General features: G+C 38.1%; 3 protein-coding genes and 2 pseudogenes across 6 annotated transcripts; 3 read left to right on the top strand and 2 right to left on the bottom strand.

Annotated features, from left to right (window-relative positions):
• The first annotated feature begins 11,616 nt into the window (after nt 1-11,616).
• On the top strand, nt 11,617-16,660 carry LOC121763543 (annotated as a pseudogene).
• Nucleotides 16,661-28,794: 12,134 nt separating this feature from the next.
• Nucleotides 28,795-30,083, bottom strand: LOC121765275 (probable E3 ubiquitin-protein ligase RNF144A-A). Its single transcript, XM_042161361.1, has 2 exons — nt 29,294-30,083; nt 28,795-29,209 (listed from the first exon to the last, which is right to left on the bottom strand). Exons 1-2 carry the CDS (start codon nt 29,935-29,937, stop codon nt 29,044-29,046), a joined length of 810 nt encoding a protein of 269 aa, XP_042017295.1. The 5' UTR covers nt 29,938-30,083; the 3' UTR covers nt 28,795-29,043.
• A 3,868-nt stretch (nt 30,084-33,951) lies between these two features.
• On the top strand, nt 33,952-39,764 carry LOC121765271 (annotated as a pseudogene).
• Nucleotides 39,765-40,115: 351 nt separating this feature from the next.
• On the top strand, nt 40,116-43,828 carry LOC121765274 (mitochondrial uncoupling protein 2-like). 3 transcript variants are annotated; one of them, XR_006042805.1, is made up of 9 exons: nt 40,117-40,280; nt 41,272-41,490; nt 41,580-41,655; nt 41,756-41,889; nt 41,961-42,059; nt 42,169-42,273; nt 42,725-42,778; nt 42,962-43,036; nt 43,183-43,244. XR_006042805.1 is itself a non-coding variant. In XM_042161360.1 (9 exons), exons 1-9 carry the CDS (start codon nt 40,209-40,211, stop codon nt 43,450-43,452), a joined length of 888 nt encoding a protein of 295 aa, XP_042017294.1. In that variant the 5' UTR covers nt 40,119-40,208; the 3' UTR covers nt 43,453-43,828. The 3 variants fall into 3 exon arrangements, 2 of the variants coding, with proteins under 2 accessions (XP_042017293.1, XP_042017294.1); XM_042161360.1 differs by lacking the exon at nt 42,725-42,778 and adding an exon at nt 43,432-43,828 and having other exon boundaries at nt 40,119-40,280; nt 43,183-43,269; XM_042161359.1 differs by lacking the exon at nt 42,725-42,778 and having other exon boundaries at nt 40,116-40,280; nt 43,183-43,828.
• Nucleotides 43,788-45,834, bottom strand: LOC121765272 (protein GRAVITROPIC IN THE LIGHT 1-like). Of its 2 annotated transcripts, none has more exons than XM_042161358.1 (2): nt 45,025-45,834; nt 43,788-44,780 (listed from the first exon to the last, which is right to left on the bottom strand). In XM_042161358.1, the coding sequence occupies exons 1-2, from the start codon at nt 45,674-45,676 to the stop codon at nt 43,996-43,998; spliced, it is 1,437 nt and encodes a 478-aa protein (XP_042017292.1). In that variant the 5' UTR covers nt 45,677-45,834; the 3' UTR covers nt 43,788-43,995. The 2 variants fall into 2 exon arrangements, with proteins under 2 accessions (XP_042017292.1, XP_042017291.1); XM_042161357.1 differs by having other exon boundaries at nt 43,788-44,798; nt 45,025-45,828.
• Nucleotides 45,835-72,089: the final 26,255 nt, after the last annotated feature.

Genomic DNA, 72,089 nt, shown 5'->3' with positions numbered 1-72,089 from the left:
GTCTCTATAAAATAGAGATAACCAAGAATGAGTTTGTCCCACATCGAAAGTGGAACATAAAACATTCAAGGATGTCACTATAAAATAGAGATAACCAAGAATGAGTTTGTCCCACATCGAAAGTGGAACATAAAACATTCAAGGATGTCTCTATAAAATAGAGATAACCAAGAATGAGTTTCATAAATTCGCAAGCCCATCAAATATATATGGGCTAATACGAATTTCTAGTATTCATTTATTTGTAAAAATTGTTTTTAAATATAAAAAATAATTTTTATAAATAAAAAATATTTTTTTAAAAATTCATTTTTTTTTAAAAAAATGAATTTATTGCGTCAGCGTGACGACGCCCACTCGCGGGCCGGCGAGTGGGCGTCACGCAAGACGCAGGGCGAGCCACGTCGCTGAAGCGCGTGGCGGCACGGACCGTGCCGCGTCTCGTGCCGACGGCACCCGGGACGCCATGGGAACGGAACCGCGACGAAACGTAGCGCCGCTACGCGTTCCGCTACGGTTTCGTTCCGAAGGAACGAAACGCGGAATGCCCACGGCCCGCGTTGCGGGTGCTCTAACAGCTTACAACTTACAGCTATAAAGATAGAGAGAATAATAAAATTTACTGTAATTACGGGCAGCACGCCACACATGATTTTGGAGGCAATGGATATTTGTTGGTGAAATTCTTTCAAATCACAATCTTTTTAACAAGGTTTTAAAAATAAATAATACTACACCATAGTCTTAGAAATGGTTATTCATATAAAATAGCTCAAAGTTTGACTTATAGTGGACCTTTTAGTACAATTCCTTTTTTTTAGTATTCCCTTTCGTTCCATAGTAACTGAGACGTTTCTTTTCGGTATGGAGATTAAGAAAATTGTGTTATGTGAGTTAAGTAAAGGGAGAATAAAGTAGAAAATGAAAAAGGTAGGTGTGGAAAAATGTGTTGACTTTTATTTTAAAAAATGACTCTATTACTATGTAACGTACCAAACTGGCAAAATGACTCTATTACTATGGAACGGATGGAGTACAAGTTTACCAAATAGGAGTAAGTATATAGCTCTATGTTTAGCTCCAAAATAAACACACGCGTTCAAATTTTGGTTAAATGACACAAATAATATACTCCCTTCGTTAGTTTCATTTTGCCTCAAGAATTATCAAGTATTAACATTATCGATTTGTAATGATATTGTTTTGCTTGTTGAAAATCAAATCAACTTTTGTTAGAATATGAGTTAATATTAGCTGGCCATTTATTTTAACTCGGAATTATAAAATCAACGAGAAAGATGAATACTCTTTACAAACAATAGTCCTTTTAATTAAAAGACTAAACAATAGTCCATAAATTCTGCGTTTTGCACGTAACCTAAACTTTAAAAATATTGTGGGTAGTCCATGATCTAAGATGTAATCACATTTTTGATACTTTTTCACTATTCATCATACTTTTGCACCTAAAATGCCCCCCAAGACATGGAGGGCATTTTTGGATTTTCATAACTAGGTACTGGATTTGATATTTTCTTTATCTTTATCTGAGTACTAAATATGATATTTTCTTATAGTTTGAGTACCTAAAATGATATTATTCACTTTACTTTTTCAATCACTTTAGAGCATCCACAATAGTGGACGAGTCGGCGGATGAGCGACCAGCGAGCCGCTCGTCCGTCGCGCTCGTCCACTATTGTGATCGGCGAGACGCTCGTGAAAGAGCTGGGCGGACGACCCCTCGTCCGTCGTATATCCCGCTCGTCCGCTATTGTAGGCACTCGATGGACGAGCGTACGGACGAGCGATTTTTTTATTTAAAAAAAACTCTATATATACGGCTCGTTTCGGTTCTTTTTCATTCGCACAACTTGTATTAACGAGTTTCTCTTCTTCAACTACAATTCTCGACATCCCGAAATGGCTAGTGGTAGTGGTAGTGGTGGTGCGGGTGGCTGTGGTAGTGGTGCGGTCGGTGGTGGCTGGGATAATGAAGCATCACGGCAAATCCACGAATAAATAGGGGCGTATACGTCCGCTGAGATAAACCGCATGATGAGGGTTGTCTCGCAGCAGCAGCAGCCGGCGATACCTCGCCCCATCCAGCATCGAGCTGTAGTACCCCGGGACCACGTCGCTGCACACCAACGGTTGTTTGAGGACTATTTCAGCGAGCAGCCACGGTTTGGGGACAACTTCTTCCGGCGGCGTTTTAGGATGCACCTAGATTTATTTATGCGTATCGTGAACGCTTTAGAGCGTCGGTACAAGTACTTCCGGTTCAGGAGGGATGCGAGTGGCAGACCCGGACACACGCCTATACAGAAGTGCACTGCTGCAATTAGGCAGTTGGCTTACGGAGCCGCGACCGACATGTTCGACGAGTACCTCCATATCGGCGACACCACTGCCCGCGAATATCTCCAGTATTTTTGTCAAGACGTCATTCAAATATTCAGGGAGACGTACCTGCGGAAGCCTACCCCCCAAGATTGTCAGGAACTGATGGATATGCACGAGATGGTGCATGGGTTTCCTGGGATGTTGGGCAGTATAGATTGCATGCATTGGGAGTGGAAGAACTGCCCTACCGCCTGGAAGGGTCACTACACGACCGGCTTCAAAGGCAAGAATCCGACGATGATCCTCGAAGTCGTAACTGACTATCGGATTTGGATTTGGCATGCATATTTTGTGGTAGCCGGAGGAAACAACAACGTCAACGTCCTCCAGTCGTCGCCCCTTTTCAACGAGCAGTGACAGTGCGTTGGTCCGGCCATCAGTTTTGTCGCCATCGACAACCAGCATCATATGGGCTACTATTTGGCGGATAGGATATACCCTAGGTGGCCTGTCTTTGTGAAGACGATCAGATGTCCGCTTGAAAATAAGAAGGTCTACTTTGCGAGCCGACAGGAGGCAGCGCGCAATGGTGTGCTCCAGGCTCGATGGGCGGCGGTGAATGGTCCAACCCGTTTGTGGTATGACGACTGCATTGTTGATATCATGTACGCATGTATTATCATGCACAACATGATTGTCGAACAAGAAGGTCCAGAACTAACTGATTGGACCAATGAAGATGCCGCTGGGCCAAGCTACGGCGTGACCACCGCCAATGTACGCATGTGGATACCTCATGATGAAGCCGGGCGGCTCCAAGCCCACGCCGACATGCGTCAACAAGAAGCATATATTCGACTCCAGCAGGATATAATTGAAGAGTTGTGGGCGCGGAAGAATGCACGTTGATATTTATGATGTAATTGTTTTTTTAATTGTATTTTTTTAATGTTTTAATTTATAATGAAATTATGATTGCATTTCCTCGAATTCGTGTCGAATTTTGAATTTCGTATTAAATTCCGTATAAAAATGTGAAATTGTGTTGTTTGGATGTCCTAGTGCTTGTCCTAGTGCTAGTCCACTATTGTGCAGTGGTAAGTCCTAGTGATGTGGTAGTGGGGTGGGAAGTCATTATGACGTGGCAGAAGGTGTTTTTGAGAAGTCTTAGTGCTAGTCCGTGGGGAAGTTCTTACTATTGTGGATGCTCTTATGTCATATCTTCTTTCTCTAAAAATTTTAGGAAGTAAAAAAAAATTAAAAAAATACACTATGAAGTTCTTAAATTTCGAATAAAATTTAAAATTTAATTATCAATATAAATTTTAGCTAAATTTAAATTTTTTTTGATATTAAATATTATGATTAATTAAAAACTAAGACTTTAGTTTTAATTAAAAAAATTAATTTTTAATAATTAAAAAAATAATCAAATCACAATCAAAATTAAATTTTGCGACAAATTATTTTATAATTAATTTATAATTTAGATTTTTATAATTAATATATTTAGGTGGTGTTCGGTTTCCTAGATAAAATAATACCAAGATACAATTTAGGATTGAGTTGTGAGATTATTTTAGTTATAGGGGTTAGCTATGACTAATTATCCATCTATGATTGAATTGTGGGATTGAATCTTATGAACCAAACACAATACAAATTTATTTCGGGATACAATCTTGCAAACCGAACACCCCCTTAAGAATTTCATACTATTTTTTATTTTAATTTTTTACTTCTTAAAATTTTTAGAGAAAGAGAAAGAAAGAAGATATGACATAAAGTGATTGAAAAAGTGAAGTGAATAATATCATTTTAGGTACTCAAACTATAAGAAAATATCATATTTAGTACAAGAGAGAAAGATAAAGAAAATATCAAATCCAATACTTAGATATGAAAGTTCAAAAATGCCCTTCATGCATTGGGGGCATTTTTGGTGCAAAATTGTGATTAATAGTGAAAAAGTATAAAAAAATGTGATTACACCTTAGTTCAGAGACTATCCACGATATTTTTAAAGTTTAGGTACCATTTACATGCAAAATGCATAGTTTATGGACCATTTGCGTAGTTCACTCTAATTAAAAAAAGTCATTTATCTGAAAATATATTATTTTGAATATATTTGTTTTATTTTTATATGACTCATGACAATGGGTGACAAGTCGTGTGTGTTAGGTTTTTTCATGTCAACCGGAAAACAATTCAACTCAATAAGACTTACCTTGAGCCTAACTTGTTAAGGGTTGGGTCATTATCGGGTTAAGCTGATAACAATCCAACCGAATAAGTCCCACCCCAAATCCAACTTATTTAGGAAAATTCACTGTCCAAACATAAATCCGACCTATTACCTTCAAACCTAAATACCACCAACATCCAACATGAACCTGTTACCGACATAATATAATACAGGTTGACACGACATGATAACTAAACAAATCTAAATTACATTATTAAAATACACCCTCCATCATTAAGAAATAGACCACTTTTTAAAACAGAACGAGTTTTAATGCATAATTGGTAAAGTAAAATATACTATTATAGAAAGACAAAAGTTATCAGAGTATTGTTATTGGAGAATGAGACACACCTCATTAGAAAGAAAAAAAGTTTCCTTGAATATAATTAGTCCATTTTTAAAGGACATCCTAAAATGACAAATGTGGTTTATTTTAAAGGGACGAATGAAGTATGATATTACAAGATTAAGCATAATTTTTAAACCTAATCTAAAAAAACTGATTTACATGTTTTATACGAACCTAGAGAATAAAATTAAAGTATAACTTTTTGTAAAAAAATAATTAATAATAATATTACTTAGTATTTTTAGCAGATTATCCAAACCCAATTTAATTCAACCCGAACCTAATCCTAATTATCGCGTTTCTAACATATCAACTCGATAAGCACACAAATCCTTAAAGACTTAACCCAAACATTTTAAGCATATTCATATCATATTTTCGTCACGCATAAAAAATTCATAACAATACTCATGAGTTTCTCTATCAACAAGACATCGATAATTTTAGAAAAAGTAATTTGCACCAAATTAGGTACAGAGATAGAGCAAGAATATGATAGTATATTTATAATAATTGCAAATTCGTATACTTAAAAGTTAATTGTCCTCCAAACAATTGTCTTCAATTCCATTTTGGTACGTCTATTAAATTTATTTAATTTTCATATCTATAAAGTTTTTCTCTATTTAAGGTATCTCATTTTCAGTTAACATTACTTCATTAATTAATTACTATTTCACTCCGTCTCTCATATTTTTACTAATTTTATATTCTCTCTGTTCCAAATAAGTTGATGGCATGATGGATTATTGTCGGGTATGAAAACTAAGAAATTGTCTTAAATGACTTTGGAATGAAGATAATATAAAATACTCCATCCGTCCCTCTGTAGCTGAGTCGTATTCTTTTTTGGGTTGTCCCACTGTAGCTGAGTCGTTTCCTTTTTTGGCAAAAAGTAACAATTTTTCTTCCCTCTTACTTTACTCTCTCTTATTTTATACTCTCTTCATCTCTCTACCTTTTTCTTTTTCTTCCCTCTGTAGCTGAGTCATTTACTTAACTCACTTAACACAACTTTTCTTAAATCCCTTGCCGAAAAGAAACGCTCCTACTACAGAGGGACGGAGGGGAGTATAATATAAGAGAGAATAAAATAGGAGAGATAAAAGAGATTAAATTGGGAAAGATGATAAAATAAGAATCATTAGATATTTTTTTTGAAAAAGAAAAAAAAAAGACTGTTTATTTGAAATAGGAATACAACAACACAACTTAATAGGAACATATGAAATATTGAAATTTGTGTTATCCCAAAAGTCCATATTTTCACTATTGGAGTCCATTTCAAAATAAAAGAATTTTTAATTTTGTTACCAGAGATGGAGGGGAATTTCCAAATTGTATATTCCATCCATACACAAAAAATAGGATACATTGTGAATGACACGAGTTTTAATGTGAAATTGATAAAGTAAGAGAGAAGGGAAAAAATTAAGAGAGAAAGAAAAAAAGTAAGAGAGAAAGAAAAAAAGTAAAGCCATCCACAACGTTGTTCCTATACCGTTCCTTAAACTACTATTTGCGGATCCCACTGTACTTTTTACTCCATTCCTTAACTAAGGAATGGAACCTGCAACCCTCCGTTCCTTAAATTACTATTCATTCAATTTCATTTTTTTTATTTCCAACTCAATTCAATTAAAAAACACACTTTAATAAAAAACACACACTTTATTAAGAAACACACAACATTAAAACAAAGTTACAACTTAAACTTAAAAAAATAAAAAGCACACACTTAAAATCCTAAAAAAATAAAAGTACACAATTTTAATAATTTTTTTTATTAAATTCGAATTTTAAAAAAAATTAAAATTTTTTTATTAATTTTTTTTTATTAAATTCGAATTTTTTTAAAAAAATGAATTATTGCGTCACCGTGACGAAACCCACTCGCGGGGCAGCGAGTGGGCGTCACGCGTGCGCTGAGAGCCCGCCACGTCGCCTCGGCGCGCGGCGGAACGTGTCGTGCCGCGTGCCGCGGCAACGACACCCGGCACGGAATGGCGACGACACGGCGGCTACAACGCGTGCCGCCGCGGAACCGTTCCTTCGGAACGGCATAGGCACCGCAACGGCACAGCGTTGCGGGTGCTCTAAGAGAGAAATAGTGTTAGTGGAATGTGGAGTTCATATTATTAGTAAGTGAGAGGAAAAAAAGTAAGAGAGAAGTAGTGTTAGTGGAATGTGACGTCCATGTTATTAGTAAGAGAGATGGTAAAAATTAAGAAAAAAGTTGTTAAAAACTTTAATTTTTTAAATACGCTTTATTTTTTGTGGATATAAAAAAATGGCAAATGTGCTCTATTTTTTTTTTTTTTTGACGGAGGGAGTATACGGTATTGGTACGCTACATCAATCAAGCCGGCTTTAATTTAATTTGTTTTGGTAGATAGAAATGTGTATGTAGATAGGTATAGATTAGTACTTTGCAACTGACAGATGTAACCTCACCTTGACCGCAGCAGCACCTCAACCTCCCCCTAAAATTTAGCTGCACTGTCCAAACCCTACTCCCCAAACATATTAATCACGACAAATAATTAATAATGCACTTGTAAGGTTTTATTTTACACAACGTGATCTAGCTCCTATTATGATTGAGTCACCATCTAAAAATAAGTATTGTCTCACGTCATATTGCATCTATATAAATCTGAAATAAATATAGTTTTACATACAGGGTTGCGTTAGTGTGATAACTAATTTACAGTAATAACTAATAACTTTCAATTTCGTGTATTAAAATTATCAATACAAAGACATAATTATATCAATACAACATGTAAATTTAAATATCAATACAAAGCCATAATTTATCAACACAAGAAAGATTTATAAATTTATGTCTTTGTATTGATATTTTTAACACACATAATTAAAAGTTATTAGTTATTACTGTAAATTAGTTAGCACACTAACGCACCCCTTACGGAGATATATCAATCCAAATTTGGATTGAGATCTAATCCAAGAATTCATTACAACTATTGATTCCATTTATTTTATTTTTTCTTCACTTTCTTTCATCGAATCATATTTGTTACTGGGAGATATATCAATCAACTAGAACCAACAAATATGCAAACTAGCCCGAATAACTTGTTAATTTTAAAAAGTTATGTTGAAATTTTATAATTCAATAAATTTCAACGCAACTAGCATTGAGTACCAATTAACATGCCACCCCAAAAATCGAATTAGTTCAATTGACATTTCTATATACTCCCTCCGTCCCTGAAAATTTGTCCCATTTTACTATTTCCATCAGTCCCATAAAATTTGTCCCATTTAACTTTTTACCATTTTTAGTAGTGGACCTAATATTCCACTAACTCATTCATACTCACATTTTATTATAAAGAGGGAACATCATTTTTGGTCCACGAACTTTGCTAAAGTATCATTTTAGGTCCGTGAACTTTGAAAATATCATTTTAGGTCCGTGAACTTTGAGTTTGTATCATTTGAGGTACTTTTTACTATTTCCAAGTTTTTTTGGACGAAAATACCCTCAATACCTTAAAGTCTATATATATTTTTAATAAATTTATCATATACTCATAATTTATTATAAATATCTTTACAATATATTTTAATAAATTTTCTAAATATAATTTGACCTTAAATATTATCACTTAATTTTGTGACATGCAAGTAAAATTGCTTCTTCAATTTTTTATATTATTTTTTTAAAAATTGAATAAAGAACTTTTCTTTAATAATAAAAAATTGAATAAAGATCTTTTCTTGCATGTCGCAAAATTAAGTGATAATATTGAAGGTCAAATTATATTTAGAAAATTTGTCAAAAATATATTATAAAGATATTTATAAAAAGATCTTTATTCAATTTTTTATTATTAAAGAAAGTTCTTTATTCAATTTTTTTTAAAAAATTAATATAAAAAATTGAAGAAGCAATTTTACTTGCATGTCACAAAATTAAGTGATAATATTTAAGGTCAAATTATATTTAGAAAATTTGTCAAAAATATATTGTAAAGATATTTATAAAAAAATATGAATATATGATAAATTTATTAAAAATGAATACACTTTAAGGTATTGAGGGTATTTTCCTCCAAAAAAACTTGGAAATAGTAAAAAGTACCTCAAATGATACTAACTCAAAGTTCACGGACCTAAAATGATATTTTCAAAGTTCACGGACCTAAAATGATACTTTGGCAAAGTTCGTGGACCAAAAATGATGTTCCCTCTATTATAAAATTCATATAAAAGTAAGACTCACATTCCACTAACTTTTTCAACTCACTTTTCATTACATTTCTTAAAACTCGTGTCGGGTCAAAGTGGAACAATATTTAGAAGACGGAGGGAGTATTTGATAGCCACATGGTAGTCAATATTTGTCAAATAACCAATAGTAAAAAATCATCAATTTTATTATTTGCTACTAGTACTTTTTTTTCCTGACAAATTCGGTCTAATAGCCCGGTGGGCCAAATGTGAGTAAGTAAATACCTTCATCCCGTAGAAATATCTTTAGTACCTTCTAATTTAGTCAGCTTCATAAAAATAGTTCATTTATTAATTTTTGTTTCTCTAATAAATTGATCCTCATTCTTCACTAATCATACTCTATTACTTTTTATTTTTTTATCTTTCTCTTATTTATTAATTGTGCATTAAAACATGTATATCATCCAAAAAAGAGATTCTTTTTATGGATTGAGAGTGTATATAACCTCATTTGGACAGCCAATGTAGACTGGTAAAATTTTAAAAGCCCAATCTAGACAACTCTACTGTCCTCATCAAATCAGTCATCAAATCAGCTGATATATTTTTCATTCTGAAAAACATCATTAACTATAGTCTAATAAGCCTCAAAGTCAAAAAAATACAAACATCTAAATTTTATATTTTCATACTCCATCCATCACATAAAATTATAAAATTATGTGCAATTTCTATTTTCGTCCATCACATAAAAATATGGGAATCTATTTATGGAAAGTTGTCTCCAACTCATTATCCATATATATAATTTATTTACAACTTATACCACTCTGGCTCACCATTACAACTCATTAAATACTAATAATAATGTGGGTTTCACTATCCACTAACTTTACTTTAATTATCCTCCTCCTTTTCCTCTCTCTTACTTATCAATTGTACATTAATTCATGTGTCATTTCAAATGCATGTAGAGTAGTTTTTATTGGATGGAAAGAGTATTGATATAAGAAATATTTTATTCGTCTGAGTACTAAGTGGAGTAATATTTTATATTTTGTACGTGATTTCATACAATATTATTATTGCGTTCGGTAAAGAGATAATAATAAATTGGATAGAATGATATTTTCATTTTTTATGAATAAGTGACTTTAAGTGTGATATATTTAAAAGAAATGTAGTATTATATTAAGCGTGAAAATTGTTGGGGGGGGGGGGGGATGATCTAATCTTGTAAAATTATTCCTAGTTGGATCGCAGACTATGGTAGCTTATGATTGTATGATTACTAGTAATTCTTTTATTGCTAGACGCTAGTGGTAATGTTTCACTTGTTTATGTCACAAAATGAGAAATTAGGCGGCCAAAACGGCCTTTAGAGCACCCACAATGGGGCGGCCGATGGCACGCCCGATGGCGTCCATTGTCCTCGGGCGCGGACGATGGCACCATTGTGGGTGGCTGGCATCGGGTGCGCCCGATGCTCACGGCCGATACATCATCCGCGGCGTATAGCGCGGACGATAGCCTATCGTTCGCGCCATTGTGCGAGCGGCGGATGATGGTCGCTGACGATGACACGCGGTTTCATTTTTTTTATAAATACCCTTCATTTTTAACATTTCATTTCGCGATTCCACTCTCGAGACTCACATTTTTTATTACTACGAAATGGATTCATCAAGTCCCAACAGCCCGATGTTCAGTGGTGAGGCGCGTTGGGGCGCTTTTGGGCGCCCCACTGCTAATGGTCTTAATCCCCATTAATGGGGAAATTAGGTGGTAATGACTTGAATGGCTCATTGTCAGTTTTGGACAATGTCGATCTAGTTTAAACATTATCCAACCTAAATTGACATGAAATTCGATGAAATAACTCGAATAACATGTCTAATTGTATATATGATTCATTGATCATGATGTTGCTAAGGCAAATTCCTAGTCCAATGAGGTGTTAAGTCAACTGGCCAGCCTAATCATGTGGTGGGGCTCAAAATTATTGTAAGGCCCAAAATAGAATGATATTATTCCAATTCCACACTATACTCTTAAATATTATCCTCTCCGTCGTTCATGGCCGCTTTTTGAATGATACGAGATTTCAAGTAAAATTAATTGATAAAAATAGAATGATAGAAAAATATAATTGAATATTTTGATAAGGAAAAAAGAAGAAGAGAGAATTAAAAAATAGGAGTGATACAAATATAGTTCTGGCCCAAATTTTGGTTGCATGAATTAATTCTCATCAAATAATTCTGGTTTCAGTCAAGTGCTTATTTTCCTAAGACTCTTCTAGACTCTCCTTATACAATTTTTTATTTCAAAAAAGAAAAATAGGAGTGATGCAAATATAGTTCTGGCCCAAATTAAAAAAAATAGGCCCAATAGTGAAGCATAAAGCCCAAACGTGCCCCTTCTCACTACATACCATCAAACATTTTCCCGCCAATTTTCTGCAAACAACTATGCCATTTCCCTCGCCCTAACCGCTCTCTCTCTCATCTCTTTCTCTCACTATCATATCAGTATCACTGTAGCATACATTCGTTCGCACGCCCTAGATCATGGCCTCCGATTCTTCTCCTGTCAACACGCCTGACGGTATGGTTTCAATTGCTAATGTATAACTTTTCCATATTCTATCTGCAATTTGTTGAAATCCGAGGTCAAATATCTCGTTTAGATGTTTGTTCTACTTTGATTCACGAATTATTAAGCTTAGTTTCACAAGTGACGGAGTTAGGGTTCGCCCTTGCATTCGTGACGTTATGTCTATTGGAATACTTATTTCTTGAATTTGGGCGGTAATTTCTTTAATCTTCTTCAGATGCTTGGCCGAATAGCCCAGTCAGCAACACAGTATCATCTCCCGGTGACCGCTCGCGCTGGAAACGCCGTCGTGATTCCAGCTATGCTACGCCTTCGCCGATGCCATCAGCCTCACGTGCCAGAACACCCGAGGCAACTCCAACTCCGGCTAGTAATGCTCGACGCCGTGGCCGAGGTAGGCGACCATCGGCCACCCCGACTGCTGCTGCCACGCCAAGCTGGACTGATGATGTGCCGCGTCTTCAGATGTTGGTGAAGGGAATGAGGACGAGGCTCCGGCAGTGTACATATGGGGCACGAATATCAGTGTGCAAGATGTTAATGCGGCAATTTTGAGGTTCTTGAGGCATTTTAGGGAAGATCCTGAGCAAATTGAGGGGAAATATATGAGAATGATTAATCATGTGATTGAAATAGAGGGTGATTCGCTTGATGTCGATGCACACGGTGTGTATGATTATGATAGCGACCGGTATACTAAGATGGTTAGGTATCCTCTTGAGGTGTTAGCTATATTTGATATGGTATTGATGGACATGGTGGGGAGGAACAATCCTTTATTTGAGAAGCACATACAGGCCAGGATATTTAATCTTAAGAGTTCAGTTTCAATGAGAAATCTAAACCCCTCTGGTTAGTGTTGATATCTGTAGTGTCTGTTAAAGTTACTTTATCTTCCCCTTTCATTATGGTTGATCAATTAGCATTGAGTTTCTTATTTACTCTGTTTGCCAGATGTTGAAAAGATGATTTCTTTGAAAGGGATGATTATTTGTTGCAGCTCTGTTATACCTGAGATTAGAGAAGCCATATTTAGATGCCTGGTCTGTGGTTATTACTCTGACCCAATTGTTGTTGAAAGAGGTAGTAATTGCTTGCTAAGGCCTTTCCATTATTCATACGATGCATGTAATTTCTGATCCTGTATATTTATTGGATTCTCAGTTTCTAACATTTGGATCTACCAGGAAGAATAATGAGCCAACAGTGTGTGCAAAGCAAGAATGTCTCTCCAGGAACTCCATGACCCTTGTTCACAATAGGTGCAGGTGTGTCTCAAACTTGTTTGTAACTGGTTGGTTAGTTTTTTGCATGACAAAATACTATTGAAATCACCAGCAGTTAAAATGGTTGAAGCTCAATTGTTTTTCTTACTTGTTCTTAATCTTTGTTTGCTAACTGACCTCTTTTTTGCTTTCACGTATGAAACAAAGATTTGCTGATAAGCAAGTAGTGAGAGTCCAAGAGACTCCAGATGACATCCCGGATGGAGGAACACCACACACTGTGACATTGTTAATGCATGACAAGTTGGTTGATGCTGGCAAGCCCGGGGACAGAGTAGAGGTGAGGTCACGTGCAATTATGTTCTCAATGTTGATATTATAGTATTGCATCATAGTGTAACATGGTATGTGGTGCTATTGTTTCTGTTAGGTTACTGGAATATACAGGGGTATGAGTGTCAGAGTTGGTCAGACACAGAGGACAGTGAAGTCAATTTTCAAGGTATGCACTTTTATTTCTCTCATGTAAGCCATTGTTTTGAATGTCATCACTTTGTGCATACAGTATTTACGTAAATAATGAGTTCTTTTGTTCAGACTTACATTAATTGTCTTCATCTAAAGACGACGACGGATTAGTCAAGAATGGATGTACAGGATCCAATGGAAACTGAAAATGAAGCAAGCACTGGGGACGATGATTCAACTCAGAAATCTGAAATCAATGTACTTTAAATGCTTTACTTGCAATAAGAGTTAATATTGTTCTCTTGAGGGTAATATTTTCTGGAATATTGCAGGCGGGGCAATTAAAAGAACTATCAAAACAGCCTGATATATATGAGAAATTGACTAGGTCTTTGGCACCAAACATATGGGAGTTGGATGATGTAAAGAGAGGCCTTCTTTGCCAGGTGCCTTACTATAACAACATAAGTTTGGTGATAAATTTTTTTATCAGTATTTTATTTCTCATTATGTCTGGTGCTCCTCAGCTTTTTGGAGGGAATGCATTGAAGTTGCCATCTGGTGCTAGCTTCAGAGGTGATATAAATATTCTCCTTGTTGGGGATCCTGGAACCAGTAAATCGCAGCTTCTCCAGTACATACATAAGCTCTATCTCCTCGTGGTATATTCACTAGTGGGAGAGGAATCTCTGCTGTGGGGCTAACTGCTTATGTGGCCAAGGATCCTGAGACTGGTGAAACCGTGAGTAAATTTCATGAACTATTATCCGAAATTCATTAACTGTGGAAGAATTGAACTTAACACAAAAATGATTGTTTAGGTCCTAGAGAGTGGAGCCTTGGTTTTGAGTGATAGAGGCATCTGTTGTATCGATGAATTTGACAAAATGTCTGACAATGCAAGGAGCATGTTACACGAGGTCTGAATCAAGTACATTTTCTTTTATTGTGTGTATGCTTAAACACTTTAATCCTACAGCAATAATACTCTAGATAGTATAAACCAAAAATCTGGTTTCACCTGGGTAGTCTCGACAATGTTACTGCTGTTTTCCAATGTAACCAAAATTTGCACGACTTTCCTCCTAATATTTTTACCAAAATCATTTAGACCACGTTTCCCAACTACTGAGAAATTAAGAGAAGGGGGTAACATGTATTAGGTGTAATGAATTTTGCTTTAGGTAGGCTTGGAGGATTTCTTCACTCACTAAAGCTTTTACCATCAGGTGATGGAGCAGCAAACTGTTTCAATTGCGAAGGCTGGAATAATTGCTTCCCTAAATGCAAGAACTTCAGTGCTAGCTTGTGCCAACCCAATTGGTCACGCTATAACCCTCACTTGTCAGTGATTGAAAATATCCACCTTCCTCCTACTTTATTGTCCAGGTAAGGGATTTCTACATGTTATTCATAGTAAGTATTTCTAGATTATTATTTATGAACTCCTGGAAGCAAATTCTAACAATTTCATTAGCACAGTTGATTTTTTATGATTTATTTATACAAGACAAGATATTATCCTCTCTTTTCAGTAGTTACTTTCATTTTCAGACTTCATAGGATTTATGGGGATATGTGGAAGGATCTTAGCTTTCCATAGAATTAATTTAATAACTTGCTATATTGATATAAAAACTATGTACGTTTGACTTGCATTTGTTTTCCAGGTTTGATTTGATCTATTTGATTCTTGACAAGGCTGATGAGGAGACAGATAGGCGTCTGGCGAAGCACATTGTGGCATTACACTTCGAAAATCCTAATGTTTGAACCTTTTCTCTTTCATATTTTTCTGAATATTTTTTGGAGACTTGTATTCATCCGTCCTAGTTTTGCCTTTCAATCAGAGTTCCCAGCATGATGTCATTGACCTGCCAACTTTGACTGCTTACGTAAACTATGCACGAAAACATATACACCCACAATTATCAGATGAAGCTGCAGAGGAGTTGACAAGAGGGTACGTTGAGATGAGAAAAAGAGGAAACTTTCCCAGGAAGCAGCAAAAAGGTCATATACTGTATTAACATTTTTTAAGTTCTCTAGCAGATTTGGATATTTAATCTGTTTCCTGGTGTTTGGAGATAATGAGAATATAGTTCAGGGTTTAAGGAATCAATGTTTTTATGTTTTCAATTGTTTTATGAATGCAGGTCATAACTGCAACCACCAAGGCAAATTGAAAGTTTGATACGCCTCAGTGAGGGCTTGGCCTGGATTCGTTTCTCAGAATTGGTTGGTCAAGCTCTCTTTAGTAATCCTGGTTTGAACTTCAAGTGCTTGATGATTTACCAAGATTATGCGCTTGAACATGCAGGTTGAGAAGTCGGATGTAATCGAGGCTTTTAGGCTTCTCGAGGTGGCAATGCAACAGTCTGCAACAGATCATTCGACCGGTAATAGCTGTATTCCCATTTCTGATTCTTCATTTTGGTTTTGCCTTCTTCCCCATCACATAAGGTTATTCAATCAAAGGCCGACTTATCTTAATTTCAAGAAAGTAACACAGCAGTTGGATGTTAAAATTCAGATTCACTATCTTGGCTATTTTCACCTAGCATTAATTACCATGTGAACAGGAACCATTGACATGGACCTGATCACGACTGGGGTATCCGCAAGTGAAAGAATGAGGCGGGAGAATCTGGTGTCGGCCACGCGCAGCCTCATTCTGGACAAGTTGACAATCGGAGGTTCGTCTGCTCGCTTGATGGAGGTTTGTGAAATTTCAGATTCATATTAAATGCTTCAAGTTAAGGTTAGATGGTGTTGGCTGATTTGGTGAGAATTGTAATGCGCAGTTATTGGAAGAGTTAAAGAAGCAGAATCAGGGTGGCGCTGAGGTGCACCTTAGTGATGTGAGTCTCGTTCCCTATTCTGTATATATTATGTATTCATTCATGGCTTGTACTAAAGCAAATCAATTAACATTGTGTGTTTTGGCAGCTTCGAACTGCATTGTCGACTCTTTCAGCTGAAGGCCTGCTCGTTGTTCAAGGTGACTGTTAAGAGAATTTAGAATGTTGGTATGTAAGTACAGATTTTGAGGTGTTTACTCTGGTAATGATGTTGTAATTACAATTACTACAAAGAAGGATTTTCCAATCTTTTATTCATTTGTTTCTAAATGTTAATACCAAAAAATACCTTAGTAGGGCAATAAAAAATGGGGCTTGCCTCCAAAACGGTTTAACATTATCGTATCATCAACTAAATCGATGAACTCAACGAAGGACAAATAATTAATACCCGTTGTTGAATGTTACTACTATAATTAAGTAGCAAGCTATAATCAACATTCAGTAAAGTAGCAAGCTATAATCAACATTCAGTAAAGTAGCAAGCTATAATCAACATTCAGTAACTATAACAGAGGGGGGATGATGATGGACTCATGTTCACACACAGCAATATAGCATCAGTTCCATTCCACCTCTATATTTGAAGATTTATTTGTTGATTCGTTTGTGTTTCTTGATTCCTCATGTGATGATCAATTGTGATGAGCAAGAATTGAAAGCTATTAATTAGGGGTGTGCATTCGGGTTTCGGTTCGGTTTTTCGCCCAGACCGAACCGAACCCGAAAAACCGAATTTCGCCTAAAACTAAAACCGAACCGAAACCGAAAACTGAACTTAAAAACCCGAATTAAACCGAAAAACCAAAATTATATAAAAAACCGAAAAACCTTAAACCGAAAACCCGAATTAAAAAACCGAAAATCTGGAGAGAGAAAAAACAGTCCAGAAACTTAGAAATTTTCAACATACAAAACATAACATGATAAAAACGATAATATCTCTAATCCATCAAAGGCATCAACCAACAAATACAAATATGCAATCAACATTCCACAATAAAATACATCAACCAAAATGTCTTCAATAGTTTCAACACATTACATCAAAATAAATCAAAAATGAAGTTCCATGACAAGTCTTCAATATTGTCCAAGTGCAAGCAAGTTTCAACAAATAATAGAGATTGATTAATTTGTTGAATCTTGAGTAGACATTAATGCAATACCTACACAAAAAAGAGTTATATAAGTACTATAAATGAAATAATCAATAACAAAAAAACTTAAATGTATAAAACTACCTTCTTCTATCTTTTGGACATCTTCAAGAATTTCTTCAACACTAAATTTGGAAGATTTGCGAAGCCAATTTTGACCACAAACAAGATACTCGACAACTTTAGGACTTAAAGAGCTCCTAAATGGATCAAGAACTCGGCCACTGGTGCTAAAAGCAGACTCAGATGCTACAGTGGAGATAGGAACTGCTAGAATATCACGGGCAAATTGGGAGAGTATAGGATATTTATATTCATTATTTTTCCACCAATCCAAAAGGTCAAATTTTGGCCCACCACTCTCAATATCATCCTTAAGATATTTATGTACATCATTGACTTCATCATGCCTTTGGTGAAAAGTCTCATACAAGGAACCCATCATTTTCATTGCATTCTTCAATACATCATTATCATCATGTGTAGCATTCAATTTCAATTCTGCATGTCCTACATTTTGTTGGACAATTGGCTGTTTGTAATCACCACACATGTTAACTAATTCAGCCTCAACTTCATTTCCAAATGAGTTAGCCAACTCCTCATCGTACATATGTGCCAACACAAGTTTCACCAACTTCAACTTGTATCGAGGATCAACAACAACAGCCATGAAAATGAGCTTATTCATCTTCCTAGGATTCCCCCAATATTTGTCAAATTTTTCTTTCATTTTCTTTGTCATGATACTCAATTCAAAATCATCACCCTCTATGAAAGCCTTCAACAATGCATGCACTTTGTAAATCTCATGAAGAAATAAATTAGAGGTAACATATAAAGATCCAGAAATCCTATTAGTTGCCTCATAAAAAATCCTCAAGAAATTCAACATTAATTTTGCTTTCCTCCAATCTTCCTCTTTTGGCACCCCGTGAACTCTATCTCCATCCACATCCTCATCCTCCTCATCATCATCAACTTCAAGATCCTTATGCCTTACTTCAAGATTGAAAGGACGGGATTTTCACACGCGTGTCGTAGGCGCGTGTCCCTTCCTATTCAACAAGATTTATACGTTCCCACTTCCCAAAATACTATTAATTAGTATGTGGTAAGTCGGATGTCGATCCCACGAGGAACGGTCGTATCCGTTATGTATTTCAACACTTGAGAATTTGTTTTGGCGATGCCGCCACGCTCTAAATTGGGTGTGGGAACTAAACTACGAAATGCAGATAAAACCTAAGCTAAGATTGGGAACTAAAAGTGAAAATAACATGCAAGTAAAAGAAAGCATTTAAACTGGAACGCAGACTGGGCAAGTTGATAAACTGGACAGTTTGGCAGGAAAATAGAGCAGTAGCAAGAAATTTTTTGCACTTGATGAAAATAAAAACAAAACAGCAACAAGCATGGACATTCCTAAATTTAGAAAGCAAAAGAAACTAAGTTAAAAGGCTAAGGAAATAAAGTAAGTGTTATCACCTAATGGAAGCTAGAAACTAGGATTGTGACCTTAAAAAGTGGCTAAACTAATTAACTCCTAAAAGCTAAACTAAATCACATGTAAGTGGAGGTTGAGTGCAGAGGTTAACTAAGCTAAAAGGGCTGCCAAAAGTGAAATGAAAGCATGTACTTGTTGTCTCCCAGCTTCTATTACCCAAGGTGTAAAACCATTGGATAAAAGATTACAACTAATGGTTCTTTCACTTGACTTTTTAAAAGCTAATTTTAACTACTAATCCTACACTAAAAGCACATAAAGGAAGTGAGAGAAGAGACTACTTGGCTGCTACATAATTAAAAATACAAGGAGAAACACAAAATCAACAAGTAGACTACCTAAACATGCATTGAAAACACTAAATGAAAAGCTGAAAATTAACCATTTAATAGAGATGAACAAGAAAACAAAGAGAACTTAACAATGGAGTTAAAATAACTAAAAATACGAAACCAACAAGATCTACACTAAAACATACATAAAAATAAAAGGAACTAGGCAAGGAAAAATTACTACCTATTTGCTACTTGCAACATACGAAATATTTTCTCTTTTCTCCACTAAAATTTGAAATCAACAATAGCAACTTTGAAGGACATTTTGAAAGCTTAAAACAAACTCAAATCAATAAGCAAAACACTAACAACACTTAACTAGGCAAGAACCGAAAGTTAAAGCTTAAAAAAATAAGGATTTTCACAAGAACACAAGAACTAAGAGTAAAAGCTTTAACACTAGAGAAATAAATACACTCAAGCTCTTAAAGATAAGCCTCCAACAACCATTAACTAGAGAGTTAAGATATTGGAAACAAGTTTCAACACAAGTGCTACAAGAAACTAAAGCATTAAAGACTAAAATCCACTACAAGCTTCAACCCATGGTGAACAAAGATCTTGGCTGCCTTGAAGTTGAAATCTCTCTTCTTAAGGAAGAGAGAAAAGTTTCCTAGAGAGAGAATAAACTAAACTAAACTAAAGCTAAGTGGTAAAGTGGGTAGTGGTTCTTGTCCTTGGAAAGTTAAGTATTTTTAATACATATATCCAATAAAAGATATTTCCTTTCTTTTTTACTTTCCAAGGGAAGAAATGGGCGTGTGTAGCAAGTGGGATACATCCTTCATAAGTGTGTGGAAGTGGCTTTAGTCATTTTCCCGTCAGGTTCAAACTGGCCAGTCCAACAGCTTGGGCAGTTTGAGTCTTCTTTGCCTTCTTCCTACACTTTCTTCCATTTTTTCACATTTTGCCCTCTTTCTTGCATGTTTTCCTTTTCACGCCTTCATTAAGCAGCTTCCGAACTTAATGATCCATACCCTGCCAAAAAACATCTTTTTTCATGCAAATATTCAACTAATAAGTGCGAAAAGTGATCGTTTCCGAGTGACGAAAACTAGCCTATCAAAGATCCTTTTTATATGATGAGTCTATCAACTCATACCTATAGAAAGCTTTCTCAGAAGTTGTCGCAGCTTCCAACATGAAGAATGTCGAGTTCCATCGAGTTGCAACATCTAAGCACAACATGCTCTTACTAGATATTTTTTCTAGTTCACAACACTCCTTAAATTTGCCCAGCCTTGTAGATGAGTGCCTAACAAACCGAACTGCATTTCTGATTTTCTTCACCGAAGATCCAATCTCTTTCAAGCCTTTTTGCACCACTAAATTGAATATATGAGCAATGCACCTCATATGCATATAGTCACAATTTCCTACACTTTCCCCCCATTGCCTAATAGTTCTTTTCAAATAAACCAATGCAGTATTATTCGAAGAAGCATTATCAACAGTAATCGTGAACACCCTATTGATTCCCCGATCATGCAAGCACTTCCTAATTTCCAAACCAATATCTATACCTTTATGACTAGAAATTGGACAAAAATTAATAATTTTTTTGTTCAATTTCCAATCATTATCAATATAGTGAGCAGTCAAACACATGTAGTTCACCTTTTGACAAGAAGTCCATGTATATGTGGTAAGACACACTCTTTGGTTGGTCGATTTAAGCAATGTCATGAGCAATTTCTTTTCATTTTCATAGAACTTAAAACAATCACGTGAAACTGACCATCTAGATGGAATCTTAAACTGAGGACATGACTTCAAACAAAAGTATTTAAAACCCTCCCCTTCAACAAACTTAAAAGGAAACTCATCCACAATGATCATATAAGCTAAAGCTTTCCTAACCTTTTCTTGCTCAAAATTCCAACTACTAAGTGATGAGCTTTGACCAGATTGTAACACCAACTGTGTTTGCCTAGGACCTGTAGTTGAAATTTTATTGCGTTTACTCAAATGTGCTTTAAGTGAAGAAGTGTCATTCTTAGATTCTCCACACAATGTTTTCGCACAATGCACACACTTAGCTCTCTGTTTCTTATTGTTATCTAAGAACGGAGTAAAATGATCCCAAACCTCTGATCTTTTCTCCATAGTTTTCCTCTTTTTTGCCCCTCCTTTGTCTTGAGGATCCTCAGATGGAGTATCTTCAGTTGCATTATTTTCGATGGTATCTCCAACCGCTTCACTTTCATCACACAACATCTATAATAAGAAATTTTCAGAGATACTTAGCAATCAATTTGCAACTTAACAATACATAAATTACATCAAAATTAATGAATAACTTACATTACAACTTGATGCTGAATAATCTATGTTGTAGAGTGGAGAAAAACTGTCTGCCTTTTACTTACTAAATCTGAAATCTGCAAGTACAAAAGAATTAAAGAAACATGTCAAAATTAGCATAACAGTATAACACTTTCTTCTTCTACACAGCAGCAGCGACTGCCATTTAACAGCTACATTTAATTTGAAATTTAATTGACAGAAATCAAATAATCTGAAATTCAATTGACAGAATCTGGAAAAAAAAATAATTGAGAGAATCTGCCAATCAGGAAAAAAATTCATTGATAGATGTGTTATTTCTTCAAACGCTTACGACTTACACGAATTAAACAAGATTGGGTAAAATCATGTAACTGAATAATACCTTTAGACAAAAAAATCATACTCAACTGTATAAGAATAAAATTATTACTGCTATTTGTTTCTATTTGCATTTAAAAATTATTAGAGCAAACCAAATACTCAACTGTATAAGAATAAATGTTGAATTATTAGAGCAAACCAAATACGGTACTCCATTTAGATAAAGTCGGAGAAATAACATAGAGGGAGAAGAATAATCCAAATACAGAGTACCAAAATTATTAATACATACACAAAGCAAAGCAAAGCAGAGATACGCTCTACACACACAAACACACACATTTTTTTATTCCATACAGAGTACCTCAGGGATGGAAGGGCCGACAAGAGGTGTGGAGAGTGGAGACGATGGTGTGAAGGGCGGACAGGAGCTGGCGAGGGGCGAGGGGCGAGGGGCGAGGGGCGATGGGGCGACGGTCGACGGGGCGAGGGGCGACAGGAGCTGGCGAGGGGCGACAGGCGACGGCTGGAGGAGCGACCGGCGACGGAGGACGATGGAGTTGGTGGTGGATTGGTGGAGGGATTTAGGGTTAGAGGGAGATGAGAGTTGGACGATGGATTGACGGCGGATTACTGAATTAGGATTTAGGGGTGTATTCACTATTTCGTGAGTTTCCAATTACTTAATTAGGGCTTTTAAGTTTTAGTCTTTTAGTTATAATTAATAATAGTAATATATATATATATAATATAAATAATTAAATAAATTCGATTATTCGGTTTTTCAATTTTTTTCTTCGCCTGAACCTAACCAAATCGAAAAACTAAAATTTTTGTATTTTCAAAACCGAACCGAACCGAATAACCGAACTGAATTTCAAAATTTTGGTTTGGTTCAGATATTCGGTTTCCGGATTTTTTGCTCACCCTTACTATTAATCTCAAGAACACAAGATCAAGGAAAGGAAATCTTTATTCAGAATGCGGAAGAAAGAAATCGAAGATACATAATAGTTTCTTATTCAACTTTGAGTCCCTTCTTAACTAACTCAGACTCTAACTTCTCAAACAAATTTAACGGCTAATATTACATCAGCTAACTAATCTGCATCTGACGGCTCAAATTACTCCATGCATTAATTCTTCATATTAGCTAACAATGAGCTCGATTAAGCTCCATATCATATGCTACAATCAATCACACAACAGTCTCCACCTTGATTGAATGAAGCTCAATCTGCCTTCAACTTACAGACACTCACCAAAGCCTTGCATTTCTCAAACTTGTCTTTGAGCAGTGGCTTTGTTAACATATCAACCGGATTGTCATCTGTGTGTATCTTGAAAACCTTCACTTCTCCACTTTCTATGCCTTCTCTGATGAAGTGCAATCTGATATCAATGTGTTTGCTTCTTTCATGATACACCTTGTGCTTTGCCAAACACAATGCGCTGTTATTATCACAACCAATTGAAATGGCTGCCTGCTCAAAACCAAAATCAGTAGCTATTCCCTTCAGCCAATAGCTCTCCTTTACTGCTGCAGTTAAGGCCATAAACTCAGCCTCTGTAGTTGATAGTGCAACTACACTTTGAAGACTTGATTTCCAGCTAATAGCTGCTCCAAACATTGTGAAAGTATACCCTGTTTGTGATCTCCTGTTATCAATATTCCCAGCAAAATCAGAGTCACAAAAACCAACTATCACATCACCTTTGTACTCATCATCACCTCTGAACATTATACCAAAGTCTCCAGCTCCTTTCAGATATCTCATCAACCATTTGAGTGCCCTCCAGTGCTCCTTTCCACGGTTATCCATATATCTGCTGATTACACTAATGGAATGAGCTACATCTAGTCTTGTTGATATCATAGCATATATTATGCTCCCAACTATATTTCCAAAGGGAATTTTCTGCATTTCAGTAGCCTCAACTTCTGACTTTGGCCTCTACTCTATAGACAATCTGAACTACGAGCGAATAGAGTTGCAGTCTCTTTTGTATTATCCATCTTAAACTTCTTCAAAAGTCTTGACACATAGTCGTACTGAGTCAGCCAAATCAGTTTCCTCTGTCTGTCTCTAACAATGTTCATACCCAATATTCTTTTGGTCGAACCCAAGTCCTTCATATCAAAAGCTGTTGTCAAATCATCTTTCACTGATTGAAGTTCCTTTTTGCATGCTCCATGAAACAATCCTCTATATCTTAGGAATCTCTCCGTGCACAGCCGGAACGTATATCTGATCTGCAGTCGCTGCCCGATGGGTTGGAACCCGCGCACAGCCACCCAGATTCATCCTCCGCCGACCCTCACGAGCGCCGGATTTATCTCTTCATAGTTGTTCTCCGTTCTACCGAACGTTAGGGATTTAGGTCCTTAACAACTGGTGCTTTCATTGAGAGCTGACCCTCCCACCATCTCGAATCAAAGCTCCACTGCTGCCCGACGGAAAACATTCCGCGCACAGCACATGCTTTGGTTGCCGAATCCAGCCTGTTCGCCGGACAATCCTACTTCTGCAAAGCCCGACGGGAAGGATTCCTGCGTGCCGCGTTGAAGTCAGACCATTATCCATAACCCATACCTCACCACCCAAAAGAAAAGAGTGACCCTCTTCGTCCAATTCATCCAAAAAAAGGAAGAAAACCATCAAATAGAAGCTTCCTCCTTCCTTCGTAGAAAACATCCTATCTTCAGTCCGTCAACATGTCATATGACTATGCCTGCTATCACCGTTATCAACGCTTGTCCTATGATCAGCCACCACCCAGGTACAAGCGTGAACCCTACGGTCCGCCGCAACCTCGCCGAATGGGGTCTGTCCAGACGCGCCGCCCCACTTGTTGGGATCCGCCCCGACAACGAACCGATAACTGTTATCCACCACCGTATCGTGATCCAGATATGGTCCCGGATTCATACGTCGAGCCGCGAAACTCCTACGCCCGATATCGCCCGTGGCAGCCTCGATATCACCCTCGTCCAGCCACCAAAGCGGAGGACCCGATTAACGCAAAGTTAGACCGCTTATTGGAAGCACTTGACAAGATAGAAACTTGGTTCGATGCCATAAATCACCGGTTTAGCAAATTCCGATCGTTACCGCAGCCCGAGCCCAATCTTGATCAGCCCAATGTTTCTGCACCACTCCGAAAGATGACATATCCTATCAAATTGGTGCTTTCATTGAGATCTCACCTTCCAACACGCCGATCGAATCACAGCTATGTCGCTGCCTGACTGGAATCCACCCGCGCACAGCAACTAGTTATGCCTTCCCACCATCTCGAACCGAAGTTGCGCCGCTGCCTGACGGAAGATGTTCCGCGCACAGCACCAGATTTGGTTTCTGATGTTTTCTACTCTCTTCATTGTGTCGTAGTTCACACCTTGAGGACAAGGTGGATTTCAACCGTGGGGGAGTTGAAACGAGCATTATTTAGTTAGTTAAATTAGAGATTTGCGTATCTTTTCCACATCTTTGTTTATTTGCGTATCTTTTCCATATCTTTATTTTCTTGTTAAGTAAGTTAGTTATTAGCATTATAAATAGGAGTTATTGTAATCATTTGAGAAATCAATCAAGAATATCAATATTATCGTTCATTCTCTTCTCCAAAGTGAGAAACCCGTCTTGCTCGACGGGCACTTGCCCGCGACAGACATTTATCGATTGTCGATCTACGGATGCCGATCAACCCGATAGGGGGTTTATCCTATCACTCCAGCTAGCAACAAATCATCTACATAAAGTAGAAGATAAACAACATGCACCCCATGTTTCCTCTTGATATACACACATTCTTCATACAGTGACTTCTCACAACCACAACTGATCATGTGATTATCAAATCTTTTGTGCCATTGTCTACTTGCCTGCTTTAATCCATAAATGCTCCTCTTGAGCAAGCAAACCTTCCCTTCATCTCCTGGGCTGACAAAACCCTCAGGTTGAGCCATATAAATTGTTTCCCCCAGCTCACCATGCAAGAAAGCGGTCTTAACATCAAGTTGTTCCATTTCCCAGTCTTTCTTAGCAACTACAGCCAGCAATATTCGAATGGAAGTATGTTTTACAATTGGGGAAATACCTCATTCAAATCCACACCTTGTTCCTGTGTAAATCCCCTGGCAACTAGCCTAGCTTTGAATCTGATATGGTCACCTTCAGCTGCTGACTCGATTTTCTTCTTGAAAATCCATTTACAGCTTACAACCTTTCTTCCTTCCACTCTTTCAACCAATATCCAGGTTCCATTTTTGAGAAGAGATTCTATCTCCTCCACCATAGCTAGCATCCACTTATCTGCTTCCTTAGACCGGATTGCCTCTCTGTAAGATGCTGGTTCACTATACTCCACCTCCTCAGCAACACAGAGGGCATAGAAGAGCATTTCAGAGTCAGAATATCTTGCGGGAGGCTTCACATTTCTTCTCCTCACTCTATCTCTAGCAAGTTGATAGTTTTCCAGATTTTCTGAGCCAGCAATTGGATGACTGTGATCAGAATTATTTCCATGATCTTCACTGGACTCCTGATCTATGTCAAGTCTTTCAACCTCAGGTGGTGCTTCCACAGGCTCCACCTCAAAATCAGTATTCGTCTTTCTCTGATCATCTTCAGTCTTCCTCTTTATAAATGGCATTTCATTCTCCCAAAAAATCACATCTCTGCTGATGATGATCTTGGCATTCCCAAGCTCTATACACCATAGCCTGTATCCTTTTACTCCAGTTTGGTAACCAAACATTATACATCTTTGTGCTCTGGCCTCTAATTTCCCTTGTCTGATATGAGCATAGGCCATGCACCTATAGACCCTTAATCTGGAGTAATCACCTAGTGTACCATGCCATCTGTAATCAGGGATATCACCATCTATGCTTGAAGCTGGGCACATATTCAGCAATTTAACAGCTGTGGAGGCAGCCTCTGCCCAGAACTTCCTATCCATTCCAGCTGAGAGTAGCATACACCTTACTCTCTCAACAATGGTCTTATTTGCCCTCTCTGCCACACCATTTTGTTAAGGGTTCATAGGAACTGTTCTGTGTCTCTTAATTCCTTTGTTCTTGCAATAGTCATCAAACTCCCTTGACAGATATTCCAAACCATTGTAAGTCCGAAGACACTTCAACACAACTCTCTTCCCTAGCTCAACTTCAGAACACCAATCTGAGAATTTCTTGAAGGCCTCTGATTTATCTTTGAGTATATAAATCCAAATCTTTCTGGAGAAATCATCTATTATGGTCATGTAGTATCTGCCACCCCCTATGGAGTTCACTTGAGCTGGCCCCCATAGGTCACTATGGGCATAGTCCAGTGGCTGAGTAGACAAGTGCTTCCCCTTTGGAAAGGACAGCTTCTTTGATTTTCCAAGCACACATTCTTCACATTTTAGTTGCTGCTTGTCAACATGTATCTGCACAGCTCCCTTCCTTACAAGCTCCTTCATACTCCCCTCAGCAGGGTAACCTAGCCTCATGTGCCACAACTTCACATCTGATGACACTGAATTAACTTGAGCCATAGGAATCTGCACTTCTGCTAATAGATAGTATAGACTGCCTCTTCTCTCAACCTCCATTACCTCCTTTCCTCCCTTACTAACTACCATTCTGCCTTCAGCAGATGAAAACATACACCCCTTTCTTTCAAGGAGCCCAAGGGAAATCATGTTCCTCTTAACTTGAGGAATATATCGAACATCAGTAAGAGTCCTGATGCAGCCATCATTCATCTTCAGCTTTATAGAGCCAATTCCTCTGACTTGACAGACCTGATTATTGCCCAAAATGACTGATCCAGTGCTCTCACCCAGATCTTGGAACCACATCAAGTTGGAACTCATGTGAAAACTACATCCCGAATCCATAATCTAAGATCCACCAACCCCATTCTCCATCACATTCAGGATCTGATCTTCATCATTATCATTCATGCTGTCAGTGGCATTCACGAGCTTCTCCCCAGACTGTGCTTGCTTTCTTTTCCATGCAAAACAGTCTTTCTTTAGGTGTCCAGGTTTCTTGCACCAATGGCAAGACCTACTCCCCTTTTGATTATTCTGGACAACCTTGGGAGCATCATGATCCTTCTTAAAGGGTTTCTTGAACTTATGTTTCTTCACATTGAGGCTCTCTGCAACAGATGAACTAGCCTCATTTCTCATTCCCTCTTTGTGGAGTTCTTTAGCCCTCACTGCTGTACCCTCACTGCTGTATGAACCTCCACAAAAGTAATAGCCTTATCTCTCCCATATAAAATTGCATCTCGCAGTTGGTCAAAGGATCTAGGAAGAGCATTTAATAACAGAACTGCCTTATCCTCATCTCCTATAGCTACATCAATATTCTCTAGATCATCTATAGCTTTGTTAAATTCTTCAAGCTGTTCTATCACCCGCTTATTCTCCAAGAACTTATAGGAATACAACCTACGCTTCATATACAACCGGTTGTCTCCTTTTCCACCTCCCGTAATACTTTATCAGCGAGGCACAATACAATCGTGCTTAGGGCTTTGCCTTCGATCTCGGCTTGCTTTAACATAGCCTTCTCATCGAGAACCCCTTTTTCCTTCGGATCTTTCTGCTTCGTTTCCAAAGCCGACGATGCAAGCCCTTGTTGTGTCAACATTGCTCGCATTTTCATTCTCCATAGTCCGAAATCGTTGGTGCCGGTGAATTTCTCAACTTCAAGACGAGCTGCCATCTTCAAGAATCGCAACTAAAAACTTTGCTTCGATTCTCAACTCAGAATTTGGGGAAAACAACAATCGTTCCGACAGACGGCGCCAATTATGATGAGCAAGAATTGAAAGCTATTAATCTCAAGAACACAAGATCAAAGAAAGGAAATCTTTATTCAGAATGCGGAAGAAAGAAATCGAAGATACAGAATAGTTTCTTATTGTACTTTGAGTCCCTTCTTAACTTCTCAAATAAATCTAACTTCTCAAACAAATCTAACTGCTAATATTACATCAGCTAACTAATCTGCATCTGACGGCTCAGATTACTCCATGCATTCATTAATTCTTCATATTAGCTAACAATGAGCTCGATTAAGCTCCATATCATATTCTACAATCAATCACACAACACCCCACAAGCAGAAAAGAAGCACAATATTGAGGAAGAGCACAAGTATACAGATTCTGTAGCACCAAACACGGCAATGCCGCAGAGAAGTGGTCATGCAACGGCACCACGGCTTATCAACCACCACTTCACACCGGTAGCAAAAATCACTCCCACATCTGTATTCAAACTCTCAGTGAATTCAATATTAGTTTGCCTGTGTTTGTGTATTTGTGAATTGAAAGAGAGTAAGATGGAGAAACCTGCATCTAACAATAGGGCAGCCCTCCACGAGCTCGACGAAATGCCTACAGCGCGGGCACCTCCTCCACTTATTCTGCTCCACCAGCCTCCCAAACGCCACGTCACCCCCATCCCTGTCTTCCACGCTCTCCTCGCACGTGAACCCCGCGTGCCAATTCCCCTTGCACGCGAAGCAGAACATCTCCTTACAGTTAGGGCACTTCGATTTTCCCGCCACCTCGCCGCACTCGTTCACGATCAGCTCGTTGCACCTCACATTAGGGCAATAGCACCTCTCCACCCCTCCGATCGCCGATTCGCACAGCACGTCGCACCACCGCACGAGCAGAGCCGTCCCGACCACCTCCGCGCACTCCAGCGGCTCCAGCTCGTGGCGGCAGCCGACGGCGAGGCACCTCACGCGCCCGGAGTTGTGGTCCTCCACCTCCACGCGGATGTACTTGGCCACGCAGTCGGTGCAGAATGGGTGGTGGCATTTTCCGCCGTTGCGGAACTTTTTCTCCGATTTCGGCGCCGGCTCCACGCAGATTTCGCAGGTGAATTCGCTGCTCTCGTCTTCGGATTCTTCTCCTCCTAGCTCTTGCTGTTGATGATGATTTTGAGGTGGTGTGATTTGGGGGGAATTTGGCAACGAGTTTCCCATTTTTTTTTTGTTAGGTAATGGTTGAACTGAATTGAGTATAGTGATCGAAGATTTGGCAACAGAGTAGTGAAGAGGGTAACAAATAAAGGCGAAGAATTAGTAAAACTGAAAAAGTGGGCAATGACTCTACACTCACTGTGAAACGGTCTAAAATACGAGTCCATTTATTAGGTAATGCTGTTTTAATTTCATTTTTTAATTTTTACATGCGTTTATATTTTATTTGTATTATAGTAGTACTAGCATAATTCATATGCAACTTTTCCAAAGTTGATTGCGACATTCGTACGTGTCATCCCAAGATATTTTGAAGCAGGGATAAGTGTAAATAAATCACAGTAGTTGATTGAGATCATATCTTTATATAGTTAATTCTGGTGCATTAATCCAACTTTACTAAAGCGACAATTTTTTGTATTGAAGAGACATTATGACACACACGGGCATTGATCTAGCCACGAAGTTGGGAGTTGACCCACAATTATCTTTAAAAATTTAAGAATAATTCTTATAAATTTGTAATGTTTTCCTTGTGTAACAAAAATAGGTTAAGTTACTTGTAAATATATAAACTATTTCTGTTGGTTATTAACTAATTTTATTATTTTTTTCCAAAGTCCAAGAATTTTTATTTTTAAGAATTTTGGTAGTCTAAATGTCGCAAGCCAACAATACAATTCTTTGGAGTCTGGTTTACATTCCAAATGTATCATTCCTCAAGTATTTGTTGAAGTTTTCTGATGTAACCCATAGTGTGTTTGTTTGATATGATTCAATATAGTCTATCCGTCTCTGAAAGTTTGTCCCATTTTTTTTATTTTTGTCCGTCTCTAAAACTTTGTCCCCTTTCACTTTTTACCATTTTTGTAGTGAACCCCATATTCCACTAATTCATTCATATTCATATTTTATTATAAAACCAATATATAAAAGTAGAACTCATATTCCACTAACTTTTTCAACTCATTTTTCATTACATTTCTTAAAACCCGTGCCGGGTCAAAGTGGGATAATATTTGAGGAACAAGGGGAGTATTAATTTTAGTTTTAGTTTGATTATTAATTAAACAGGGAACGTAATCGAAATTCTAAAAATAAAGTAGTAATTTTATTTTGATTCCATGGCTTTTCTTTTATATTCTTTTCTCCCATTCATAGGATTTTACATATTTATGTACTTTAATAGTATAATTTATTATTATTACTATTTTGTTATAAACAATTAACTTATTAGGAAAATTATAATCTAATTATTAAAATTCCACATTATAATAGTAATAATTATCTTTATATTTTATAATTAATAGTAATTAATTAAGAAAATCTCACTTTTGCACAAAAATATAAAACGGGAGTCGCAGGAGCTTGACCGTCGATCAAATTAAGAAAAATATAAAATTGAAATAAGTGCGTGAAAATAAAATAAGGATAATTGTATTTCTGGCTTGATTGAGAAGAATACAATGTCTCTTATTTATAAAACTACACTTGGCTTAGGAAATAAAAAAAATTATGGAAATAATATGATAAATTAATAATATACTAAATAATAAAAATATGGGAAACATGGAAGATGTACCCCATAATATTAAAACATGTGAGCGTGCAATTAACTTAAATTACTTCCGTTTATTCTTCATTAATTTTCAGTTTTGTGAACTATTAAAATTATGGAGTAGTGATTTAGAGACATAATGTCTCTATGACATAATGCCCCTATGTCACTTTGCCATAACCTTAATTTAAATATGTACTAATATACCCTTATTTTAGATAAAAGGAAAATTAGTAGTTATGTATAATTGATTATTAGGGAAGGGAAGTCAAATCTAATCAAATTAACTATCTATAACTAATTAATACATAGTAGTATCAATTAAGATTCACGTTTATTAGCACAATTTTAACAAAATTTCAACTATTTTCACTACTTAGTTTCTTATTGATATCCAACAAAATAATATTTATATTCAATTATTTTATTATTAAATAATTCTTAAAATTCTAAATAAAAAAAACTAAATTTAATTTTATAAAAATTAGAAGTAAATTATAATTATACTAGTCACTGTCATCTAATTATTTTATTATCAAATATTTATAAAATTTGCAAGTTATAAAAAATACTTCATGTCTAATATAAAATAAATTAAAATGATACTCCATTAAATAGTAACATTTAAATTTTAAGTCATATAAACGATTATATAAACTCTATGATTTTATTCACCATTTTCGGATGGTAAGATGTAAACTTTTGAAACTAATGCATTTGTCAAATTAATTCACCAGTATTGTAAAGATATGAACATTTCAAATCAATGCTCTAATTTTGCAATTGTCTATATTTTCTGATTCTAAGCGCTAGCCAATAAATTGGTAAGATACTCCATATCATAAATTGACTTTCTACAAAATTTGCATTATATAAAAACATTTGAATTCAATCATCTAATAGTCATATACGAATACTTAATTTCTTAATATTATCCTCCAATGAAATAAAAATATTCATTCGCATCCAATTATTTTATTATTAAATAATCATTAAAGTTCTAGAATGTAAAACGTATATACGTACAGAAATATATTTAATTTTTAATTAGTATTAAATAATTACTAAAATTCTGAATCATAAAAATAATTGCATGCATATACATACTTAATTTCTTAGTGTCATCGTTCAACGAAATAGTAATTGTCACTCACATCAACTTTTTTTTCTTCTATAACAATGTTTAAATTTCTAAGTTGTAAAATAGTACTCCAGTAGTATACATATGTTATATACTTAATTTATACTTGCACCATCTAATGAAAGGATAAAGTCATTTGCGTCAAATTATTTTATTAGTATTAAATAATTACTAAAACTCTGAATCATAAAAATGATTGCATGCATATACATACTTAATTTCTTAGTGTCATCGTTCAACGAAATAGTAATAGTCACTCACATCAACTTTTTTTTCTTCTATAATAATGTTTAAAATTCTAAATTGTAAAATAGTATTCCAGTAGTATACATATGTTATATACTTAATTTCTACTTGTACCATCTAATGAAAGGATAAAGTCATTTGCGTCAAATTATTTTATTAGTATTAAATAATTACTAAAATTCTTAATCATAAAAATGATTGCATGCATATACATACTTAATTTCTTAGTGTCATAATTTAATGAAATAATAATAGTCACTCACAACAACTTTTTTTTTTCTATAACAATGTTTAAATTTCTAAATTGTAAAATTCTAAAACACATTATTTTGACACCATGTAACAATTTAATTCTAGTATACAAATTTAAATTGTTGTTCCCTAACATTTTGTCCATTAATAAAATAAAGCATAAATAAATTTCGAATCTTTATTTGATGCTATAAGAACTCAAGCAATTAAATTGATTTATTAATTTTATAAATAGCTAAAAATGGATAAACTTTTACTTATACATTCATTAATTTATTTTTCCAGCAAATTAAAAAAAAATCAACTACTTATAAAAATTACTCCCTTAGACAAATAACTTCGAACTTATAGGAATGTATTTGAATATTAATCCATATCTTCCATATACATTTCCCATAATGAAGCAATCTTATTTATATCATACGTAATTAATACCCCTTATTCAAAATTTCCATTTTCTAGATATAAGGGGCAAAAAAGTACCTTTATAAAATTCAAATTTTATTAAAAGTAGAATATAATGTAATATTACTATTTAACCCTCATTATGTCTTAGACATTATGTCTCCAAAACATTTTTCTAAAATTATGGACGAAATTGAATATCCACCATAAATATCATAACCAGAGATACCAACTATCTTAATTTATTATTCATCAATTTACTGTTCTTGAAATCGTGGCAATAAATGTAAAACATGCTTCGAATATTAAGCAGTCTACCCGCATATGTTTCCTCCAAATCAATAAAAATAAACACTTTTTCTAGAATGGTTTATTCTATAAAAATAATTTATTTTTATTATTAATACTAGTAGTAATTTTTTTTCTAATGAAATGACGTCCCCGAACTAACCCCGCACCGCACTTCCAACCACCGCGCGCCACCGCCGCTCGACTACTGAAGCATAAGGTGTGAAAACTAGTGCAGCAGCGCGTCGAGATTACTTAATTGAACGAAGCAACCCACTCATAAACGGCACTTCGACTCCAAGCCATCCCTTTTTCACATTTTGGTTAGTTTCACTCAATTTCCACTTCAGTCAAGTCTTATCTCACTTCCTCACGATTGCTGGTTATACATGTGAGTGTTCGATTGATCAATCTCTTCTGCTGATTTGGTTCATGCTTATATTGTGTTTGAATTGACGTATTGGTTTGGTTACTGTCGTGTTATCATTTTCTGGCTGCTAATTTAGGTATTGTATTTGATCACAAATTTTATTTTTCTGGTTTACTTGATAGTATATTATTTCGCAAGTATTTGCGTTGCAGTTGCGGCGCACCTGAATTAGTTGTCTGTTGCGGAGCAATTTGGTTTGCCCCCCTTTTTAATCTTCTTTCTTTTGATGCTTCTTTTGGATGTTTGTTGCTTAAATTTTGGTGGTTATGTTGTTAATTGGTATTGTGTATTTAACAGCTTATAGTAAGAATCACTAAATCGTATATGCTGAAGATATATGTGTAGGAGTGATTAGGTGCTTGAAGAGAACTGGCTTATGGCAGAGGAAAGATGGGGAGATCAGTCCGGATGATTTGGTTACCGATATTGTTATTGCTGTTGTTGGAGAGTGGGAAGGCTTCCAACAACCTTATTGGGCTCGGAAGCTATGACATCACGTGGCCGGCTGCTGATGTCAACATGATGGGATATGCGAACATGGATCAGGTGACATCAGGTGTTAACTTCAGGTTGCGTGCTCGGGCCTTCATTGTTGCAGAGCCAGAAGGGAAACGAGTTCTGTTTGTCAATCTAGATGCTTGTATGACATCACAATTGGTGACTATAAAAGTTCTCGAGAGACTGAAAGTAAGGTAGTTATTGTTGACACTGGGTATTCTTATGGTAACTCTGGAAAGTTTGCAGACCCTTTTGTTTTTATTAATCTTAATGTAATTAGCAGCAGCTTTGCTTGATGTAATAGCATGTCGTATTTGATTTAATTTAAGGGGTGATCTTGTTATGCTACTGCAGGTATGGAGATCTGTACACAGAAAAAAATGTTGCTATTAGTGGCATTCATACCCATGCTGGCCCAGGAGGTTATCTCCAATATATAGTGTACATCGTAACATCCCTTGGTTTTGTGCGCCAGTCATTTGATGCCCTTGTTTATGGAATTGAGCAGACCATCATACAAGCTCATAATAATATTAGACCTGGATCAGTATATGTGAATAAAGGTAATGAAATTCTATCTGGTACTGGATTTTGTTTCCACCTGCAAGTATGAAAAAAAGCTAATTAGCTGAAAAAGGGACTTCTGTTTTAAGTTAATGTGTGTTAGCATGTCCATTATCTGCTGCTGTCTAACTGATCTTGCAAGTCTGTTCTGTTATTTTTCCTGTTGGGTTGGTTTCATTAAACGTGGTTTATATCTTCTTTTATTTTGCTCTGCTTGATTTCCTCACTAGAAAAGCGGTGTAGCCCTCTTCTCTTAGCTTGATGTTAGTTTTCTCTGTTTCCTTGGGTTTCTATGGGAAATTTTGCTCATGAGTTGTGATATAAACAACCAGGTAGCCATTTAGTGTAGACCTCTACATCATTCTGATCAATTTCTCCTCAATTGCAGGGGAACTCTTAGATGCTGGTATCAATAGAAGTCCAAGTGCTTACCTCAATAATCCAGCTGCAGAGCGCAGTAATTATAAGTATGATGTTGACAAAGAGATGACACTCTTAAAGTTTGTTGATAATGAATGGGGACCAGTTGGCAGCTTCAACTGGTTTGCAACCCATGGAACTTCTATGAGCCGTTCAAATGCATTGATCAGTGGGGACAATAAAGGGGCTGCAGCACGATTTATGGAAGACTGGTTTGATCAGACGAACGGTGGAAGCATATCATCTGACCTATCTGAGCCTAACAGAATCCCCAGAAGAGTCTCAAACATTATTCCAGTTGTTAATAACAATCGTAAGCATTCAAATGATTTTTTTCAGTCGAATTAAAAGCATTACATTAAAAACATATGCAATTGCAACTTTGCAAGTCATAACTTCAGGTGTTCTTTTATAAAAATAATCTTGTAGTAAGTGCCATATGCAGAATCTTGAGAACTCTGTTTGAGTTACTATTTTCGACTGTGGACTTCTATTTATGGTTACATGCCACTTATCTACTACTCCCTCCGTTCCATAGTAATGGGAGCGTTTCTTTTCGGCACGGAAATTAAGAAAATTGTGTTAGGTGAGTTAAGTAAAGGGAGAATAAAGTGGAAAATGAAAAAGGTAGAGAGATGAAGAGAGAATAAAGTAAGAGAGAGTAAAGTAGGTGTGGAGAAATGTGTTGACTTTTACTAAAAAGGGAAATGACTCTATTACTATGGAACGTACCAAAATGACAAAATGACTCTATTACTATGGAACCGAGGGAGTACTATACGACTTGGATCTATAATTTATGCTCATATCCCACTTGGCTCCTGTCAAACTTTGAAATGAGAAGGGTTTCTGTATTAGTTCAAAATGCTGAAAATAAAGCCCTTTACTCCAATCACAATTTTAGATAGGGCTTCTCGTGCCTGTGCTACTGCAGCCATCTTTTGCTGAAAAATCATCCACCTTGTTGATGATCCTAAGAGAAAAAAGAAGTAAAATAACTTGCAGGATCTCTCTCATGCCCTCACGACTTCTTCTGTCTGGCTATAACTAAATTCATTTGCTAAGCTAGGCAGATATATCACATATGCTGGATATATGGATTTCTTGCCCATAAACCTATTATGACTAAGACTTGATTTATACTAATAGTAGTATTGTAATTAAGGGAATCATGCCAATCGTTAGGTGCAAATAAAAGGAAAATTATTAATCATGTGGATTGAAGCCCCGATCTTCCTTTCTGAAAATCTTTCTTTCTAAGGGTGTAGATTAAAAAGGAAGGTGTTTGACCATCTTACAAGTTACACGTAGATGATCAGATTTTGGTTGATTATATTAATGCAGATCATGAATTACTAGAACTTGCTGCTTCTTTTGAGTCTTTGCCGGGTAAATCAACCACCAGGTTTTTGAGCCTTTCAAGACGTGTGCGGAGTGTTCTGAGGCAGGCTGATAGGACTAAGTTTGTATCAGCAACTGTGGAGATGTTAGTCCGAATGTGCTCGGTGCATTCTGTATTGATACAGGGATACCTTGTGATTTCAATCATAGCACCTGCGATGGAAAGAATGAGTTATGCTATGGAAGAGGACCTGGGTATGTCAACTTCCATGTTCTTGAATTATGTACTGTAAAATAAATCCCGACGTGCTATCACTTGCTTGTCAGATATCCAGACGAATTTGAAAGTACTCGAATTATCGGACAAAGATAATTCAAGAAAGCAGTTGAGCTATTCAGTGAAGCATCAGAAAAATTAAACGGGAAGATTGATTATATCCATACTTATGTTGATTTCTCTAATCTCGATGTCACAATTCCAAAAGAAGGTGGAGGTACCACCACTGTCAAAACATGTCCGGCAGCACTGGGGTTTGCGTTTGCTGCTGGTACAACCGATGGGCCTGGGGCTTTTGATTTTAAGCAAGGAGATGACCAGGTGTATATTTGGTTTGCTAAATGAGTCTCTGTTCTTGTGTTGCACTTATTTATCTCTCTCTCTCAGGGTAATGCATTTTGGAGGCTCGTCCGCAATTTACTGAAAACTCCTACAAAAGAAAAAGCGGATTGTCAGCAACCAAAGCCTATTTTACTGGATACTAGTGAAATGAAACAGCCTTATGATTGGGCGGTCAGTAAAGTCCTGCAATAAATTGTTATTAGTCTTTCTTGTAATGACCTGTAACTTTACTTTCGAAGAAACTACTCTTTGTCCAGCTTGCTTTCCACTTGTAATGCATGTTAGGACCTCATATTGATTATAATTTTATCTCGATGCAGCCTTCAATACTTCCAGTTCAGATTTTGAGGATAGGGCAGATGGTCATTCTTAGTGTGCCTGGAGGTAAGAGCTCGACTTACTTTTCCTTACTTATACTTTTAGTAAATATGCTGGGGTAACTTATCCAGATGCATCAGAAGTAATTTTATTTGTAGTTCTTTCTTCTTGTGGAATTTATAGATTTTTCTGACATTCCTATAATGCTCGATATTATTTACTGATCGGTAGAAAAGGAAAATTAGTTTTTATGTTTGCATCTAAATATGAGAGATGGTATTTTTATTATTTAATGGATGCATGTCAGCTCTAATGAGATTTGGCATGTGTATTGACAGCTCTATCTTTTATGGAACTAAAATTATCTTGTCATGCTGTGAAAAGAAAATATGTCTGTTTCTCTCTAGTTCTGAACTATATTAAATTCTTGGTTTCACGTACCAGAGTTCACCACAATGGCTGGAAGACGCCTTCGAGATGCTGTGAAAAAGGCTCTCACAAGTGGAAGTAGGAAAGAGTTCGGTAACAATACGCATGTAGTGATAGCTGGCTTGACAAATACATATTCTCAGCACGTCACCACATATGAGGAATACCAGATGCAGAGATATGAGGTAAGTTGTTTTTGTTTTTCATGAATTCTCAAAAGTTTCTTTTGATTATTTTTCAAAAAAAATATTTAGCAAGAATATTTTGGACCTGTTGAGAGCCTGCTAGTGACGATTTGAATTTCACGCAATAGCGAGAGAATTTCTGCTCTAATATAGATGTAAATACTAAGTTAGCTCATATATTAATAACCTTCAGCCAAATGAATAAGCTCAATCCTGATTGCAAGATTCACATGAATTATTAATACTCTGCTTTCTCAATGTTGTATGTTGAGTTTGAAAACATAGGCAGGGATCATTTTTTAAAAAATGTGGCTCTCCTCCCTGTGTTCAGGGTGCATCAACATTGTACGGCCCACACACACTCAGTGCCTTCCAGAAGCTCGCCACAGCCCTCATCATCGGAAAGCTAGTCGAGCCGGGCCCACAACCCCCAGATCTGCTTGACAAGCAGATAAGCCTACTTACACCAGTTGTCATGGATGCAACTCCATTCGGCACACAGTTTGGGGACGTGAGGGCGGATGTTCCCAAAAACACAACCTTCAGGAGAGGCGACAATGTGACTGTCATTTTCTGGTCCGCGTGCCCAAGAAACGATCTCATGACCGAAGGGACGTTCGCACTGGTAGAGATCCTGAGGGGGAGGGGCTCATGGGAGCCCGCCTATGATGACGACGACCTCTGCCTCCGGTTCATATGGTCGAGGCCTTCAAAACTCAGCACACGAAGCTACGCAACCATACAGTGGATTGTGCCGCAAACAGCTGCTGCAGGTGTGTACAGAATTCGGCATTTTGGTGCTTCGAAGAGTCTGTTGGGAACGATCAAGCATTTCAAGGGTACTTCTAGTGCCTTTGTGGTGGCGTGATGAAGCTTTCATTTGCCATTTTGTATCAACCAAGTTTATGCTTAGTAAAAAACTACTCCATATTTTTCTTTTTTTAGTTGCATAGTACAAGTGCATAGTTCAGTTGATAAACGGTTTCTCCCTTTATTAATAGGTGTTCGAGATTAGTAACCCAGGAGTATAAAAGAGGCATGTGTGTAAACCTAAAAATTAGTTTATTTTTATTTATGGAAACTTTTTAGTACCATAAATTACACTACAAATGTATTGATCACAATATCTACTATCACTTCACCTATTTTCTCTTTTTTTTACTCATAATTTACTAATTTTGTAATTAAAATTTGTGTCCGTCATCAAAGTTTTTATTTTAGAGATGTGGGAAAAGTATACAACAAAGTTTCTAATTATGCAATCTAGTATTCTTATTAGTATTTACAAGAATAAAAAGGTGTTAAAAAATTGGATAAAGATGTAACAATAAGAAAGTTATCAATCTTGAAAAATGATTAGTAAGAAAGTATTAATTACGAAAATGTCTTTTAGACTATTTTAGCATTGAAAAGAACAAAAATTCATTTAAAATTTGGATTAAGAATAACAAATTAAGGAAGACATAAATATTTGGAAGCTAACTATAACTCCGTTTCATATCATATGTCACTATACCGATTTACTGCTACAAAAAGCCTATTTTTCTGTTGAGACTACAAAATCTATTTTCTGATCTCCAATGGCGGATCCGTTGCAGATCTCTTTCGCCGGAATATTCGTCTGCAGCGCTTTCGCTGCCTGTTTGGCCGAGGTATCGTCTTTCTCCGTTTAATTGGATTTTATTTTACCGTCTGCATTGATTACTTAACAGAATATTATCATAGTCTGATCCTGTAATTTTTCTTGATTTACTTTTCTCGTTCTGTTAGCTCGATTATTGTTTTCAGCTGATGCTGTTTTATGAGCATTTTTCCTTTAATTTTATCTTAGTTCAGTTAGTGCTCTTGTATAATTTCCGATTTTGAGTTAGTTTAATCTATAAATCATTTGGATTTTAGGTTTCCGAAGTTGTTTTGATGTTTGATGCTATATACATAGTGTTGAGATACTTTTGTGTTTTTGAACTAGGCAAGGATAAGATATTTAAGTTGAGTTGCAATTGTGATTTCGTTCTAAATACAGTTTAAGTCGAGATCACATTTGTAGTATTGTGGTGATAAATAGTACTCCCCCTCTTATTATTCTATCTGTAGAGAGTAGTTTAGTTACTGAGTAGTTGGCTAGAAATTATTTGGAACAAATTCTGATTAGTTCAAAGTAACAAGCACCATATATTTGATAAAATCTACAATTCTTCAGTTCTTGAGTAATAGATAGATTCAAAACAACTCTTTTTAGAAAAAACAAACTCTGATTTGTGACTTGCTGCTTCCCAGAGGATAGTCTTGTACATTCTAGTTTTGAATTAATCAACCTTAACCCACAGGCAAGTTCTAGTCCGGACAGTTGTAAATTTTGTCCCAGAATTAGAAAGGGAGTAGTTTGGATACATGGGGAAAACTGCAGCTTAATGTTTAACTGACTGGCTATGTATTGAACTGTATCTGTGCTACCAAGTGGATGGTTACAACTGTAAGGATAATGTGCAAGGATAGAAAAATCATGACAATAAAGATTCTACAAATGATCTCTTTTGAACTTATGTTCCTTTTCTCACAATTCTACTCTATTACTCTAAACTCTGATGTCTAAACTAATTTTCAATGGCTCGGGTTGAATCTTCACCTATTGCTCATGTGCAGATTTGTACCATTCCTTTAGATATTGCTAAAGTGAGGCTTCAACTCCAAAAGAGAGTTCCTCTAGGTGATTCAATAGCTGTCCCAAAATACAAGGGCTTGTTGGGTACAATTACTACCATAGCAAAAGAAGAAGGGTTTTTTGCACTTTGGAATGGGGTGGTACCTGGTTTACATCGGCAATACCTTTATGGAGGCTTAAGAGTCGGACTGTATCAGCCTGTATGTATCATTAATGTTGCCTCTTTTGTCATTCTTCATGCTCTAGTCATGGGTGTAATCGTAGGATCTAATGAAGATTCTTCTCACAGGTGAAGGCATTCATTTCTGGAACTCATTCGGCAGATGTTCCCTTATTCTTTAAAATATTAGCTGCTCTTCTTACTGGTGAATGAACCATCAATCTTTTCATGTCATTAATCTATGTAAATGAGAGTGCTAGTTGTATCTGAACCAGTAATAACAGCTATTCTGTCCAAATCAAAAGGTGCTATAGCAATAACTGTGGCAAATCCTACTGACCTCGTCAAAGTTCGGCTTCAAGCTGAGGGTAAATTGCCGGTTGGAGTGGCGAAACGTTATAGTGGTGCTTTGCAGGCATATTATGCCATAGTCAAGCAGGTGATTTTTGTTACAGTAATTAGTGGGTGTTCAATATGCTTACCCACTCATCAAGCGCCAGAAGTTAACAGGAAGGAGTGGCAGCTTTGTGGACAGGGCTTGGGCCAAACATTGCAAGAAATGCAATTGTAAATGCTGCCGAATTAGCTAGTTATGATCAAGTCAAAGAGGTGAAACTCCGACCCTTTTCTTTCCATGGAACTCATTCTGCCCCTTTTTCGAATCCTATGCTAGTCATGTCATCTTCTACTTCTCTAATTTTTTCTATTCTATATGCAGACAATTTTGAAAATTCCAGGATTCACAGACAATGTTTTAACACATATCTTAGCTGGTTTAGGTGCAGGATTCTTTGCTGTCTGTATTGGCTCCCCCATCGATGTGGTAACTTTTTTCAGTTCAGTTGCATAATGTTTCTTCTTTTTTGGTAGCCATCAACAGCAGTCTTAGTGCAACCTGCCGACTCTTCGTGAGTTATATCTTATCAGTGTTCTCTTGGAAGTGATTAGCATTTCAAAATAATTTCCTGTTAAATCACAAAAGCAGATCTAAGAAGTTCTAACTACATGGATTCTCTCTCTATATATGCATGCATTCTTTACACTTGACTAGATGCCGGTATATTTAAACTTTCTAATAAAATCCAGTGTAAGATAAAAACAACTTATTAGTTTCATAATTTGTTTCCCCCTCAATGTTCTCCAAATGCATTCAGAATCTATATCCTGAAACTTTCCTAATTGTGGGCATGCGCAATAAGCACCTTGGTTTCTAATCATTAGTTGGCTTCAGTTCTTAAAATTCACTATCTTAATGTGATTATTTGTTTGTGAAGTCAACTTTAGGTATTGGACGATAATAATGCGAATGACCCCTCAACATCTCCCTGGTGAGGGGCTTATAGGTTGTATGTTAGATTTTTATTAAATTTGTTCAAGTAATAAAAATTGATGTAGTATTTTTTTGCTATCTTTCATTTGGTAAACTGCAGCTGTACATTTCTTATCAATTACCTATGAGTAGAGGAGCTGCACAATTTGTTATAAGAACTTTATTGCTTGTTCTGTTTCAGGTTAAATCTAGAATGATGGGAGATTCAGTTTATAAAGGCACTGTGGATTGCTTCTTCAAAACATTAAAAACTGAGGTATGTGTTATCAGGGTTATCTTTGATTTTATCCAGAGACATTTTTGCATAAGTAACTACTCCAAATTAGGTAGTTGAACTAACATGGAGTACTGCATTTTGTAACCTTGTTGCTGGTAACGATGACAATGCATTCTCCTTAGCAGGGATTATTTGCCTTCTACAAGGGGTTCTTACCAAACTTTGGTCGGCTTGGTTCGTGGAATGTCATCATGTTTTTGACTCTCGAACAAGTAAGACAATACATCTTTTGGGGACACAATTTCCACATGATGAGAAAAAAAGTGAATATCAAACTAGAGACTTCAATAATTGCAATATTTTTGGGTTTAGAAAGAGAGCAGATTCAGTATTTGTTTCCAATTATAAATACCTATCTTCCATCTCTTTTGCAGGTGAAAAGATTATTTTTCTAATGATAAGTTAGAATATGTATGTATGATCACCACCTATTCTTTTGTTTGTTTGGCAACGAGGAGAGTCAGATTTCCCATATCTATATATACTGGTAACATAAGCTCTTCTAGAAGCTTCCTTTTATCAGTAACACAAGAGTATCAAAATATACATGCGAATATAATGATATTTTTTGTCATTTGGAATCGGCATTGACTTCGATGGAGAACTTTGCTGACAAATTCTGAAGCCAGAGAGCTCATCTCCACAGCTTATGGAGTAATTGTTTTTGTAATCGTGTTTAATATATACTCTAGTAAGAGTCATGTACGATTGTAACAATACAACATTTGTATTATTAAATTATGTTAATGCTCACTTTATTCTTATCAATTATACACCAAGTTGATTCTTGAATTACAAGGTACTTGAGTCTTGATAATAATCGTGATATATAATCTAGCAACCCAAAATATTACCACAATCCTAAGCTAAAAAAGAAGAGTTCTACAACAATAGATAGCTAAATTATTCTAAAACACAAACCACAATGTTGTCTTTCTTCAATTCTTAGGCACCAGGTACACCCTAGCCTTGATTATCGAGCCGTTCCCGACCTTGAAACCGGGGCTCACTGGAAACCCGACTGCCATCGCCATCCCCACCTTGGATCCTCCGTTGCTACTGGAAACCCTTACCACACTTTCCATGTACTGCGATTGAAACTCAGCCCCTCTACTCGCCTCAAAATGACTCGGAGGTGGGTCGAGGGAGAATGCCAGCAGATGCAGCAACCAGACTGCCTTAGCCAGCCCGAGGAACTCCCCGTAGAACTGACTCCTCGGGTGGTGGCAGTCCAGCACCTGGCGCCGCTGCTCCAGATCCCCAAACAACGACTCCTCCATCTTCGGGTGCACGATGGAGAGGTATTTCTTGAAGCAGAAGTTGCCAAAGCTGCAAGTAGGCAAAATGCTGAGGAGCTCGACCGGGTCCATCGCCTTCATGTCTCTGTACTGGGTGAAGCAGTCCCTACGGTGCTGATCCGGGTTGAGTATCGAGGAGAGGCTTCCGTCCATGTAGAACGTCTCGTGGTCGAACCCTTGGAAGATCTTGCGGTTCACGTACGACTCTAGGGCGTACTTTGCGTGGCTGGCACCGGCTATGGAGTCGGTGAAGGTGGTGGTGGCGGTGGGGTTGTTCATGGTGGCGTTGGTAGAAGACGCAGCCTCGATGGAACGAACGGCTGCCGCGATGTCCCAGTGCGCCGAACGCATGAGGGAGAGGAGCAGTGATGTGAAGGCCTTTGAAGCTTCTTTTGCTAAGCCCATTGTTGATTCAAATAGCTCTACTGCTGGAGAAGCTGCCACTGTTAGAGATGATATATATTGGTCAGATCACATACATTTAATTAATTCATTTCCCTCTTCAAATCATTGATTAAATGTGGCAGCTAAGAGCATTGCTAGTAATGAACTCAACTTCATTTAACAATCTTAATGTGAAATGTTGATAATTAGTTGCATATAAAAAAGGATCCATTTAATATGTAAGAGGGCATATTCGTAAATAGAGGAAGTGAGTCAGGAAGTGACCTTGAGTGGTGCAGCTGACTCGCCTTTTGGACTTTCCCTTTGACTTGCTACTCACACGGTCGAAAGAGGTCGCCGTTTTGAGCTTTTCCCTCAGATTATCAATCTCCGCCTCCTTCACCTTTACCTCCTTCTTCAATTCCTCCACCGCCGCCTCATACGGCGCCACCACCTCCCTCATCCTCGCCGCTCCCAGTCCCCACCTCCCTCCCCTGCCCCCGCCGCCGCCGCTGACGCTCCGCCTGAACCTCTCTTTCAGAAGCCCCACCCTCCGCAGCTCGGCCACCACCGCCACGTCAGCGATTCGCATCTTATCCGGATCCCAAGGGCAGTGCGACTCCTGGAGGCTAACGTACGCCCGCTTCATCACCGACACCGCGTCGAACACCTGGCTCATCAGCATTTCCACCTCCGCCATCCTCGGCGGCGGATTCTCGTCGCCGCCGCCCCAATCGGAATTGATTTTTAGGTCTTCGTTATCATCGAAGTCTTCCTCCTCCTGCTCCTCCGCGATGGCGTTGTGGTAGTCGTCGTCGTCGTCATCCCCGGCGTCGGAGAGGTCGTCTGCGCGGGAGATGCCGGCGAGGGGGTGGAGGAGGCAGGAGGCAGTGACGCGCTGGATCAGATCGGAGAAATTGGAGACTTTGCTGCTCATTGTTTGTCGAGAGATTTCTAACCTTTTTTTTTCCTTTTAATTTTCGGTTGTAGAATTAAATGAAATTTTGTTGTCAGACAAATATCGTAGATGCCGCAACGCAACTCTCACCAATAAATCATTACTATTAACTTATCAATTATCATTATGTATTTTGATGTTATTAATCAGTTGTAACTTGTAAATGTAATCACCTTTTGTTACGCAGTACTAATACTCCTTCAATCTCATTATCCTTCTATCCAGTGGCGGATCGGGGGGGGGGGGGGGGGGCCAGGAGGGGGCTGTCGCCCCCTCCATGCGACTAATTTTCCCTTATCTCGGATGTATATTTTCCATATCTGCCCCCTCTGTTTTCTCCGACGTCGCCCTGTTGATCGAAAAAAAATAATCATTATCTCCCAAGCTCAATTGAAATAAAATTTTAAAACTCAACTCAAGCCCAATTAAAGAGTTGGTATTGATCTTACCTGTAGCGACTGCATCTGTTGAAAGAGTATTTTCAGCAATGAAATTTGTCAAGACTGACTTGAGGAATAGGATGGGAGATGAGTGGTTGAATGACAGTTTGATAGTATACAATGAAAGATCCATCTTTGTTAGTGTTTCTAATGAAAGAATTTTGAAACGTTTTCAAGATATGGATACCCGTAGAAATCAGTTGTCTCGGTTAACAGATTCTAGAGCTACTTGAATTGTAATAGACTTTCATTTTGCTAAAAAAACGTATTGAAGTATTATATTTAATATTTTATTATTTATTATTTTATTATTTTATTCCGCCCCCTCCGTTTTTTAATCCTGGATCCGCCACTTCTTCTATCCTTAACGAAACATTTTTCTTTTTAGGTTGTCTCATAAAAAATACGTTTCATAAAATAGAAATAACTTTATCTGTACTTTTCCCTCTCTCTTCTTTAAGAGCATCCCCAACCCCATCCTAAATTCAGGCCCCAAGTCCCCTCCACGTCATCATTACCCTAAACTTGAGTCCCAGGTCACAACTGCTCTAACCATGCATGCCTCAACCCGGACCACAACTATTGAATTGCACTATTCACAACTCCAATCTATTTTACTCGTAAAATAGAATACGTTGAACAATTAAAACCGGGAAAATTCATTGTTTAGTTGAAAAATAGAAAATTACAACATTAAAATTAAAAATTCTCAAATCCAAGCCTCCTAGCTCAACTGGTTGAGAAGGGAGGCAATGATACCGCGTCATCTTAGAGGTCGCGTGTTCGACCTCTGGGAGGCGCATCTTGGGGATTAATTTCCCTGCGGCCTAGTGGATTCACTGGCCTGACTCCTGAGCTTCGGGAGGTGATTAAGCATGTACTCGTGCCTGGACCCAAGAGCTGGGGGAGGTGAAAAATTCTGGACCCGTTCCTGCGGGGCTGGTGGACCCATTGGGTCCCACCTTGACAACGAAGCGCAGCTTGGTAAGACGCTTCACCTCCGACCGTTAGGCCGGGGGTCCGAGTCACTTCGGGGGGTAGGTGGGGAACCACCGTCGATCCTCCTAATAAAGAAAAAAAAAATTAAAAATTCCCAAAACAAACAAAAAAACATAAAAAACATAAAGTCAATGCTGGAAAACGTTGGTGCGTTTCCAAATTTCTTCAATTAGATCCGCTTGGAGGCGAGTGTGTAGTTCTTCTTGGCGCATCGCCGCTGAACGGGCCATGACATTGAGCACGTCGGGAGGAACACCCTGCACGAGCGGGTCGGTGACAGAGTAGCTACTGCTGGTGCTGGAGAGCGGATCGTCGCTCCACAAAGTAATATTTTCTCTCTCGTCCTCAACGATCATGTTATGCATTATGATACATGCATACATGATGTCGGCGATCAGTGGACGGTGCAAACCACGGGCCGCTCCCTTCACCATAACCCACCGTGCTTGGAGGACTCCGAATGCATGCTCCACATCTTTCCGAGCCGCCTCTTGCTTTTGGGCAAACAATGCCCTCCTATCCGTTGTCGGACGTGTGATGGTCTTCACTAACACGGGCCATCGAGGGTAGATCCCATCTGCTAGATAGTACTTCATACTGTATCGACGGTTGTTTGCCGTGAACTCTACGTTCGGCGCTCGCCCGGTACACAAGTCGTTGAAAAATGGAGACTCGTTCAACACATTGAGGTCGTTGTTCGACCCAGCGACACCAAAGTAGGCATGCCAGATCCACAATCGTTGGTCGGCAACGACCTCCAACACAATCGTTGGATGTGTGCCCTTGTGCCCGCTAGTGTATTGTCCTCTCCAAGCCATTGGACAATTCTTCCACTGCTAGTGCATACTGTCGATGTTGCCCAGCATCCCCGGGAAGCCGTGGGTCTGCTCGTGCATGTTCACCAACTTGTGAACTTCGTCGGTTGTTGGCTTTCTCAAGTATGTATCCTTGAATGCTTCGACCACTGCCCGGTAGAATCTAGCTAGGCAATCGCGTCCAGTTTGCTCGCTCACATGGAGGTACTCATCAAACATATCTGCAGTCGTTCCGTAAGCGAGTTGGCGTAGGGCGGATGTGCATTTATGCAAAGTCTATATACTTTGCCGCCCGACAGCATCGACGCTTTGCATGAAATACGAGTCTCGAGCAACAACTGCATTGACGATGCGCAAGAACAGAGGCCTCCGCATCCGGAACCGACGGCGGAACATCTGATCACTCCATCGAGTATCTCTAGAGAAATAATCCGTGAAAAGCCGCAAACCAGCTTGTTCACGGTCTCGGTGGATATACATCCGAGTACGTGGTACCCGAACTTGTTGTTCGTTCCACGCTTGAATAGCAGCTTGGTAGCGTTCCACCTCGTTGTTGATTTCTTCTTGGATTGCGGGCATCACCGTCTCTAACATTCGGGTCATTTGAGCTTTGATTGCTCATTGACCTTCACGATGAGGAGGCATTTTTCGAATTTTATAGTGTGAGAGTGAGAGAAACGAAGCTGAATAAAAATGAAAATGGATGGATAGGTATTTATAGATAAATTTTCGAAATAAAAAAATAAAAATTTGAAGTTCCGGCCCGGTCCTGCCCGAACCCCATATAATGCCGGGCCGGACCCCGGGAGCGGCTCCGGGACCGTCCCAGGCTTCAAATCTCCTCCGTTTAACGCATGGCCCGGGGCCGAGACTCGCTCATTGTAGCCCGTCCCCAAGCGTTGGGGATGCTCTAACTCACAAAATAACACTAAATAAAATCCTGCGCCGAAAAACAAACGTTTCATATTTATTAGGACGGAGGGAGTATAATGTAATAATCAAGATTTACTTAGTATTATTTCTGTAAAGGAAAATATTTATTAAGGTCTTTTAACTCATTGTTCGGAATTTATTATTTTACATTTGGATTTTGGAGTACTATGAGATATAATTCATTATTTTTTAAGCAATTAATACCCTTTCCGTTGCAAGATAAGCAAATCACTTCTTTTGGACATGTGATTTAAGAAATTGATATTTAAATAGTTAAAGTGGCGAGAGTAAAGTAAGAGTGATGATTTTTTGTTAAAAATAAAAATGGCTCACTTATAGTAGGGCATCTAAAAAAGGAATACAACTCGCTTATATTGGGACGGAGGAAGTAGGATTGGGTAAATATACCAAAATACTGCACTTACCGTACTAAAAAAAATACTGAAAATACCGAATTTGCGGTATGCCGCAAGTTGCGGTACGGTATTGATAGGGCTCGTTTCAAGCATGATTTAATGGCGGTTGTTACACGAATCAGGACATTTATGTTGGAAAAAGTGGTCGTTTAAGTGTGCAGGAGCTGAAGAAGCATCGAAGCGGCTAAGTGTTAGGGAGACTTGATCAATTGGGGAAAGAAGCGGAAAAACTGCCTAGAATTGAGAGCAAACTCATCAGGTGAAGACTGACGGAGCAACTGAACCTGGCAGTTGTGCGAGTTGATCAAGTGGAGCCAACAACATGAATATATGAGAGGATGAGTCAGAGGAGACGCCCCTTTTAGCAAGGGCATTAACGCCAAATCAGGAGGATCTTGCCTTAGGGATTTGTACTCAAGCCGTCCTATAAATAGGGGAGGAAATGAAGAAGAAAGGGGGATCGATCAACACTATTCCACATTCTCTCATATTTTACATCACTAGTTAGCATGGAGCAAGGAGGATAGCAGTCGCTGGAAGAGAAGTTCTACCACTACATCCCTCTCTTCTTCCTTATCTAGGAAGAAGGGAGCTGAATCTTAGAAGAAACTTTTGTTCGTTTGTGTTTTCTTAATTCCCGAGGGGTTGATACATTATTTACTTAGTTTTTAGCTTTACTTTCTCGGATAATTTCTGAATCATTAGTTGTTTTGCTGTTTTCTCTTAGTTAACTCTTATCGCAATTTGTTTTTGTCGTTCGATCTTTGAATATGAGTTTGGAATTCTAGATTTGAGCGGGAGTTGTTGAAGTTTGTTTATGAAATGAAGTTTTGATGGGAGTTGGTTTAGATCTGATGTTTTCTGAGTTGGGGTTTGTTCTGTTTGAGTGTGATTTTGTTCGATCTGTGCTGATAGTTTAAATTTGTGATCATTGCTTAGATCTATCTGATTTTGGTTTGTTTACGTTTAGATCTGAGCTTGAGATGTCAGTTGCATGGAGTAGGAGCAATTTTCTGTTGATCTGTTTTCCTTTCGCTTGAATTGCATGGATTTGGTTCAGATTTGTTTTCTTTCCTGTTTTACACTAGATGTTCTGTTCAGATCTGCCGTAGTTGCTTAGTTAATTTACTTATTGTTGATCGAAGAAGAAAAAGATCATAGTTAGTTAGCACAACCGTCTCTGTCACCTTTTTCGTCGTTTCAGCTTTACTGTAGTGCGTCGTTATTTTTCTATGGCCCAGCTTACTTTTTGCAGTAGTACCTTTAGTGTGTCAGTCCAGTTGATCAATTTAATATGCCTTCGTTTTATGCTTGTTTAGTTTAGTTGATCCGTTAGTTTCGTGACCTGAGCAGTTCAGTTTGTTAGAAGTAAAACTTAACCAACTGTAAAAGCGTGGCAGCAACCAAAGTTCCTAAATGTCCCAAATACAACTCGATATGCCTCCGTCTCTATGGGATTCGACCCTTACTTCCCTTTACTAGTTCATAGTATTGTGGGTTAAGGTCTTGAAAGCCCGAGTCTCTCAGGTTGCACACCCAACAACGAGTGAGTAGTTTACTTGCTCCGTTGATAGCTTGCCTTGATCAAGTGCGTGAACCCTATATGTTTTAATCTGTGCGTAAACTTGAGAACACTCGTGAGAAACATTCAGCTTTCAGGTATGAGACCTTACCGATATAGTTCAATACGGTAACGATATAGATTTTCATATATTGTGGTATGCCGCGGTATACCGCATATATAGTATTTGCAAAACATTTGGTATATGTATTGTTTTTATAATTTATATAAAAATAGGTAAATAGCTAAAATCCTTAACCCTACTTTCACATTTTAGTTCCTGCCCCCAACCCCAAATAGACTCACGCAGAGATGCAAATCTAGTTCATTGTATGGATTTGATAGTGGTTTAGTTTTAATGTTTTGAAAATTATTTAAACAGGTGATATTTTATTTTATATATTTGATTATAAAATACTCTATGATTTTTTGGTATGAAACACAGGTATAACGGTATGTCATACCTTATTTTGGTATACCGTATGTCTTACATTATTTCGGTATGCCGTACATGGTAACGGTATCGGAAATTATCACACCAAAAAATTCGGTAAGGTATAAGTATGATATTTTCTCATACCACAGTTTACGGTACGTGATAAGACTCATTTCATGCATTGGTTATGGGGTTAAATTATGTAAATTCAGTGAATTAATAAGTGTTCGTAAGTTCAGGAGCGTGAAAATCTGCCAGACCTAAGAAATGCATACAAAGTACTAGGGGCAGGGAAAAAGTTGCAAAAGTGAAACAAGGAGCAGTTCTAAAAGGTCATATTTCAGAGGGCAAAATTGACAAATCATGAAGAAGAAGCCCTAGGGATCTGAGCCTCAGCTATAAAAGGGGCAACTATCTTGAAGAGGAGGCATCATTCGACACCAACTCCACATACTCCTTAGTTCACTTTAGTTAGCTCATTTCACACACACACTTGGCATCAATGGGGAAATTCTGGGCATACTTGGCTGTTTAGTATAGTTTCTGTGGTGTAACATCGTCCCCATGGGGGCGAAGATACAATCATTTTTACATTTCTGTCGTTTACCCTTGTCGTGAACTTCTTTGACGGAAGTTCGACGACTACTTTTGTGTTTGAACCTTTTTCCAGTGGCTATGGAAGTTTATGTTTTTTGTTTTACGTCGGTTCTGGTACTTGATGATGGTTTTTACTAATTTGGATGATTTTCGCAATTGGTGTTTGAATTAGAGTTGAAATCTGTTGAAACGGAGTTGTTTTGTTGTTGAATCGGTTGAATCGGAGGTGATGTTGATGGATCTGACTATGGTTGAGTTTGGATCAGGTTGATCTGAAGTAGAATTGTGATTTGGAGTTGTGGATTGGAACACACTGGCGTGGATCTGCATGGTTATGGTTGTTTTACTGATTGCTTTCGATTTACTCGACCTGGTAGCTTAGATCTGATAGTTTTTTATGCTCTGTTTCGTCCATGTTCATGTTTATTTGCTGAAGAAGATGAAGATCGTTGGTAGTTAGATCCAGATCCGTTGTTTGTTTTCTTTTGCAGCTTTACCTGTCACAATAGCTTAATCGGGAATCTGTCCCATTGCTTTTTCTTGCTCTTTTGTCTAACCATTTTAGGTAACCTTTTTAATTGACCTAGTAGTTTGATGAACCATATGTAGTTAATTTCAAGTTCTTGAATCATGAATGTGCTTGTATTTCTTTGTTCTTAGGTCTAATACTTGAGTGGTTTTAATTCTCATGACCCAGTAGTTTAAAATTCTCGACCCACTTGTTGCGTGGCAGTAGCCAACCCTTCCAAATCCTTTAAATGTTTGCTAACACATCCGTCCTCGTGGGATTGATCCTTTACTTCTCTATACTAGCCAATAATGTAGTGGGTTGAGGTTTTGAAGCAAGAAAAGTGTGTCCAAAGACCGAATTCCAACAGATTCATGATCTCCTAGACCCTGGGATCTAGAGAATCATCTGGACCTTGTGGATTGAGATATATCTAAGTGCACATGCTATTTCTTAGCTACTTCAAATGGCGCCGTTACCGGGGATGGATGGCGTTGTTTATGTTTGTGTTTAGAGGTTTTGGTGTATATAGTTTTGATTTGTTTATTTTCCTTTTCTTTTCAGTTTATGGCCAGAGGCTCAAAGTTCGGGAACTGGAATCACGCACCCAATTGGAGATACGCTCAGTTCAGCTGGCAGCCTAAAGAAGCTCCAGCCCCTTTAACCATCAAATTAGGGTTAACAACAGTTGACCCACTCCAGATGAGTTCAGAAAGTGAGGAGGACCTGACCTCGCCAGTTAAAAAGGAACCAGAAAGAGAGTACAAGGGATATGGCGAATGTGGTGGATAACGATCCGGAGATTGGCTTGCTCAATGCCCATCTGGATGGCGAGTCGTCCCAAGCCATTGTCATGGAGAAACTCATGATGCCGCATTTCTACGGACGGAAGATTGAAAGTCCATATGAACTTCTCCATGAGTTTTGCAAGCTTTGCAGTATTCAATGTTGCCTAAGAAAGACCACCGAATTTAGCATTACAGAATCTCATTTCTACAACACACTCCCATAACAATGCTTATGTGCTGCTAGCAAGATCAAGCTATCTCATAAATCATGTGTGAACTTCTGAATCTCGTAGTTTCTTAGGATTATTGTCCCCACAGAGCATGTGGCGATAATATTGGAACCCACATTCTAGTTCATACCATTTATATTTGAGAAGTCCGCTATATGAACTTGCTATTTCTTAGGATTATTGTCCCCACAGTGCAGGTGGCGATAATATTAGAAAAATGCTTCATAAATTGCAGACCAATTGGTGGAGAACATATACAAACATTGAGTTCGTAATTATAGCTTAGATATTTGGGTTATGGTTTTTCTTTAATTATCCTTAGCCTTAGGGCAGAGAAAGGCTTGATTAAATTCTGTTGGTATTTAATTTGCTGGATAATTATATCTTTTATTAATTGGTATCTTCCTTTAGGAAATTATTGTTCTAGAATATAATTCTTATTCATGTCTACTATAAGATATGTCTAAAATAAATTATTTAATTCTTAATAAGACATGAAAAATTAAATTCAAATTAATTCCATTGTTCAAGATTAGGAAGAGATATTTTATTATTTAATGTATTCATACATATCTATCCTTTTTGGGATCTTAGATATATAAATATTAGGAAACTATAAATTATTTTCATCTATATAATCTAGGAATCAAAATAATATTATTTATTTCCATAGATATAGAAAATAATAAAAATATTCCTAAAGTCTAAATAAATATTAGGAAACTAATAAATTATTCTCATCTATATCATCTAGGAATAAAATAATATTATTTATTTTCATAGATATAGAAAATAATAAAAATATTCCTAAAATCTAGACAAATCTTCCAAAAAGATTTTATTTCCATTAAATAATAATATTTTAATGATATCTTTTAATAAAATAATTAAATAATCATTAAAATAATCCTTCATCGTTATCTCATCGTACGAGGTTCGCACGAACGATAAACGACGAAGATCCGACGAGTTCGTCGTCGAATCACGACGCACGCAGCGTCTCGGCCACCGGCGCGCCAGTGTCTCGGTCAGTGGCTCGTCGGGTGTCGCCAGCGTCTCGGCCAGGAGCGTGTGCTGAGGCGCGGCTCCTCTCGGCCAGCGGCGAGTCCCCGTCTCGGATGTGTCGACCGTCGGGTGCCGACGCGTCTCGGCCAGCGTTCCGTCAGGCGGCGCGCGCTCCCGGGCAGCAGCTCGTGCGACAGCGCGGCTGCTCTCGGCCAGCGCCGCCAACCCTCTCGACCCTTCCGCCTAGGGTTCTCGGTCTGGCGGATCGGCGCCTCGGCACGTTCTTGTTCGAATTGCCGAGCCATGCCTTCCACCGTGTCGACCTTGACTCGGGTGCGTCTGGGTCATGCGGTCTCGGCCTGCTACGCGCACGAGCCCTAGCTCGCCTGCGCGTCACCCCGTGATCGCGAGTCTCCGGCTCCCACTGTCTCGACGTCCCTACCTCAATCGCACGTGGTACGTTCGAGCAATTCAAGTTCTTTGATTCGATAGTTCTTGAGTTCAACATGCATAAAAATTAAACAAAACACAAGAACATTCTTCGCAATCAAATTGGACATGCATACATGAATTCCGCGAAATTTAAATCCAAATAATCAGAGCCAAAGACTGGCTCTGATACCAATTGAAGGGGTTGGCAGCGGAAGCGTGCAATATCTAATGATCACATAAATTTGATCTATTTAGCAGATTATTTAGACAAATTCTATTCGCGTAATTATCACATGTATCATGCTCATAACTTGAATTAAAACATGCTTTAGCATATAAAATCCCTAAAACATGCTTACTACGGAATTAGCCAATTTACCTCGTTGATTCAATCAAGAATCGATGATGGCTTGCTCCGTCTCCACGTGAAGATCTTCAATACTCGACCTTGGATCTTCTGACTGGTGTCCCGGACTATACGCTGATATTTGTGTGGGAAAATCTCATCAACGTACTAGGACTTGAATAACGAAGACATAACTCAGCTCACGGAGGAGGCAAAATTTCGAGCTCTCTCTTTCTTAGAGGGGGACGAAAATTTGATAGAGTAATAATGTGTATTTTCTGTCTCCTCTATTCTCCTATTTATATTAAGTCACATATTGGGCCCAGTCAGGGATCTAAGGAAGAATTTGGAATATGACTCACCCAATTAGCTTTTTACCAATTAAATTGAACCCACAATTTAATATAAGCTTATATTGGAATATTACAACCAGCCACTACAGAAGTAATATTGCACTGCCTTCCAAATATGAAATTACAAGTATTTCGGGTTTCCTTTAATTGTATTTAATTTATTTCCCGCGCTTAAGATAGAAACATCCATTAATTAATTATTGTCTGCTATGGACTTAATTAATTAACATATTTTAATCTCCAATAGTGGACTTAGCAAGAAACTCTTATTTATTATTCATGGAGTAATTAAACTCCAACTAGCTAGGTTCCGAATAATAAAACCTTGTTTCGAGCTCCTCTTGTGGATGTTATCAAACGAGACTCCCCCACTCACGATTCAACGTAATAACAATCCTAGCACTGCTAGATAATGATCGCCACTACCCAATATACCTGGATCGTTGGGTGACGAAAAACCCACACCTTTGGTAAGTCAAAGTAGTAGATACTCAATATTGTATGCTCAATGCTAACGTACATTTATTAATAAATTAATTATCAAGACCTCGTCTTTCAGTAGATAGCTTAAAGACTCGTCTTGCTGTTAGATCCATTCAGTGTTATACCACACCAACGCCATCTTATTTCAATAAGGCTTAGAAATAATCGGACTGACATTGCAACCTTTCACGATAGGTAGTCTAGGCCTATATAGGTTGTGAAATTCTTATTTTTTCTTGTTTAGAACTGACCGTGTTACCTTAAATTGGACGACACCCACAACCGGTCTACTAAAACAAAGACTTAGACTTTGTTACGTTTGCTTATACATTTAAATATGCAATAAACAACCATTAAATGTAAAACATAACAACATTATGACAAAAAATAATCTGTTGCATTTATTGGAAAATAACAATTAGAGTTTTACAGTATCCAATCACTCGAAAGGTGATTTCTAGTATACAAAACCCTAACAATCTCCCACTTATACTCAAAACAGCTTTCGAGTATACAAAATGGTAGTGCACACGTCTAAAATTTCTCCAACTTATACTGAAAGCGAGTTGAGGTCTTGAATGAGTCGAACGCCCTTCCCTTCAACGTGGCACTCGAACGGTTTCACCGCCAAAGCCTTTGTAAAAGGATCTGCCAGATTGTTCTCTGATGCAATCTTGACCACTTGTATGTCTCCTCTCTGCACTATATCCCTTTTGATATGATACTTCCGCTCTATGTGTTTGCTCGCTTTGTGAGCTCTTGGTTCTTTCGAGTTTGCCACAGCACCAGAATTGTCACAATAAATGGTGACGCTCTTGGGCAGATTCGAAACCACACCTAAATCCATAAGGAAGTTCTTGAACCATACAGCCTCTTTTGCAGCCTCCGATGCGGCCACATACTCGGCTTCCATGGTCGAGTCCGCGATGCATTTCTGCTTCACACTCTTCCAAATTACGGCTCCACCTCCTAAGGTGAACACATATCCTGAAGTAGATTTTCTCGAGTCCTGATCAGCTTGAAAGTCTGAGTCAGTATATCCCAAAGGACAGAGCTCGACTGCATTGTAAACTAGAGCATAGTCCTTAGTCCGTTTAAGGTACTTGAGTATGTTCTTTACGGCAGTCCAATGTACTTGGCCCGGATTCGACTGATATCTTGCCACCATGCCAACAGCAAAGCAAATATCAGGTCTAGTACAAAGCATAGCATACATGAGACTTCCAACTGCCGAAGCGTATGGAATCCTTCTCATTGCTTGTATCTCAGACGACGTTTTAGGGCACATCTCTTGAGATAAATGGATGTCGTGTCTAAAAGGTAAGAAACCTTTCTTGGCGTCCTGCATGCTAAAACGACTAAGTGTTGTGTTGATGTAAGGTTCTTGAGATAAGCACAACATCTTCTTTTCTCGATTCCGAAGAACCTTGATCCCGAGGATGTGTCCCGCATCTCCCATAGCCTTCATCTCGAACTGGTTCGACAACCATGTTCGTACTGATGGCAACATCTTTTTAATGTTTCCAATTAGAAGAATGTCATCTACATATAAAACTAAGAACACCACATTCCCCTTATCAACTTTCTTATACACGCAGCTTTCACTTGGGCACTTTTCGAATCCAAACTTGCGAACAGTTTGATCGAAATATTGATTCCACGACTTAGATGCTTGCTTGAGGCCATAAATGGCCTTCTTAAGCTTCCAAACCATGTGTTCTTGGCCCTTTATGGCATATCCTTCGGGTTGTTCCATGTAGATGGTCTCCTCAAGACCGCCGTTTAGAAACGCAGTCTTAACGTCCATCTGCCATACATACCAATCCATATAAGCTGCAATACACAATAGTATCCGGATCGATTTGAGCATGGCCACTAGGGAGAAGGTCTCGTCATAATCGACGTCTTCCTTGTGGGTATACCCCTTGGCCACGAGTCTTGCCTTAAAGACTTTAACTCGTCCATCGGGTCCACGTCTACGCTTATATATCCACTTGCTCCCAATGGCAGTACAGCCTTCTGGTAGGACGGACAAATCGTAGACGTCTTTGTCTATCATAGATTGTAGTTCCGAATCCATTACTTTCACCCATTCGCAATGATCGACATCTGTCTGCGCCTTTGCAAAGTTCCAGAGATCTAATACATTGCTGTCCGAGGAGTGATCCATAGATTCTCCCAAACCAATGTATCTGTCGGGCTCATGCGAGACCCTCCCACTGCGGCGCGACACTACAATATTTTGAGTAGAAGTTGAAGTTTCGGGAATTGTTTGTACACTTGGTACTTGTTCTTGGTTAATGGAACTTGTGACAGAACTTTTGTAGCGTCGCCCAGCTGGACCTCGATTTCACGATCACGTAGCCGTCTTGTCACCTGCATTAAGTCAGGATCAAAATAAATATGATCAGTGGCTCCAGTGTCAATAACCCAAGTGCAAGTAGACTTCGAAGCCAAACATGACTCGACTACTAAAGCTTGGTGCATACCTGTAGCCTTGCCCTTTTTAGGACAATATGGCTTCCAATGCCCCTTCTCTCCGCACTTGAAACACTTCCCCGTGGGCTTCTTGTTTGCCCTCTTCTTCTTCTTTCCTTTAGCTATGTTGGCCGGTCCTGAGTTTGGTGGCTGCCTTTTTCCCACGCTAGGCTTGAAGCCAGAGGAACGAGGCGCCGAAGTCATCATGGCCGCCTTAGCCTGGACCATAAGGTCCTCTGCCGACTGAAGTTCAGTCAACAACTCTGCCAAGGTGTAATTCTTTTTGTTCATCTCGAAGTTGAGCTTGAACTGCTGGAAGCTAGGGAGAAGACTTTGAAGGATAATAGTCACCTGGGACTCGGGATCAATCGTCCCTCCCAAGACCTCAATTTGGTTGAGGTGGCCCATCATCTCAAGGACATGGTCCCTCACAGACGAGCCTTCCTTCATAGTCTTCGACATGATACTCCGAAAGGCTTGAGACTTAGCCGTTCGATTCTGAGTACCAAAAAGATTCTTGAGATTCTGCATGATCTCGGCGGCAGTTTCCATGGCTGAATGCTGATGCTTGAGTACTGATGACATAGATGCCAACATATAGCACTTAGTCATCTCATTCGCCTTATGCCACCGTCTGTGTGCATCTCTGACTCCTGCCGCAGCGTTAGCTGTTGGCACTGGAGGTCGCTGGGTTGTGAGTACAAAGATGTACTCATCAGCTGTAAGAACGATGTCCAAATTTTATTTCCATTCTATGTAATTTTGGCCCTCGAGTTTGTTTTCTTTGAGAATTGCAGAAAGAGGATTAAACGACATATTGACGATTTGATTTGCACTGCAAAACATAATATTTACCATTTGTCATAAACTTATGTAAAAAGTTTGATTAGATTAACCATAAAACTTTTCAAAATCTTACAACAGTAAAATTAAAATTTTGTATCTTCCAGAGGAAGTCAATACGCATTAAAATCTTACAATATTACTGGTCACAACACCGACGAATAGTCCAGAGAGCACAGAGTGGCATGACCGCCAAATGTTGCCTAAGAAAGACCACCGAATTTAGCATTACAGAATCTCATTTCTACAACACACACCCATAACAATGCTCATGCGCTGCTAGCAAGATCAAGCTATCCCATAAATCCTGTGTGAACTAGTGAATCTCGTAGTTTCTTAGGATTATTGTCCCCACAGAGCAGGTGGCGATAATATTGGAAACCACATTCTAGTTCATACCATTTATATTTGAGAAGTCTGCCTAATGAACTCGCTATTTCCTAGGATTATTGTCCCCACAGTGCAGGTGGCGATAATATTAGAAAAAGGCTTCATAAATTGCAGACCAATTGGTGGAGACCATATACAAACGTTGAGTTCGTAATTACAGCTTAGATATTTTGGGTTATGGTTTTTATTCAATTATCCTTAGCCTTGAGGCAGATTAAGGCTTGATTAAATTCTGTTGGTATTTAATATGCTGGATAATTGAATCCTTTATATATAATTGGCGTCTTCAATTAAGAAAATAATGTTCCAGTATTTAATTCTTATTCATGTCTACTACAAGATATATCTAAAATAATTAAATTATTTAATTCTTAATAAGACATAAAAAATAAAATTCAAATTATTTCCTTGTTTAAGACTAGGAAGAGAAGATTTATTATTTAATGTATTCATACATATCTATCCTAATTAGGATTCTAGATATATAATTATTAGGAAACTATTAAATTATTCTCATCCATATCATCTAGAAATAAAATAATATTATTTATTTCCATAGATATAGATAATAATAAAAACATTCTTAAAATCTAGATAAATATTAGGAAACTATTAAATTATTTTCATCCATATCATCTAGGAATAAAATAAAATTATTTATTTCCATAGATATAGATAATAATAAAAATATTCCTAAAATCTAGGTAAATCTTCCAAAAAGATTTTATTTCCATTAAATTTTAATATTTTAATGATATCTTTTAATTAAAAAATTAAATAATCATTAAAATAATCTTTCATCGTTATCTCATCGTACGAGGTTCGCACGAACGATGAACGACGAAAATTCGACGAGTTCTTCGTCGGACCACGACATACGAAGCGTCTATGCCACCAGCGCGCAAGTGGCGCGCCAGCAACTCGGCCAGCGGCTCGTCGGGTGTCGCCAGTGTCTCGGCCAGTAGCGTGCGCGGAGGCACGGCTCCTCTCGGCCAGCGGCGAGCACCCGTCACGGCGTCTCGGCTCGTCGGGTGCCGACGCTTCTCGGCCAGGTGCACACGCGGTGGCGCGCGCCTCTCAGCCAACGTCTTGACGCCCGTCTCGGACATCCGAGCCGTCGGGTGGCGCGAGCTCTCGTCCAGCGGCGCTCATGGTGGCGCGCCCGCTCTCGGCCAGCTCCGACCACCTTTCCTTCCACCTAGGGTTCCAGCTCTCGGCGCCTGGTGTCTCGGTGGTTCTCGGACGAACCACCACTTCCTACCAGCCTTCAAGTCGACCTTGGTGCGGGGGCCACCTTGGGGTTGCGGTCTCGGCCGGCGTCGCGCTCGAGCCCATGCTCGTCTGCGCGTCGCCCCGTGATCATGATCCCTCGGCTCACACTCAATCGACAACCATGTTTCACTATCGCGCGTGGTGCGATCCGTCTCGGCGCGAGCACCGACGGATCGCACGTCTCGTACGATCGAGAAATTCAAGTTCTTTGGTTCGATAGTTCTTGAGTTCATCATGCATAATTAATTAAACAAAACACCAAGAACATGCTTCGCAATCAAATAATACATGCATACATGAATTTCGCGAAATTTAAATCCAAATAATCAGAGCCAAAGACTGGCTCTGATACCAATTGAAGGGGTTGGCAGCGGAAGCGTGCATTAAATCCGATCACATAAATTTGATCTATTTAGCAGATTATTTCGACAAATTTTATTCGCGTAATTATCACATGTATCATGCTCATAACTTGAATTAAAACATGCTTTAGCATATAAAACCCCTAAAACATGCTCACTACGGAATTAGCCAATTTACCTCGTTGATTCAATCAAGAATCGATGATGGCTTGCTCCGTCTCCACGTGAAGATCTTTCTAGAGGGGGACGAAAATTCTAGCAATAATAATTGTGTTTTCTGTCTCCTTTATTCTCCTATTTATATTAAGTCACATATTGGGCCCAGTCAGAGATCTAAGGAAGAATTTGGACATGGCCTCACCCAATTAGCTTTTTACTAATTAAATTGAACCCACAATTTAATATAAGCTTATATTGGAATATTACAAGCAGCCACTACAGAAGTAATATTGCACTGCCTTTCCAAATCCGAAATTACAAGTATTCCGGGTTTCCTTTTATTTGTTTAATTCATTTCCCGCGCTTAAGATAGAAACATCCATTAATTAATTAATGTCTGCTATGGACTTAATTAATTAACATATTTTATTCTCCAAGAGTGGACTTAGCAAGAAACTCTTATTTATTATTCATAGAGTAGTTAAACTCCAACTAGCTAGGTTCCGAATAATAAAACTTTGTTTCGAGCTCCTCTTGTGGATGTTATCAAACGAGACTCTCCTCGCCCACGATTCAACATAATAGCAATCCTAGCACCGCTAGATAATGATCACCACTACCCAATATACCTGGATCGTTGGGTGACGAAAAACCCGCACCTTTGATAAGTCAAAGTAGTAGATACTCAATATCGTATGCTCAATGCTAACGTACATTGATTAAGAAATTAATTATCAAGACATCGTCTTTCGGTAGATAGCATAAAGACTCGTCTTGCTGTTAGATCCATTCAGTGCTATACCACACCAACGTCATCATATTTCAATAAGGCTTAGAAATAATCGGACTGTCATTGCAACCTTTCACGATAGGTAGTTTAGGTCTATCTGGGTTGTGAAATTCTTATTTTTCTTTGTTCAGAACTGACCGCTTACCTTAAATTGAGCGCAGCCCACAACCGGTCTACTAGAACAAAGATTTAGACTTATGTTATGTTCGCTTATACATTTAAATATGCAATAAACATCCATTAAATGTAAAACATAACAACATTATGACAAAAATAATCTATTGCATTCATTGGAAAATAATTATTAGAGTTTTACAGTATTCAATCACTCGAAAGGTGATTTCTAGTATACAAACCCTAACACTCTCGTCCTAAGCTAAGTCTCCTCCCCCATTTCCCTCTGTTCGTTCTATTTTGAACTAAGGCAGCAGCTTGCTATTGCTTTGCTATATCAAATCCTTGCTCCTATGATTTCATGCTTTGTTGGGAAGTTGGGCAGTAGCTATGTTGAGGAATAATGCTTTAAAGATGAGGTCTGGGTGTAGCTTATTGTGTCTATTTGAGTCCTTACTTATTGTTGCTATGAGATGAGATTCTTATGGAAAATTCTAAGTTCTTGGCTACTACTTGTTCTATATGATGCAAGAATGGTGTTGTTGGGGTTACCTTAGCTTGATGAAACCTTGGATTGCCTAATTCGCTGCCACTGTCTCGCGCCGCCGCGCTGCTGCTCCTCACTCCGTCGCGCTCCTTTCTATGTGAAGATTTGGCAGAATGTGGGTGTAGAGTGGGAGAGAAGGTGGCTGTATTTATAGACCAATTCCCTTGGCTCTTTGTGGCAGATTCTTTAGAAGTTGTTCTTCCTATTCTGCGCTACAATTTCCATCTCCTTTTGAGCTTTATGAATATCTTGATCATACTTGATTAGTGTAAGCTTTGGGGGCTGCCCCTCTTGGCTGTTTTCTTAGCCTTGGGCGATGGAAATGGTAGAATGGTTGTCTAATTGGAGTTGCAGAGGGAGCTTGTCTCACTGTGTCCATTTGTTTACTTTCTCTATTTGATGAAACTTGAGAAGATGACAAAAGGAGCTGATCGTAGCTCTATTTTGCGGCCTAATGGCTGACCCAAACAGTTCTACTATTCCTCATTTCCTAATTGAGCTTGTGCCTCCTTTCCCTTTATCTGTGAGTTCCAACTTGACCCCTTTTTGGTGTATTCTTTGTAGGTATGTGGCTGTCCCAATACTAGAGTCTTGTGAAGGGGATTTTCGAGAACCCTTTTTTGTGTATTCTTTGTAGGTATGTGGCTTTCCCAATACTGGAGTCTTGTGAAGGGGATTTTCGAGAAGTGGAGAAGATAAGAGAAGAGGATTTGCTCACGTGATTATCTTGTCTTAATTCCTTCCTTGGCTAATCCTTTATTCTAGGTTAGAGATAGACAAAATTGTATTCCCATATTCATGTAATACTAGGCATCGGAGCATGTACTACTTGCATTTACTTTCTCCAAGAATTTTTTTAATAGAAGTCTATCCTTTACTTTATTCTTTGAAATATAAATTCCTTGCACTAAATTTTCTTCCAACGAACATACTTAGATTATTCCAAAATTGAAACACAACGAGGTTTCCCAATCATCTCATTCCAAAAAAATTTAAAATTACTCTAATAAATCCGGTTTATCTCTAAAGGAATGATCGAAATTTCCGGGGCGTCACAGTCATCCCCTGCGTCGGCGCGGGAGATGCTGGCGAGGGGGTGGAGGAGGCAGGAGGCAGTGACGCGCTGGATCAGATCGGAGAAGTTGGAGACTTTGCTGCTCATTGTTTGTGGAGAGATTTCTGACCTTTTTTTTTTAAGTGAATTGCACAAAAGAGCCATAACTTTTCGTGGTGTAACAACAGATGCCCCTAACATTTAAAAATCTCTTCACATGGATTTAACAAAATATATAATTACAAATCGTGTTTTTTCGGACCATAACACTTTCAGAGCTTGGAAGGGCAAAATCGCCATTTTGTATGGCCGCCGCTGCATTTACTGCTGCATTTACTGCTGACGGGACGCCGAAAAGCAATGGACGTGACTTTTCGCAATTGGATTTATTTTCCAACAACTATTGCAGCATTCACAGTACCATATTGTGTCTTTTCGCAATAGTTTGAAAGTATTATTAAATTAGTAATGATTATGGAACAACTACTATTTGTACAAATTAATAACTTGTAAATTAAGTGACGTGATTGTGCAATAATCAACTAATTAATCCTTCTAATTCAAAGATTACATGTCAAATTAAAAAAGTTGCGTTGTTCGAGTTCAAATTTAATTTTCTTTAATTTATCAAAGTATTTATTTTCTGTTAAAATTATTGGTGTAGTAAAAGAAATCAGTGAGGTTGAATTATTTTTGTGTACTTTCAACTTTGAAAGAATCCAATCCCTCAAAAACAAAAACTTTGGAAGAATCCAAGAATTACTGTTAAATCAAAGGAGAAAATCAAGAAAATTATGTGTCAAATCATGACTTTTACGTTCTTATTGCTGCTTGAGTAGCAAAAGGAAAAGAAGAAGAAGGAAGAAAGCAGATATTTCCTTTTTGTGGGCAAAACAATATATCATTTCTGACAAAACTCAATTTAATTACTTTTGATTTGTTTGAATAAGATGCTTTAACTACAAGATTTGAATGTAGATAGAGCCGTCTATTAGAGCATCCACAATAGCGCCTAGCACACCGCCTAGCCGAGCGCCGGCGCTAGGCGGTCTATTGCAACCGCCCAGCCATTTCCGGATTTAAAAACCGCCTAGTGCTCGGCGGTTCCGTGGCGCTAGGCGGTGCGCTGGGCGATCCGCTCGGCGCTATTGCAGCGTCCGGATCGCCTAGCGCGTTTTTTTTTTAAACACTATATATACGCGTTTTACACGTCATTTTCATTCGCACCACTTGTTTTAACGAGTACTCTCTCTATCTTAATTTCTGTACAAGATCAACACCTAGAAATGAGTAACGCCGGTGGTAGTAGTGGTGGGGATGCTGAGGAGTACGAGCGTTTAATGAACGAAGCGCTAGAGGCCTATACGAACCGTGAGATTGATCAATGGATGCAGATGGCCTTGCAGCCGGCGGTACCTCGACCTCGCTCAGTGGTACACCTCCGAGCGGTGATTGATCGTGATCACGTAGCTGCACATCAGCGCCTATACGAAGACTACTTCGCACAGGAACCGCGGTTCAACGCCAACCTTTTCAGGCGCCGTTTTAGGATGAGCAGGTCCCTGTTTATGCGTATTGTTAACGATTTGGAGCAACGATATCTGTATTTCCGCTTCAGGCACGATGCATCTGGCAGACCCAGCCACACACCTATTCAAAAGTGCACTGCGGCAATCCGGCAGTTGGCCTACGGAGGCGCGGCAGACATGTGGGACGAGTACCTCCACATCGGTGAGACGACTGCCCTGGAATGTATGAAGTATTTCTGTCAGGGCGTGATTGAAGTATTCAGTGATCAGTACCTTCGAAGCCCTACCCCCGAAGACTGCCAGGATCTGATGCAGATGCACGGGGAGAAGCATGGGTTCCCGGGAATGTTAGGCAACATAGATTGTATGCATTGGGAGTGGAAGAACTGTCCCGCTTCCTGGAAGGGGTTCTACACGACCGGCTACAAGGGAAAGAATCCCACGATGATCCTCGAGGTCGTAGCTGATTACCGGCTGTGGATTTGGCATGCGTATTTTGGGATAGCCCAGCGCACCGCCCAGCGCCACGGAACCGCCGAGCGCTAGGCGGTTTTTAATTCCTGAAATGGCTGGGCGGTTGCAATAGATCGCCTAGCGTCGACGCTCGGCTAAGCGGTGCGCTAGGCGCTATTGTGGATGGCCTTATAGACTTATTAGCTAGTAATTTGGATTTCAGTTCATTTTCTAGTCCACAAAAATGAGTTAAAACACAAAAGTTAATTTCAAAAAGGGCATTTAATTCCTTTAAATTCATAAACTACACCAAATTCTGATTTTGCATACCAACTTTAAAATCCATATATGAATTATCAAATTCTTGATTTATTTTAATTTAAAAATTAATCAAGATTTTTGCTCCAACATAGTTTAATATAACTTCTAACTTAACAAATGAAATTATTTAATTTAGTAATACGAAGTTGTTTCACTGCCTAAAAGTGATATTGTTTTGGTTGACATTTGTTATACTACCACATAAATATGTCATCTATCTATCTTATGCTGAAATGCTAAATTGTTGCAAGATCGGATCAATAATTCAATAGGTTGGCTGCAAAATCTGGATAAAGTCAATAATTCAATAATTTACAGACAAATTTTAAATCTAATACACAAATCAGAAATTAGCAATTAAGAATTTACAGAAATATCATCATCTCAAAAAATGTGTGTAAAATTAAATATGTTACCTTTTAATTAAATAGTGTCATGGTGAATAGAAAAAAATTTATGATGACCATAAGAGCATGAATAACCCCGTCCCCAGTTCCGGCCTCAAGTCCCCTCTACGTCATCATTCCTCTACAGTTGCGGTCCGGCCCCAAAAGCCTCTAACCCTGCAGACCGCAACTCGGGCCGCAACTAATAAATGACATTATTCACAACTCCAACTTATTTAACTCGTAAACGCAATTCGTTGAAAAATTAAAACCGGGAAAATGCATTGTTCATTAGAAATTAACATTACATTACTAGACGAAGCAAATTTAAAATACAAGAAACCCGGGCCACGACTACTACTTCTTCATTTGGGCGCGAAGGTAGGCGATCATCTCACGGTGCAACTCGAGCTCCTCGTCCGACATCTTCGATGTATCCCTCGATGTCAACTCCGTCAGCTGGCTCATCCGCCATGTAATATTCATCTCCGCCAAAGTGTCGGACATCTTATCCAGAGACGGATTGGTCGGCGCCATAGCGGAGTTGCTCGCAAGTACCTTCCCCTTTGCTTTCCTCTTGGCCGCCTTTGTTCCCATCGGGCGGCTCTGAATGCTAGGAGAGGAGACGAAGACGTCGTCGTCCGTCACGTTGAGGTCGATTGCCGGACCTCCTTCGCTCGAAGAGTAGTTTCCGGAGGCGGAAACTTTGGTTCTCTTCGCCGCCCCAGTTGCCGCCGGCTCGGCACCGCTGGTGAACTTCGGGCTCTTCTCGACAAGCTTCCAAACCTCGTAGTACTTGAAGGCCTTCTTCCCGTCAGTGAAGAACGCATCCTTCGCCTTCTCGACGAGGTCCGCCTCGTTGTGCCCGCTCGGCCACATCCGAACTACGTTGGCCCACTTTCCGTTCCACTTGCTCCTATCCGCCTGGACCCGGCCCCAATGCTTGCGCAGCTTCACGCAGCTACGCTCGATCGACCCTGTAGGACGGCCAGCGTTATACTTCTGAGCAATCCGCTCCCAGAAAGCCTTGCCAGTCTGCTGGTTGCCGATGATAGGATCCTCGGCCACGTCGGTGTAGTTCCTCGCAAGCCACATTGTCTCATGCGGAGTGTACTTCTTCGGCCCATCCTCCTCGCCGACCTTCTCCTTGCCCCGCTCTTGAGCGGGCTCCATCTCACTGAATTCGAACTCTTCCGTGTTGACCGGCGAGGTTATGTCGACGTTGCTACCGACTCCCGGACTCATCGTCGGCTGCGATGGTTGTGACCCCGATATGTACCAATTTTCGAGTTAACGAACTCCTCCATCTCACGTTCATCGCTGTTGAACCAATCCATTGATGCCGATTCAAAGTGTATAATAGAGATTGAAATGGAATGCACGTAAGATTGATGCACAAATGAAATGCTCGTATTTATAGACACAAAATCAAATATATATATATATATATATATATATATATATATATATTGGCGTTGCGGCCCGGCCCGAGACCCGTGTAACGCTGGGCAGGGACTCGCCTGTGCAGCACGGCGCGCGATTAACGCCGTCCCAAGCCGGGCCGCGGGACGGGCTCCAGGCCGGGAATGCTACCCCGGGACCGGCCTGAGCTGCGGCTTGCCTCCATCTAACGCGCGGGACTGGCCGGGACTCGCGAATTGCGGCCCGGCCAGCCGCGTTATTTATGCTCTAAGAGTTCTGTTTTTGGCCTTGCGTTGCCATATCAATTTTAAAATTTGAAATTTTCGAATGTTTATGATGATTCTTTTTTGATTAATTGTAAACAGAAGCATATAGTCAAATAGGATATAGTAGTCTCATAGTCTATAAAGGCTACAATGATAGGCAAACTGGGGTAAAGTATAATCAAATTGGATAGCGACAGGGTGCAGGACTGCTCTTACACATGCATCATCGGATGGAGGTGTAGTACTTAAAAAGTCTAAACTGCCCTTCAGTCTATTTGGACATTTTCTTTCGAAAAAATGGCAAAATACACATTTGTGATTATACTCCCTCCGTCCCCCAAAATTCGTCCCAGTTTGACCGGGTACGGGTTTTAAGAAATATAATGAAAAGTGAGTTGAAAAAGTAAGTGGATTGTGGGACCTACTTTTATATATTAGTTTTATAATAAAATGTTAGTAGGAATGAGTTAGTGGAATATGTGGCCCACTACCAAAAATGGTAAAAGTGAAATGGGATAAATTTTGGGGGACGGCCGAAAATGGAAAGTTGGGACAAATTTTCAGGGACGGAGGGAGTAATATTTTGTTAGATCCCAGTGATGAGATTCTTAAATGTTAGGGGGCTCTACTGTTACACTGCGAAAAGTTAGGGCTCTTTTGTGCAGTTCACTCTTTTTTTTTTTTCGGTTGTAGAATTAAATGAAATTTTGTTGTTAGAGAAATATGGTACTCTCACCTATAAATCATTATTAACCTTTTACCTTTATCATTATTAACTTATCATTCTTCGTCTCACGAGAATAAGCACTCTTTCTTTTTTAGTCCGTCGCATAAAAATATACACTTTCCAATTTTAAAAATACTTTTCTCTCTTATGAGGTGAGACCAATTCCCCACTAATAATACTTTAATTACTTTTTCTCTCTAACTTTTTCTTACTTTACTAATTTTGCATTAAAACCGTGTCATCCCCGAAGGGCATATTCTTTGGGGACGAAGGGAGTAATATTTTATGTCATAATCTGTTGTAACTTTATAATACTACTATCCCAATACATATATGTGCATTATGCATATATACTGATTCATACTACAGCATCCTTACAAACATCCATTTCAATTTAATCTTTCCGCAAGTTTGACAGAAAGTTGTGAATCTCTTTGTTTTATGTGATATCATGGTCGATTTGATTTATTTGGATATAAAATGATATTTCAAAGATTTCGAACAAAATGGGGACTTTGAGAAGAAAATGTTAATTTTTCGCGAAACACAAGAATTTATTGTCCTAACCCAAATGAATGTTGAAACTTCAAATCTAGTTTTTGTAAAAAAGTCAATATTAATAAGCAAAACACAAGAATTTATTGTCCTAACCCAAATGCTTTATGGTAAACGTAAAACTATCAATTGTCTACGATTTTGTGAAGGCAAACATTATCGGAAAGAATTTTTGAACTACTTATAATAGTGGAAATTCAATATCAATTGTTTACACCTAAGAGCATCCACATCCGTGCTCTTGCCAACGAGCACAGATGTGGGCCCAGACCCACTTTTACTCCCTGCTCTTAGCCAAGAGCACAACACTCACATCCGTGCTCTTCCGCAAGGACATACTCAAGGGTCTCACCATTCTATTATTAAATTTAAATAAAAACATTTCCACAATATTAAAATGCATTAAAAATAACCGGAATAATATTACAAATTATAAAAAATTAAAAATTACATAATTAAAATCCTAAAAATTAAAATTTTCTTCATTAAAGTCTTAAAAATAAAAAATTACATAATTTAAATCCTAAAAATTAAAAATTACATAATTAAATTCATAAAATTAAAAAAAAAACCCACTACTCGTGGCCGAATTTCACCCAAATGGATGATGAATGTGTGTATTTATAGATGATTTTTGGATTAATTTTTTTTAAAAATTTTCAAAAAAAATTTCAATAAAATGGTAATAAAATCTATATATTTTTGGGAATCCAATTTTTTTTTTAAAATTTTGGTATTATTTTCGATTTAAAAAAAAAAAGAAAAGAAAATGCCAACGGCCAATAGAAACACGCCACGTCGCCCTGCTCGCTGGCACAGACGTGCTCTTAGCTAAGAGCAGCGCCGTGCCAGCGGCAAGAGCACAGCGACGGACAGTGGTGTGCTCTCCGCTGTGGATGCTGTTATACTCTCCAATCGAATGTGACATATCCAATCGAAGAAACCAATCAAACTGTCTTAGAAATGATTTTAATTTTCCAATGATGTGTTTACATCAAATTTATAAATATTCCATTATTCCGAAAATCGCATATGATAACTTTGAAAAATATACAGATAATTCAAAAAATAACTTATAGCAGTAATCTAGTAAGCAAATAAACAGACACAAAATTTTAATTCTAATATATTTTTTTATTACGTTTAGTATAAATAGTTTAATTTTTAAAAAGTTAGTTAATTTTGCGTGGAAAAGTCAATCTTCAGTTATATCCTTTAAATGTCAATTTCACACACGGTCCTATATATCGGTGTCCCATTTGTAAGAATTTTCCTATTCCAACTTCATATCCCAAAATTCATTTTATTTTATGTTAAACTAAACTCGTTGTGTTATATTTCGTTTTTTAAATTTAAGAAGTCAACCACCATAGTAAATAAAATCCACTTCGAAAAACAAGTCTAAAAAACCAACAAAACTTTGCAAATAATTAATACTAATACATAATATTTAAATAATAATTATTTAAAAAGTATATTATATTTGAATAAGTTTTTTGTATATTACAATTTAAATAACACTATCTTCTTTTATTATGCACGATAGTTGATTCCTACAAATATACATATCTCTAAAGGATAGTTTTATTTAATGAATTGACACTGTGTTAAGATAAAATAAAACGAAAAAATGCAAGCAATGCTCATATATGGTACGTGTCAACTGTCACGTGTGTTAGTAGTGAATATGAAAATGTATATGCGTCTCCAACTTTCATCATTTTCCGGAATACGCCCCAGACTTATGTTTTTTTAAAACCAAAACACAACTATGTGAAAGTTTGTTTGAAGCAGAGAGAAGGACGAAAGGTTGATATGGAGAGGAAAATAGAAAAAGTGAGATAGTATATGACAATAAGTTAGTAAAAAATGCAACAATATATCAAATAAAGTCATTTAGTTACTTGAGGGTAGTTTTACAAAAAAAAATATAGTATATAAAAAGTAAAAAAGTACTTCAAACAATATTAAATAAAAGTTGAAAGACCTTAAGTGATATTTTCAAAATTTTAGTACCTAATTAATTTGATATGAATACATAGTCAAAGGACAAAAAATATGTTCACTCTTTTATTATTTTGTGATATGTTAGGTAATTTACCTACACTATTGTGTAGTAAATTTTATAATAATGAATGGTATGCAAATATATATAGTGCATTTATTTTAAAAAAAATTAAAATTATAATCATAAGAAAAGAATAAACTTATAAAATTATGTGATAATATCATGATCATGGTAACAATCCATAGCAAAAGACCAAAGTGACATGTCTCATTAAAAGAAAAGGATGGACTTAAAGTGTACTGTAACAAGTTTAATAACGTGTAATAAAATTGGATTTAGTATCACGTTGTATAATTTTTTGACGACTATGTGAT

This window comes from Salvia splendens, chromosome 14 (assembly GCF_004379255.2).
Source record: "Salvia splendens isolate huo1 chromosome 14, SspV2, whole genome shotgun sequence".
NCBI lineage: Eukaryota > Viridiplantae > Streptophyta > Magnoliopsida > Lamiales > Lamiaceae > Salvia > Salvia splendens.
The sequence above is the reverse complement of the archived record's forward strand: the minus strand, read 5'-3'. Positions and strand labels throughout refer to the sequence as shown.

Coding starts and splice junctions, on each gene's coding strand:
- LOC121765274 (XM_042161359.1), top strand. CDS start 40,209: ATGGCGGATCCGTTGCAGATCTCTTTCGCCGGAATATTCGTCTGCAGC. Junction 40,281..41,271: donor TCGCTGCCTGTTTGGCCGAG/GTATCGTCTTTC, acceptor GCTCATGTGCAG/ATTTGTACCATTCCTTTAGA. Junction 42,060..42,168: donor GTTATGATCAAGTCAAAGAG/GTGAAACTCCGA, acceptor TTCTATATGCAG/ACAATTTTGAAAATTCCAGG.
- LOC121765275 (XM_042161361.1), bottom strand. CDS start 29,937: ATGGGAAACTCGTTGCCAAATTCCCCCCAAATCACACCACCTCAAAAT. Junction 29,210..29,293: donor TGCCCTATTGTTAGATGCAG/GTTTCTCCATCT, acceptor GTTTGAATACAG/ATGTGGGAGTGATTTTTGCT.
- LOC121765272 (XM_042161357.1), bottom strand. CDS start 45,676: ATGAGCAGCAAAGTCTCCAATTTCTCCGATCTGATCCAGCGCGTCACT. Junction 44,799..45,024: donor AGTCAGCTGCACCACTCAAG/GTCACTTCCTGA, acceptor CATCTCTAACAG/TGGCAGCTTCTCCAGCAGTA.